General features: G+C 37.2%; 2 protein-coding genes across 2 annotated transcripts; both read left to right on the forward strand.

The window, feature by feature from the left end:
• The first annotated feature begins 21,075 nt into the window (after positions 1 to 21,075).
• On the forward strand, positions 21,076 to 50,323 carry LOC111025067 ((-)-germacrene D synthase-like). The gene is made up of 11 exons (XM_088126229.1): positions 21,076 to 21,173; positions 22,671 to 22,932; positions 23,574 to 23,657; positions 23,905 to 23,984; positions 44,000 to 44,042; positions 45,435 to 45,705; positions 46,211 to 46,583; positions 47,935 to 48,153; positions 48,694 to 48,832; positions 48,927 to 49,175; positions 49,933 to 50,323. Exons 1-11 carry the CDS (start codon positions 21,076 to 21,078, stop codon positions 50,218 to 50,220), a joined length of 2,106 nt encoding a protein of 701 aa, XP_087982355.1. The 3' UTR covers positions 50,221 to 50,323.
• An 18,437-nt stretch (positions 50,324 to 68,760) lies between these two features.
• On the forward strand, positions 68,761 to 71,539 carry LOC111024268 (protein trichome birefringence-like 26). The gene is made up of 3 exons (XM_022301919.2): positions 68,761 to 69,041; positions 69,285 to 69,571; positions 70,570 to 71,539. Exons 1-3 carry the CDS (start codon positions 68,855 to 68,857, stop codon positions 71,344 to 71,346), a joined length of 1,251 nt encoding a protein of 416 aa, XP_022157611.1. The 5' UTR covers positions 68,761 to 68,854; the 3' UTR covers positions 71,347 to 71,539.
• Positions 71,540 to 72,089: the final 550 nt, after the last annotated feature.

Genomic DNA, 72,089 nt, shown 5'->3' on the forward strand with positions numbered 1-72,089 from the left:
GATGGGGACCACTTAGATCGAGTAGGACACGTGGCTATCTTTAACATGTGGGAGACAAGATCATGTAGGATTGCTTAGTCTCAGGGCAATCACAAACAGAGCTTGGGTAGCACCGGGCAGTGTGAATCAGTTTGTTGATAGATAAGTCAAAACTGTGCATTGACAGAGGGTGTCAGATGATGGGACACTGTTGATGCAGTGGGAGGCGAAATTTGTTATTGTGGTTTCCAAGTGGAAGATTGTTGGGATCATGGATACAAAATAATAAATAAAAAAAGAGAGAATGGAAGCTATTGAGCCATGAAGGCTAAACTTTATTGTTGCCCTCGTTTATATATATATATATGCGCTATTATTATAATTTATTTTTTGAGCAGTGAGTGAAGAAACAAAAAGGGGGTTGGTGGCCCCAGTAGCAGTTTCAAAAGGGGAGCAGCCATCCTTAAGAGTTCTTGTGGCAATTTTGAGACAACGACTTGGGTATTGACAACATAGAAATGGTAGATCGAGATCAATATTTTTGGGATAATTTGTTCTCGATTATTGTGTGAGTTTTTCATTCTTGTACCTAAGTCTTAATTGTGTTAAAATAATTTGAAGTTAGGAGGCTTTTTTTGGGACCTCTAGGAGATATTTTGGGGACAACTTTGTATTCTAATCCTAACATTATTGATGAATTACCCATATCTGAGTGAAAGACTAGACGTAGCCATTAGTGGTAAACCAGTATAATTTGCGGTGTCGTTTTCTTATTCTTTATAGTTCTCTTCCTATTTGCATATTGTGGTTGTGTTTGCATATTGTTGAAACTTTCTCTACCTTTAAAGATAAGAGACACGTGCAAGCATACACGGTCACAAGTAATACTTGGGAGTAATCAAAGGTCGAATCCTCAGGGACTTGTGCTTTCAAAATCATTTTTAAGAAGTGAATGGTTCAAAGATGCAATGGTGGTTTATGAAGAAAATAGTGAAAAAATGTTGTTGTTTGGGGTTTCAAATAGCAAGCAATTTAATAAAACTCAACCTCTCTGCTTCCTACCTTAGTTTTGATGGGAAATAAGGAAGAAACACACTTTGGGAAAAATGCACCAGCCACTATTTGGCTAAATCTTGGGCACATGAGTGCTACTCTTTCACAAACCGCTTTTGGTTGCTGCAGAGGCTAGGGTAACTTATAATCATATTTCTATGTGTGATTAGAATCCTAGAAAGTAATCAACTCATTTTCATTTATGGGTTAGAGGGCTTATGTCTAGGACCGTATTTTATGCACTTATGTCTAACTCACATCCCATATTGGTTTCTTATTATTTTACCTAACCCACCATTCTCAGAGTTGGACTTTAGTACATAAATCAAATTCGCATTGGCCAAATGGAAAAAAGACGTAAAGACAATTTTTTAGAAATCAACCCAAGATTGCGTCAGGCACAATCTGGTCAAATTCCGAGCATGTTTGAAAATCAAATCATTTGAGTAAGACATTCCACAGAGAGGTCGATAAAATGTACCAAGGCATACTAAGAGTTATAGCTTAACCCTCTTCTCTTTCGAGCGTGAGGGGAGTGTAAACTCTCTTAAGAACTTTAAAAGAACAGAATAGATGAAGAACGGAAGTACAAACTTGAATTAAAGGCGCTATTATAACTCTGCAAAAGAGAGTTATTTGGGCTTGAGATTTAGTACATTTTAGTTAAGGATAACCACACGATCCCCAATATAAACGTAGTGATTCCAAAAATTAATTAATATGTGTCATTCTTCTTAGTTTTGCGATTTTTGTTACAAGTTTTAATTTTTGGTTCTTTATTGCAGCATCAACTATGCTACAGCATCACAATCAGAAAAAGTACAGAAAAGCAGCAGACTGACAGTGACAGTGACAGAGTTGTAAAAAGGGGAATTACCGCTGTAAATGAAGAATCACCTGGAAGTGAGAGTTGTGGCCCCACGAATGTTGTTTGTTGTCCTAAAAATAAAATGGGGTATAAAAACATCATTAAAGGAAGCCTCCAAAGAGACTTTTGACATCAATCATCCCTCACTTCAAGACATTCTCCCAAGAACCCAGTTTAAGAAAGACAAGAAGAAGGTGGAGTTTCGAAGTTGTGCTAAAGCAGAGGAAAGGGAGAGAAGCCCATAAGGAGCTGAACCTTCAGCTCCTCTGTTTCTTTCTTGCGCCCATTTTTCCCTTTGTATCACTCCATTGTTTCTTTTTATTCTTCCCATGACTGTGCGTAGTTAAACCTATTTGTAAAAGAGAAAGGTCGTGACTCTTTTCTTGAGCTATATACTATGCTGTTAGCGTTAATAATGCATGTGTATTGAGTTGTTGTTATGCTTCAGCATCCTTGATCACCATGGTTGGAATATCTCTTTGTTAACTCTTGGAAAAGTGTAATGAAGAGCAATAAACTTCAACTTGTGCTACATTTTGCTTGTGTTAGAGAGTGAGTGCTTAGCAATAGGGCTCACCTAGCATGGATATAAACTGCTTTTAAATATTGTGTAAAGTTTGTCGATAAACCCTTACAGCAGAAAATCTAGTAAACTTAGAAAGACTCCATGTCTGTTTGACCGATAGTTACATTGTTAATGCTACAAAATTGTTTAAGAAACCAAGGATAAGTTATGTTCAAACCTTGTACCTTGTTAACAAGAAGTTAATTAACCTCACTCACTGATTACCATCTTGTTAGAAGTTAAATTGAACCTGACTTTAGTGTGGGTCAACAATAGTTAGTGTGCAGATTAGTTCTTTAGTTTTTATGACATCCTGTTCGTTTGAGTTATCTAAGAATTGTTTGCATCTATATTTTAGCTTTCAAGAAGCATTGTTAGAGTGTGTAGTTAACATTCCTTGTGGATCGAACTTTTTATTACTTGCTACAACGAAAGTGTACACTTGCACATAAGGAACGCATTTTCGTACCAACAAACTACGATAAGTAAAAGAGTGAAAATACAAGAAACGAACAACTAAAATGTAAATCTAAACCCTATGAATGAACTCTACAGCTAAGAACAAGAGAAAGGAAGATGAAAACAAGATGAGAATGGATGCTTTGCTGCTGGGGGAGTGGCTTCCTTTTTTAAGCCCTCAAATTGGTCAAACTTCCCACCATTTTAGGTGGAAATGGATTGAGACTCTCTCAACAATCCTTCTTTGAATTGGGCTCACGGTTTTGGCTTCATTCAAACATGTTGGAAATGACCCTTCTGCTTTCATTAAGTGAAACACACGTTTTGAAGAAATGTTAGACCAGCAAATAGAATTATGTTATTTTCTCCTAACTTTGACCGCATTTTTCTCACATTTTCCCTAAAGTATCATATATTGCAAATTATCTAGAAATGTTCTACACATGTTCTACTTTAAGAATATGTAAATTTGTTTAGCTAGTAATGATGGGAAATGGCTCATTTTTGTGGTCAAACAAGCCTGCCGACACACGTTTCTGCAATAGAAAGTCAACCCTAACACGCCCCCAAACTTAGTTATTTGCTTGTTCTCAAGCAAAAACAACAACAACAAATTTGAAACAATCAATATGCTAGAAAGATGAATGAGCAAAAATCCAAAGATTCTAAGTAAATGAATCATATTCGTCTCAGGAAAAACTTTTACAAGTTAAACATCCTAACTTTATTGTCAAGCCAATATACCAGAAACCATTCTTGTTTTGAAAGTAAAAATGTTTCTAAATTCTCTTCTTTTCTAGAACACAAAACTTTTTACAAAACCAAGGAATATGCACACTTCCATTTTGATTCAAAAGTTTTACATCAAGAAGACACGTGGACCGACTGCTAGTCCTTGAGGTTTTCGCTCACTAACATCGGTTTCTAACCACAAGCACTCATAGAAACTCTTTAGGTAGCAACCCGACATAAAATGATGTCGACAATGGTTTTGACGAAGTCACCGTCATATATAGGCTACTACCCTCAAGATGAGCATGCTGAGAGTTTAGAAAAGATGCTATTGAAGAAGCTAAGGACAAACTTGTAGCTAGAAGAAGGAAACATGCAAAGTTTGAACTTAATGCAGGAACCCAACCAACATTCCTAACTAACATCAAATCATCCCACAAAAAACTATCCTAAAACCAACAACCTAACAAGCAAACTAAAAGAACAAAAAGAAACCTAAACAACCTAACATACAAGATTGAAATCCAAAAAATATATCAAATATTAAGCAAAAAGAGAGATATACTCCCTTAGTCATCATCCGAAGAATCATCGCCGGTAGGTCATGAGGAAGAAGGCAAGTCGGCCTTGAGTTCAGTGGAAAGAGAAGGTGCACCATCTCCATAAAGCCCCTTGAAAAACTCATATGTGGTATGTTGAGTAGCCAAGAGCAGATCGTATTCGTACCTTAACTCATCGTATTGTTCTCTCGTAACCACATCTCGGGTCTCAGGATCCGCGACGGTAATGAGAGAATCTTCCTCCCGAACGATCGAGTATCCCTAAACTCTCCTTATGGATGTGGCCGGCCTCTTAGGAGTCACGACATCCTCATCATCAGCCTCCACACCTGCTTTCAAACACAATTCTGTTATTAGTCCAGGAAAAATAAGTTGACCTACCATTTTCTCCGAACAACTCCGAATTTCGTTTCTTATGAGTTCACCAAAATTGAACTTAATGCCCTTCATCTGAATGTACATCATCATCACCCTATTGCACTTAATGGAGGAATCATGGGAAGTCGGTATCAATCGTTTCTTCACCACATACGTTCAGATCTTGCCTTGTTCATTGACATCAAGGGGTTTTAAGGACAACTTCCTTGTTGTCGAGACGGTCCATGACTTGTACAGCATGCAAATGAGTTTACGTGCCTCTCCAATTGCTCATTCATCGGATGCCCTAAAACTTCATTACCTATTGCATCAAACACATCCAGCAACACATAGTGAGTATTAATAACCAATGGAGATAATTTTACCATTTTACCCCTTACTCTCACAGCATCTCTTCGGTTTGGGTGGATGGCAGCATAAAATTCTGCACCCACGTAGGTGAGGCAAACAACTTTTTCCAACCATTCTCCATAAGTCGTTGCTTGAAGTATTCTGGCATGAGCTCTTGCTCATCATTGAATCCCTTTTCAACCATGATACCAAAGGCTGTGAAGTCAGGCTTTTTCACTTCCAACCTTACCCTTTTGGCTTTTGATGGTTGTTGCTTGGTAGAAGTGGGCTCTCTTCATTATCCTCTTCAAGATGCTCTTCTGACTCTTCAAATGCCCTGAGCCTCTTGGCTTTTTTAGATGGACCAGCCTTAGTTGCTTTTTGGGCAGCCAAATGTGCTACAGCGGCTTGAGTGCACAGTCTCGAAATTGCGTCAGGCGAAATTTGGGCCAAAGTTTTCTTTTGGTTGCTTTCTTCACCACTTTAGCCAAGCACACCTCTTCCTCTGAGTTCTCTGCAACAACAACAAAGTTGGGGTCAGAAAAATTCAAACTCGAAAAAGAATGGGTTATACCTTTAGAAGAAGAGGAAGATGATTCCTTCGTAGCTTCGTTTGGGTCATCCTCAGGGCCGGATGTTCCTTCCTGCACTTGTAGGAGCCTCATCTTCATATTGCTGCGACTCATGCACCGAGTACGTATTCGCACTTCATATTGGGAGATATTATCATTTTCTTCTTCTTCCTTGCACTCTTCTCCATGTACTTCTTTAGGTAAATCTCCAAGATCCTCTTGCTCTCCATCAACATTCGGTCTTTCTTGAGCTTCCCTACTTTTTCCATCATCCTCTAATGGATCTTCTGCCATTGCATTATTCAAAGCCACCAAACTTTCCGCAGTCGTTCTTTCCTCTTCTAAATCATAAAAAACTAAAGGCTTTTAGTCAAAATAAGATTTGGAAAAGTAGGAGACGAAATACCTTGTAGAGTGGCAGGTGAAGTGCTCTCCACAATTATACCATGCACAATTCGGCAATGGATTTTGACCGTGACCGAATCTGAATGCTCCAATGGCTCTGTGTCGTGCTCAGAATCACCCCACTAACATGTTCTTAACCTTCTACATCCATTGCAACAGTAGTGGAAAGAGGGGTAGGGATAGACAACTCTAAAGAATCGGAAACGGGGTTGTTTTGTGGGGAATTCAACCTATGGAATTTATTCATACCATCTAATTCAATTTGAATTTCTTCACTCGTCCTCCTTGAATTTTCCATAAACCTTTGCCATTTTTGGTTTAATTCCGCAATCTTTGCACAAATTTCCTCATTCTCATTATCCCTGATTTCCCTTTTCTTATTCTCAATGTCAATTCTCTCATTAATCCTAAGAATTCTTTCATCTAAATCAGAACCTTTATCACCCACAGGTTGAGTTTTTCTAAGGTAGAGCTCGCTAAATTCTTCTAATCTTTTTTCACTATGGCCTCCTTCATTAACCCAACATGAGGTTCTAAAGTCATTTTTTCATAATTTTCATTGCTTATGGATAGATTCTTTCTAGGGTTCATTCTTAAAGCTTCTTCTAGTTTCTTTCTTTGCAAGCTAGAATAAAAAATTATCCTTTCATGCGAGATTTGACGGGGTTCAAGAGGGATCATACCCGGTGGAGTAGGTGGTGGAAGCATCACCTTCTTCTTCCCCTTCTCTTTGTCGCATGGTTTGGAGGAGGAGGAGCCTTCCATGGTTCTTGACGTTTTGATTCACGATCACCACGAGAAACTCCACACTTTTACTCTAAGTTTGTCGAAAAGAGAGAGGCGTGAGAGATTTTGGGGATTCTTGATGATTTGATGAGATAAATTTGAAAACAAGTTGGGATTTTGGAGAAGTGAAAAACACAAATGAGGGAATTAGAGCCTCTTATGTTTTAAAATAGCCCAAAGCTCATTTAAACATAACCCAACTCAAGCCCATGAAAGCACTAATCAAATTTCGAAAATCCCATTTTTTTCTTAAATTGTGCCTGGCGCAATTTTGAGATGGGTTGGATCTTGATTCTGCAAAATTCAAATGCAAAAACAAAAATTAGATTTGAATTCTACACAAAAAAAAAAGCACAAAGAAAGGTGTAAAAATTTTGCAAAAATAAGACAAAAAATAATTTATATAAAAACACCCTCAACACTAACAAAGGAACTGTTCTCACTGTTTTTTCATGGATCTTTCAGTAGTACAGAGGTTGTACCTTTGTCAATATGCTAACAAAATATTTCTTTACTAGATGCCCATTTACTTTTAAAATATTACCTTTCGAATCACTTAAATCCCCAGCTCCATGTGGATAAACACGTTTAACTACAAATGGACCCAACCATTTAGACTTAAGTTTACCTAGAAAAAACCTTAATTTAGAATTGAATAATAATACTGAGTCTCCAGGTTCCAAATTCTTATCCATTATTTTCTTATCGTGCCATTTTTTGGTTTGTTCTTTATACATCTTAGCATTTTCATAAGAAAACTGGCGAAACCCATCAAACTCATTTAACTAAAGCAACCTTGCTTCACCTGCAAAGAATAATCAAAATTTAGTTTCCGCGTAGCCCAAAATGCTCTATGTTCTAATTCTAGTGGAAGATGACATGCTTTACCGAAAACAATACGATATGAGGACATATCTAACAGAGTATTATAAGCAGTTCTATAAGTCCATAATGCATCATCAAGTTTAATAGCCCAGTCCTTCCTATTCACATTCACAAATTTCTCTAAAATTGATTTTATTGCACTATTGGGTATCTCTGCTGATCCATTAGTTTGAGGGTGATATGTAGTGGCAATCTTAAGATGGATGTTATACTTTTTTAACAAATTACTCACTGCACTATTTAAAAAGTGCGTGCCCTCATCACTAATCAAGCATCTAGGTGTACTGTATCTCGTGAAAATAAAGTTTTGCAAGAAGAGAGAAACTACCTTGGCATTGTTAGTAGGGCCGGACCCTCAACCAATTTCGAAACATAGTCAACAGCCAATAGAATGTAATTCTTACCGAATGACGACGGGAATGGACCCACGAAGTCGAGGCCCAAACATTGAACAACTTAACTTCCAATGTTGGGTTTAGGGGCATCTCATGTTTCCATGTGAAGTTACCTGATCTTTGACACCGGTCACAACGTTGAGCAAATATGTGAGCGTCTCGGAATAGGAACGGCCAAAAGAAAGCACTTTGGAGGATCTTCGCTGCAGTCTTACGTCCAGTAAGATGTCCACCATATGGTGATTTGTGGCACGCCTCCAGAATCTCCTTCTGTTCATGCTCATTAACACACCTGCGAATAATATTGTCACATCCTAATTTGAATAAAAAGGATTCATCCCATCTATAAAACCTAACATCATGAAAGAACTTTTTAATCTGGTGCTTACCTAAATCATTAATAATTATGTTGCTAACCAGATAGTTTGCATAATCAGCATACCAAGGGACGTAAAAAATGACTAACAGAGGTTCATCAACAAAATGTTCCTTAATTTCATAGTTATCATGTTGTAAAGAAGATTCTAGCCTAGACAAGTGATCTGCTACTTGGTTTTATGTTCCTTTCTATCTCTTATCTCTAAATCAAACTCTTGTAGCAATAATATCCATCTAATTAACCTAGGCTAGGCTTATTTTTTAGCAATAAGATATTTTAATGCAAAATGATTAGTACAGACTATCACCTCAGTTAAGTATGAGTGAAATTTGTCAAATGCAAAAACAACAACTAAAAGCTCTTTCTCAGTCACAGTGTAGTTTAACTAACTATTGTTCAAAGTTTTACTTGCATAATAAATAGGATGAAAAACTTTACCTTTTCGCTGACCCACATCACACCTACTGCAAAATTTGTCACACATTAGTTCAAATGGTAAGTTCCAATCTGGTTCATTATGATAGGAGCTGAACTAAGTGCATCTTTAAATATCTCAAAAGCTATCAAACAGTTGTCATCAAAATCAAAGGGCGGATCCACTTCTAACAACTGACACAAAGGTTTAGGAATTTGTGCAAAATTTTTAATAGAACGACGGTGGAAACCCTCATGTCTTAAAAAACTTCTAACATCTTTTACAGTAGTGGGTGGGGGTAATTTGGCAATCATGTCTATCGTAGCCCTATCGACCTCAATTCATTTTCCCTGAAATTTTGTGACCTAAGACTATCTCTTCACGTAGCATAAAATTACACTTCTCCCAGTTAAGCATAAGGTTAGTCTCTTCACATCTTTTTAAAACATTTTCCAAATTTTGTAAACAGACTTCAAAAGACTCTCCAAACACAAAAAAATCATTCATCAATATTTCTACCGTGCTTTTTACCATGTTAGAAAACATAGCAGTCATGCATCTTTGGAAGGTGGTAGGAGCGTTACAAAGACCGAGTGACTAATGTGTCGTAGGGACACGTGAAAGTGGTCTTTTCTTGGTCCTCTAGAGTTATGGTAATCTGGTTGTAACTAGAATACCCGTCAAGGAAGCAATAACACTCCTTTCGTGCAAGACGATCAAGCATTTGGTCAATAAAAGGAAGTGGAAAATGGTCTTTTCTAGTTACCTTGTTTAGGCGACGGTAGTACATGCACACTTTCCAACCAGTCACTGTTCTCGTCAGGATCAACTCGTTGTCATCGTTGGTTATTACTGTCATACCACCCTTCTTCGAAACACATTGAACTTAGCTAACGCAGCTGCTATCTGAAATAGAGTAGATCACCCCAGCGTCTAACCATTTTATTATCTCATTTTTCATGACCTTTTTCATTTTTGCGTTGAGCCTGCATTGGCCCTCGATTGAATTGGTGGCTCCTTCCTCTAAGATGATTTTGTGCATGGAAAAAGTTGGGCTAATTCTTCTTATGCTCGCTAAGATCCATCCAATCGCCCTCTTGTACTTAGATAATACCTGCAAAAGCAAAGATTCATGTTCATTAATCAAATACGAAGAAATAATAACTAGAAAAATATCATTTAAACCTAAATATGCATATTTTAAATGAGAAGGTAGGGGTTTCTTCTCCAATTTTGGAGCTTCAATGATCGACAACTACAAGGCTTTCAAATCAGCTACTGTTTACTACAAAAACTTGAACTTCTTTTAGAGGCCGCAGACAAAGAAGGCAAAATTGCACCTGGCACAATTTTGCGTTCTTTGTGTGCTACCTCCAAATCTACTTCTAAGTCTTCCACAATCATTTTCTGGAGTTCCTCCATAGTTGCCCCTACTGCAGAGCACTCCTCGACTTCATCTGGGAGATGCATCGCATCAAAGGACGTTGAAGGTGACTTGCTCATCATTGACCTTCATAGTGATATCTCATTTCCTAACGTTTTATACCGTATTTTCAGTTCTACAAATGGCCTCCCAAGAATGATCGGCACCTCAAGATCTGCTTCACAATCTAAAATAATGAAATTGGTCGGAAAAATAAACTTATCAACTTTAACATCTTCTATTTTCCCTTCCAGTTTCTTTATGGACCTATCGGCTAGTTGCAACGTTACATTAGTGGGGCAAGATTCTTCTATATTTCATTCTTTAAAGATAAAAAGAGGCATTAGATTAATGCTTGGTTCTAAGTCACATAATGCCCTTCCTAAATTCTTACCACCTATCAAGTAAGGGATAGTGAAACTACTTGGGTCCTTACATTTGACAGACAATGGATTCCCTAAAGCATCACTACTGCACTTTGTTAAAGTTACCGTCTCATGTTCACCTAATTAGGTATTTGTTCAAAAACATCTATGAGAGAGAAATTTATATGCAACTATTGAAAAATTTCAAAGAAGTTCTTAAAACGACTATCTTTATTCTTTTTAACGAACCTTTGGGGGAAAGGTGGAGGAATCTTAACATTTCCTACCTACGGAGTAGTGCAAGACATTACTTGCATACCTTTGTCGGCTTTCTTACCTTTCTATTCTGAACTTATGGGTTTGGCTTTGTCTTCTGGTTATGGATTAGAGTTGTATGTAGGAACAAGTGTAGCAGCATCAGTTCCTTCATCTGGAAGTGTGGACCCGTCATAACTTAGTCCATTTCTCGTGATGATCGCCTTACATTGCTCTTTACCTTCACGGTCTTGCTTCACATTTTCTGTGTGTCCTGGCAGTGTACATTGTGGTCTAGATTTCAATTCATTTACTATCTACCCCACTTGCATCTCCAAGCTTCTCATTGCAGCGTCATTCCTTGTCATATATTCTTTCATCATTGCCTCCAAACTCTCATTGTTACCACTTTATTGAGTATTGTTTTGAGTTCTTTGTTGATTGTACTGTTGTGGTGGCAACGCAGGTTGAGTGGGAAAACTATGAGGGGTGTAGTTTTGCTTGAATTGTTGAGCGGGTGCTTGCGCACTGCTACTAGCTCTTCCTTGGTTACTCCATGAAAAGTTCAGATGGTGCCTCCATCTAGGGTTGTAGGTGTTTGGATACGGATTGAAATTTCACTGGGCACCTTGACCTACATAGTAAACAGACGTTGGATTAGCTTAACAGTTTTCATACAAGTAGTTATCACAACAATAAACACATGATATATCAAAAATATGTACATCAAGAAATGGTTCAAGAATCGCTACTGAAGTGACAATTTTAGTTTCTTTCTTAATTGTCAATTGTTTCAACATCTGGTCTATAGCCGCAATTTGAGCTTGCATTGAAGCTGCTATGTCTAACTCAAAGATTCCTGTTGATGCTTGTTTATTTGGTAGTGACCTTCCTATTTCTCCTTGGTCATTAATGTCCGTCGTCTTATTCAAAATATCAACTATCTCATTAACTGACTTCTCTAACAGTGACCCATTGGCTATGGTGCTCAACATCATTCTGGATTGACGATCCAATCCTCTATAAAATTGCTCGATCTGAACAGATGCATGCAATCAATGACTCGGGCATCTCCTGAGTAACTCATTGAAACGCTACCAAGCTTATTGAACTGGTTCGTTCTCCTTTTATCGAAAAGATATCATGTCTTCTCGAAGATCTGCACTCCTGGTCAAAGTATGGTACTTTGCCAAAAATTTCTCCATCAGTTTCGGCCACGTAGTGATAGATCTAGTTGTAGGACGTTCATCCAAGTCCTTATATTGTCCCTGAGAGACACCAGGAAGTTGAAATGCGTTAGCTATTTCAATAAAAGATTTTATAAGGGAATAAGGATCATCATTAGCTAATCCTCCAAATTGGCCCATTGTCTACAACATCTAGAACATGATTGGCTTAAGCTCGAACTCTACGGCTTTGGGTAAAGGATTAATTATCCCTGAATTTAAGTTATTGAACGCATGAGTGACATAATTCCACATAAGTGACATAAACAATCCTTCCTTGACTTAGACACACGGTTTTGGCTCTCTTCTGTTCCTGTATAAGTAACAGGATAGCAGTCCAGCTTCATTCAAACATGTTGGAAATGATCTCTCTACCCTTTATTAAGTGAAACACACGTTTTAAAGAAATTTTGACCAAAAAAGTACCAGACAACTTTTTCCTGCAAACAGAATTTTGTTATTTTCTTCCAACTTTGACTGCATTTTCCTCACATTTTTCCTAAAGTACCTTATATTGCAAATTATCGAAAAATGTTCTATGCATGTTCTACTTTAAGAATATGTAAACCTTTTTAGCTAATAATTATGGGAAATAACTTTTATGGTCAAATAGGCCTATCGACTAACATTTCTGCAGTAAAAAGTCAACCCAAACACATATTCTCTGTGGAAGAGGAATTATACAGGGACATTAAATTGGCGAGGTCTGATAGCATCTAATATTCATAAGGTTTCATCTCAAAACCAATTGGCTATCAGAGAAGTAACCCATGTATTTATAAACTTCGTAAAATCTTTTGATATTTTCTATGTGGGATCTTTGACATGAATTGTCTGGCTATCCTAAAGTTATGGTAGACATGCTAGATAATAGAGAGTTAGTTTACATGAGTTAGACACTTTTTTTTAATGGTAAGTTTTGGATAAATTAGTGGGAGTTGAAGTGAGATTGGATGAGTTATACATATTTTGGACACATTTATTTTAAGGGTTAGTTTGAGCGAGTTTATGGAATGTGAAGGGTGTTCAAGTGAGTTTGTGGTATTTGGAATGAGTTTTAGTGTGTTTGACAAGTTAATTTTAGTTTTTAAGGGTTAGTTTGGGTAATTTTGTAAGATATGAAGTGTTTATATGAGTTTATGGGATGTGGGGTGAGTTTGAATGAGTTGTAGACAGTTTGTTTTGGTTTTTAAGGATTACTTTGGCAAGTTTATGGGATGTGGAATGAATTATACTTGTTTTCTTTTTTAGCTTTTAAGTAGCTTTGTGATTTTGTGATATTTAGAGCGTCCTTGAGTGAGTTTGTAGGATTTGAAGTGTGTTAAGTGAGTTTTGTGACATGTGGAGTGAATTTGGGTGAGTTATAGACATTTGTTTTAGCTAGGAATGGTTAGTTTGGTGAGTTTATGACACGTGGGAGTTAGGAACCTCTTTTTTCTTGACTTTAATGTAGTTTTGGTGATTTTGAGACATTTGGATTGGGAAATTAAATCACTCAAAGCAATTTTCTCTTCCACTCTTATATCCAGTAAATCACAATCACACAACACAAATAAGAGATTAAAGGAAAATAAATAAACAACAGAAGAATTTATACTGGTTCACCCAAACAGATTATGGGCTACATCCATCCTTCCACTCAGATGTGTGTTCCACTAAAAAAGAGATTGGATACAAGCACTTACAATATCTCACCTCGATATTCACCCTCTAGATGTCCCAAAAAAAACCCCAGCTTTTAATTATTTAAGACTATACGTAGGTACAGGAATGAAATAGCTCACAAAGAATCAAGATACAATTACCCCAACCAATGATCTCGATTTGCACTCTTTGTGTGCTGCCAATACCCCGAGCCTCTGTCTACAATTTGCCACAAAATGACTTAAAACGGCTCAAGAACCCTAAAATCGAAGCTACCATATTTATAGAACATCGTTACATCGCCATGTCGTTGTCTATAGCACCATGGCGCTACAAACAGAAAAATCGTGACAGTTCCCCGACACTGCCTTCTTCGCCTCCATGGCCTGTAATGCTCCAATTCACCTATGTTTCATCCATATTTGTCCCAATTCATCCCTAGATCGTTCCAACGTCAATTTCGCTCCATGAATCCCAACAAGTTTGGGTGAGTGAAGTACTTTTTTTCTTTTTTGTTTTCACTTTTAAGGGTTACTTTGGGTGGATTTTGGGAAACAAAGTTCACTTTAGGTACATTTGATCTATACTCAGGAGCAAAAGACACTATTTTGGAAGCATTTGAAGGTGAGTTAGATAGGTTTAGTTCTCTCTAAACACATTTTCGGTTACTTAAGCACTATAAATTCATTTGGTACGTTAAGCTTATATCTAAACTTTTTTCTATTATTTGTTTTGTTTTTTAAGGTATATTATCAATATTCATGGGATTCCATCTCAAAATCAATTGGCAATGAGAGGAGTAGCTCTTGTCTATTATAAACCTTGTTAGATCCCTTAAATGCCCCCTCAAGATCGTGACTCTTTTAGCTCATTGATCTTGTTCAAATCATATTTTTTTTACTAAATGCTCCTTTTAACATTTTGAGCTCTCATTGTCAATTGGTTTTGAGATGGAACCTATTAATATTGATATGGTATCAGAGCCCAATAATTGGTTTTGAGATAGAATATATGAATATTAATATGGTATGAGAGTCCAAGAGTTCAAACGAGCATTCGGTAAAAAAATGGGATCCTCAGTCAAGATCGAGGAACCAGAAAAGGACACCATCTTGAGGAGGCATGTTGAGGATCCCGTATTAAAAAGATAAATGACCTAACAAAAGTTTATAATAGACATGAGTTACTCCTCTCAATGCTAATTGATTTTGAGATGAAACGTCATGAATATTAATATATATTTGAAGGCTATTTATTGTAAAATTTGTCTAGAAATAGATGAAGATGAAACAAACCTTTTTAGCTCAGAGTTAAAGGTGTTATCATATTTTCTTGACAATCTTTATTTTAACATATACTTTGTATGAATATAATTTATATGCAATGTCGTGGATTGGTTCTAATGTACATATATAAGTATTGTCATGCATATATTTACCACTATGAAATTATCTTCTAGGTTTACAGAAAATTTAAGTATCGTATCAAATTTGTTAAAAAAAAAAATAAAAAAATTAAATTAAATACAATTAAATTTAAAATAAAATAAAATTGGTAGAATGCTGAAAATTGAAATTTCATCAGGAAAAGTATCAAAGCCAACCAAACAAAAACATCCAAATTAGGATAGAAGTTTGCATTTCGTCGGCATTAATACTTTCCCCTGCGGAATTCTAATTTCATTGGCAAATAATTTTCGCAATGGTACCATTGATTCTCTAATCAACCATCTATAACTATAAATTAAGTTATTTTTGGATACCGACTTTGACCTCGACTTCAGAATTAGGTTCGATTTAACCAAAAATTTAAAAAGAAACCATTGAAGTATACTTTTGATCATTTTTAAGATGCACACTAGTGACTCAGAATTTTGAGGTGAAAAATGGAGCTACGTACGAAGTTCAATTTGGGATCTGAAGAAAAATGGAACTACAAGATTTGGTTCTCAATGTTAAACGAGAAATCTTATTCTTACCACCAACTAAGAGAAATAAATGTAAAAATAGGGACTCTTTATAAAAATTAACGAGCTGTCAAATTTTCAAGGGTGGTGAGGATAAGATTTTGGCCAATATTTTCCTTTTCAAAATGTTAAAAGAATTGAGGTAGATATGCTTGACAAAACATGCAATTAAGTTATCCTCGACAGATGATATCGATGATACGACTTATGCATATGACAGCTGAGAAAATCATGATGTTATCTTTTATTATTGAGATGAAAATCATCAAAAGAAATGATTTAGTGGTTTTGGATTGCTTTGGATTTGAGTTTTCACCAAATATCATGTATGAAGAGTAGGTGACTAAAATGATATGAATGCATATTTTATGGTTCATGATAATGTGAATGTTAAGTGCAATTTATGCATGCAAATGTAGGTATGACTTTGGTATTAAATTTGACAAGAAACAAATGCACATGTATGTTGAAACTTGAACTAGATTATTAAATGAATATGGTAGAGGTGCAATTTATGCATTATATGCACATTGAAGACTCTACAATTCAAAATGATTTTGAAAATAATCTAAAGCCGCAAAATTTTTCCCAAATTTGTTTCTTTTTTTTTTTTTTTGTCTTTCTAAAAATATAATGCATATTTGCAGCAAAGGAGTGAGAACTTTTAGTATGAAAATTTGGAAAGGATGCTTCTGACCATAGTTGTCACAACAATCCTCTTGTTTTCTCTCATCTTCTTTTTAGTCAACCTGTAGCATTGAAATCAAGAGAAACAAGGATTTGTCTATGTAGGAGGAAGATGATCACACATCTTTTTCTTTTTCTAAAGCAATCTTTTTGTTTTTGTTTTGTTTTTGTTTTGTTTTTGTTTTTCGTTGTTTTTTGAGGAGAGGTTAATCTCAACCATATCAATGTTGGTGAGCGCATTTGAAGGTGATTTTGGGATTAATTGATAGAAGGATGATTTCAACGATATTGAATGTGGTGGGCTCTATTGAAAATAACCTTTGTACGACTTTAGACAGTTGAAAAGTAATTCCGAGTATTGTCTTATTTAGTTAATCTGTCCATTAAATCAATCGGAAAAAATAAAAAAAAATAACCAATAAGAGGATTAAGAATCATTTTTCTTTGAAAAAGATAAATTTTTGGAGCAATAAGTGATTGAATTTCTTTTCTAGCTTAAGTAAACAAATGATTAGGATACGGATAAAATAGAAGGATCAAAAGTGTCACTTTTGTTTTTGGATAATATGTCTAATAATAGACATTAGCTTCTCACGATTTTATCTCATGTATAGACATTAGCTTCTCAAGATTTTATCTCGTGCATCGCATCATTTCTTTGATTTGGCTCAAGACCTTTGGGGAAAAGATTCTAGTCTAGTGTTCAATTGCAAATTATGTGACTCCATTCAATTTATTTGTTGTCTTGAATATGAAAGACTTTATTGACTTCCAATCCTTTGCTTTGTCTTAATACCAATAGAAAGACGAAGTCTTTAATTTATGACTTTGGTGCTTGCCCCAATTTGTGAGATTTTTATATGAAATAAAGTAGCAATTGCAACTTTGTTTCAATCCGAGGATCTTTGCTCAAAGAAGCTTTGCCCTAGTTTGATGAATCTTTTGCTTAAAATAGAGTGATGACAACAACTTCTTCAACTTGAATATCTTGTGAGCTTGATGACTTTGCCCAGAAAACTTGATGAATCTTTTGCGAGCATGATGATTTGCCGCACTAATTTGATGAATCTTTTGAAAATTTAATTTTGTCGAAACAATCTTGACATCTTTGAAGATAGTGATCAATTAATTTGCATTTATTGCTACAAATTATACAATATGGTCTTTGTCATAGCCTCTCTCTCTGTCAAGCACTTTTTTTTAGACAATCAAGATAAATAAGATGAAATTATGTAAAAAAAAAACTGATATGTGTAGACTACATCTCATAACTCTAGCACTCATTAGGTCATATATTCTCGAAGACATTCATGTACTTGTTGCTTCGTTTGTATCATGATAAAATTGTATCTTGAGTAAACTCATTGAAATAGATAAGGATATTGATTACCACTCGAGTTATTGCTTATCCAATTTTCAAAATTATAATCCAAAGCTTAGGATTGATCCTTTTCATGGTAAATGTCAAGAGAAAGGGTAAATTGAGACATAAAATAGGGATATGAAGAAATTTTGAACACGAGTCAAAAGAGAGAGTCGAGGTAGTAAATGACGTCAGTACCAAATATTAAATCATGGAGCACTCATAGAGTTCAACATCATTTCAATACTTTCAAAGTTTTCCAAGTATGAGGCGAAAATTTTTGAGTTTGTGACACCCGAAAATGAGAAGGTTTAGAAAAACAATCGGTTTTACCCAAATGTAATGGGTTCATTCATGGGTTGGTACTGTTTATGCAAGAATTTGCACAAAGGTCTGACCTAGTCAAGGTCAAACTTAGTCCTCGTTTGAGTTCAAGCACAATGGAAAGACTTGCACAAGAGGGCAAAATTATCTTCGACGCTCAAGTAAGTATGCAGCTCGAACTCAATAATAGGTTCGAGGAGAAATTCGATACCTGGGGTTAAAATGAGGTCCTCCATTTATATGTGTAGGATCTGACAGACCTTGCAGCATGCAGTTATCTTGGTCGGAATGGAGGTCCAACATGTCGAGTTTTTTAGATCAAACCCGAGTAGTTTAATTTAGCTGTTGTCAATCAGTGAAGGAAAAATGACTAAGTCTTCCACCTCTGAAGGTTCGGGGTGAGCTGCCTAAATACGTTGTATCTCATTTTTAGGCATATTAACGTCCTTCACATGACACGCCAATTTCTCTCTCCAAACATTGGCCCCCTCTTTGTCAGGTTCTACATCGATCTGGCAAAGAAGTTTCTCAATAGGGGAAATTGGGCGACGTGGCGAAAAATATAGCCGTTGGAGAAATTTGGCGATCGAGTTGTCAACTATAGAAGTACGCAAGTGCTCCGACATTCGATCTGAGTCGTTGTTTTTTAGACACGTGTACGGCGGAGATCAATTTCCAGAGAACTATAAATAGCTCCAGCGTTCAAATCCGCTTTTTACACTTTCTGAAAATTTGGAGTTTGACCTAAGCAGCTCGGAACTAACTCTAGGTCAGTCTCTCCCTTTCGATTTTATTTGCATTTTCCTTTCTTCATAATGTTGAGTTCTTCAAGTTCATCTAGCAAAAGTTCCTTTGGTAGTCTAAGTCGAAGTCGAAGCCCTTCCCCTAAGCGAGCCGACTCTGTAGAGGAATTTGCAAGTAGGTTAGACTTCGAGTTGGAGGAAGAGATAGATAACTTTAGGTTTCCTGATGACGATGGAGGTGATAGCAATACTTCCACTTCAGGGGAATGCTCTGACAATCCTATTGAGGGGAGTGTCACGCTTTATTTAAAGATATTCGAGTACGGTTTCCGCCTACCCGTTCATCCTTTAGCGCAAGAGTTTTTAGTCCGAACTGGACTTGCTCCTACCCAAGTGGCTCCTAATGGGTGGGGTGTTGCCTTTGGTCTTGTGGTGTTGCTTTGGCTTAGATGTTGAGAAGTAGATGAGTTAGACCTGCCTAGGGCCAATCACCTTTGGGCTTGTTTAGAGGTGAAACGCATCTCCAAGAAACCTGGTCGTTATTATTTGTGTGCGAGGAAAGGTGCACAGGACATTGTTAAAGGTCCAACCTCCATAAAAAAAAGTGGGTAGTAAAATAGTTTTATGCCTCTAGAGAATGGTTGGCGAAGGACGAGACTGACCAATCATTCTACAACGTCCCTTGTAGATTTGGGAACTTAGGTAAAAAGTCACGTCTTCTGTCAATTCAAGTTTTCATTCTTCTCGTGCTCTAACCTGTATCTTTCATTGTGCAGTTGTAGTCAAACCCGTCCCTTAGCTGATGTAATCCACCTTTGTTATCTTGAATATTTACAAGGATAAGTTTAAAGGCGATAAGAAGGTCGACACTTTACTGACCGACAAGCTATTGTTGGCATCTGGATTATTGGATTACAATCATTTACTCTTCCCTCTAGAGTCTCGGAGACTGAAGTCGGAACTAGGTAACACGGCATCATACTTCTTCTCATCTTCATATTCTTGATCGTTTACTTATGCATTCTTTATTATCGACTTTGTAGCGACGGTTTGCAAATTTGTACAAGACATAAAACGCAAGCGTCCTCGCTTCAGGCAATCGTCCAAGTCCAGGCTGAAACCGAGCCTGAAAGTTCCTAACGCCCTAATCGAAGTTGTGGCTGAAGAGAGGTACGTTGAGAGCAACCCTTTAAAAGAGGTGAGGGGGCTTGAGATTTCTCAATCTCAAGAATGCCTCGATGTCTCACCTCTCTATGAAGTTCAGAGAAGGTCACCTCCTAGGAAATCAAATAAGAATAAGAGGAAGACCTTTTCTTCTGAGGAAGTGGTGACCTAGGTGAAGGGTGTCTGCTTTGTTGGACTAACGGACGATCCAGAGGCCAGAATGGGCAACGTCTGACATCGAGATGAGGTTCAAGGTTGAACCTTCAAGCATTGAGGTGAAGGACAAGGTGATACAAATGTCCAACTCCTGTTTTGATCGTTGCTCAAGGCGAGAATCGAAATTTGTTAGCGCTCCTGGCTCGGCCATACAAAGAATGTTGGACTACTTTGTCAAGGTGAGATCTCTTTTGAATAACAGTTTCTCAACACTTAGATATTTTTGAATTGACTCATCTAACTTTGCCCTTGATCAATTTTGCAGGCACATGCTGCTGCTTGTCATGCAGTATTCATGATTAAGGCCGAACTGGACGGTCTCGACTTTCTCATAGTGAAGGAGTGGGAGGCCTCTTTAGCTGTGCTTGAGACTGCCACAACTTTGGAAGGAGAGCTAAAGAGACAAGGACTGCGATTAAGGCCTGAAAGTCCACATCGGAGGCTGACAAGATCGAGTTGATGAGTGTCCGAAATGAACTTGACGCTAGCTTGAGGCTTTGAGAGATGCTCATGCAGTTGTGAAAGGCTTGGAGAAAGAGAATTTTGAGGTTATGAGGCGCAACGACTTCCTCGTCCGTGGCACCGAAGCTCACTAGGCCGAGGTAGAGCACCATAAATCCAAGCTCAGTAGTGGCGTGTTCCTAGAAGAAGCTTTTCGACTCTATCTAGACTTTGGCGACTTCCCAAGAGATTTCAGTGATGCTAGCTTCAAAATTTCGATGAAAGGTATCAAGGAGGTGGCCCTTGAGTTCGATCCGAGCCCATCAAGCTTTGTTATGTTGAGAAGTGGGCATCTAGTCCACACAAATCCCTGGTCCCCAAAGTTTAGTGGACAGATTCTGAAGGACTTGAACTTCGTGGCCGAGGATGATGAGGAAGATGAATAGGACGACCTATCTCAAGAGGGCGACGCAACTAACACCACTCAAGAGGACAACATGGTATACCCTCCAGCCTTTGGGGTTAACTCCTCTCAAGAGGTTGGTGCAATCGACTCACAGGAGCTTGACTTGTTGGCTTCTCATGGGGAACTCAGGTCGCATCTCGAGAGTAGCTAATCGGGCCCCATCCTTCACTTGTTTTGGATTGCTTGTTTTTTTGTTTTCTTTACCATGCTTTTTGTAATCTTTGTAAGGTTTGAGGCATATCTCAACCCTGTCTTCACGACTTACAATAGAATCACCGTTTTTATCCACCTTCATGTCTCACACCTCGCACCTCTATCTTTGCTCGAAATAATTTTTATTTAAGTTACATTAATGATTTAATAACATACATGTGACCTCCATTTGATTTCAAGTATAACTAGTAATCATATAGAACATGGGATCAAATTAACTTAAGCACTTTTATTACTGATAATCCATGAATATTTACACAAGTTCACAAGTTGCGAACTATTTCACAATTCAGGGATAATAGCATTTTAAGTGCTCTACATTCCATCGATATGAGAGTAGATTCCCTTCCAGATCGATCAACATGTACATGCCTGTGCGCACAATGCCCTTGACCTCAAATGGTCCTTCCCAGGTTTGTTCTAGTGTGTCAGCATGCTTCTTAACCTTCCATAGGACCAGATGTCCGACCTGGAAGCTCCTAACTCGAACTCGAATGTTGTAGTGTCTTGCCATTCGATTTTGATATTCCACCAACCGTAGTTATGATTTCTCTTGCTTCTCATCTAAGAGATCCAGGTTGACAAGCAGTTCCTTCTCATTCCTAATTGGCTCATAATAGTCAATCCTCTCTGTTGGCATTTCGATCTCAATAATCACCACTACCTCGGAACCAAAAGCCATAGAAAATGGAGTTTCGCCAGTTGACTCGCGTGGGGTTGTCCGATAGGATCAGAGGAGTTTAGGGAGCTCCTCGGCCCATCGACTTTTTCTTACATCTAACCTCAGCTTTAGGCCATGCTTAATGATTTTATTAATAGCTTCAACTTGTCCATTTGCCTTTGGATAAGCTGGGAACGAGTTGAGATGGCAGATCTCGAGGTTGGAACAAAACTCTTTAAACTTGGTGTTATCGAAATGTTTGCTGTTGTCTGTCACAATGGCGTTGGGAATGCTGGAGCGACCCACAATGTTAGTCTAAAAGAAGGCAGTGAATGTGGCTTCGGTGATCATGGCTAGTGTCTCGACCTCCACCCACTTAGTGAAGTAATCCACTGCAACTACGGCATATTTTGTCTGTCATTTGCCTAAGGGTCTGTGATAGGGGTGAGCAGTTCAGGTGGCTAACGGATGATATTTGCGAAGCACTGACAGTTGTCACACACTTTCACAAATTCCTGAGCGTCTCAGTCTAGAGTGGGCCAGTAGTAACCTTGCCAAGTTACATTGGCTGATAATGATATGACTCCCGAGTGATTACTGCAAACTCCTTCGTGGATTTCCCTAAGAACATAGTTCCCTTCCAAATTGCGTCAGACGTAGTTTCCTACAAAACCAGAAAACTACTATTTTCTTCGAACATTGACCATGTTTTTCTGATATTTTTCTTAAAGTACCATACATTGCAATTTTAGTATTTTTCTGGAAAATGGGAGACACTTATCCGTTGACCTGGAGACAAAACTGTTTAGAGCTGCAATTCTGCCATTTAAGCATTACAATTGTTTGAGAGTTTTGGGTGCTTGCATCTCGAGCATCACTTTAATCTGCGCTGGGTCAGCTTCTATTCCTCTGTTATTCACCATAAAACCAAGGAACTTGCCAGAGGAAACTCCAAAGGCACATTTGACTGGATCGAGCTTCATCAACAAGCAGTACCTTGAAGGTCTAGATAAGGTGCGATCTCGCCTGTTTGCTTTTGACTAACATGTCATCAACGTACATCTACATATTCCGCACAATTTGGTTGACAAACATTTTATTTACCATTTTCTGGTAGGTCACACCGGCATTTTTCAAGTCAAATAGCATGACTTGTAGCAGTACAGACCATGATCGATTATGAAGGAGGTATGAAGCTGATTGTGCTCGTGCATCTTTATCTAATAATTGTATCAAGAGTAGGCATCCATAAACGTAAGAAGCTTGTGTCCGACCGTGGTGTCCACGAGCTGGTAAATTCTTTAAAGTTGGAAGCAATCCTTGTGGCATACCTTGTTAGGATTGGTGAAATCTACACACAATTTCCACTTTCCGTTAGATTTTTTAACTAAAAATATTTTAGAAAGTCACTTAGGATACAAAACTTCTTTTATATATTCAGCTTTCAATAGTTTGTTAACTTACTCAACAATTACATCACTTCTCTCTTTATTTACATGTCTTCTTTTCTGTCTGGAAGGTCGGAGTGGGTCAATGTTGAGGCGGTGCACCATTATCTTTGGGTAAATGTCGGACATGTCTTCGTGAGACCATACAAACACGTCCGAGTTAGACATCAGGAAGAAGATAAGTTCTTCCCTATCGATGGCCCTCAGCTTGGTGCCTATGCTGACTTGCCCCTCAAGGCTGGGCAAGGGAACAAGCTCGAGCTCTTCAACTGGCACAGCATGTTCAAGATGGTACACCTTAGGTTACTCATCCTCGGAGGTTAGGATGGTCTGGTTAGGCAGAGTCACCTCTTCATTTATGACACAGACTGCCGATCCTTTGAGTGCTACAGCGTAGCACTCCTTTGGAGTCTTTTGTTTACCTCATACTATACCAACTTCATTTCGAGGGTAACTATTTCCCTTGCAAATCTAACTAAAGGCGTTGGACTCTTTTTCAATTGAGCTCTGTCCATCCCAATGCTACATATGTTGTTAGGGACAGGATATTCGCAGACGCTTCTGCATCAACAAGCACCCTTCTGAATTGGAACTGGTCAATCAGGGGGGAGATCACTGGTAACTCTCCATAAGAGAGTGTTTTATGGGCTATTTGGCGCATTAAATGTGTGGAAACATGAGGATCCTTATCAACAAACCAAGGAAAATATGAAAATTCATTGAGTGGGCCCCAAGCTGTTATAATTCTTAAATTCATAAATTGTAATGATTTATGCTCAATTACTGATAGTTTATGTAGGGATTGTAGAATTAAGTTATAACGATAAGGGAGCTATCAAAGTCGTGGGATCCAGGCTAAAGTGCCAATGGAAGGGGTGTGATTGTTGGAGCTTATTGTCGCCCGGATGCCCCAATACCTATGACAATGCAGTGACTCGATGAACTTAATTTGTTACCACGTCCGTACAGCTTCCAAAGGGTACCCTAAATTTTAAGGACCTGGTATATAAGGAAAAGACGCCCTAGCTAAAAAGAAGGGCACAGAGGATTGATTCATTTTGGGAAGCATCAATTTCAGGGAACATTCTTTGTTGACATCAAGAGTTCACCGAATAAGGAGCTTCAGAGATAGATGCTTGCTCGTGGGTCGCACTGTGTTCTTTAGGAAGCTTCTTATTTTCTGCCATCTGCATTAGTGATCGGAACTTCTCATGTCTTTTCCATTTCTTTTTTCTTTTCCATTATGAACAAAACCCCACCTTCGGGGGGTGGGTATTAAGCTGTTGTAATGTCCATGTTTGCTATGTGTTAGAACTTTAAAGTCGATTTAATAGATGTGTGCTTAGCTTTTCATTTCACTAAATTGGTGTGGCCGACTTGTTTAGTGTGCTTGCTCACTTGAGGCATTGGAGAGTCCTTGTTGAGTGTGTTTACTTCTATTAGTTGTAGTTTCCTTTTCTTGAAACATGATGGTGAATACCCAGGGAGGAAGTTCACCCTATCGCGCCTATAGATCGATTTGTTTGCTTGTTTTAATCATGGCGGGAGTTGGGTTAAAGCATGTGTTGGGTATCTTGGAAGATAGCCATGAATATCTGGGCAATCAGTGTTTTTAGAGCGATTTTATATAGCAAGCATAGAGAAAAACAGTGAGAGAAACTTCCCCTCCCCGATTTATTCACAAACTGTTGTTCCATATTACTTCTTTGTTGTCTGAATAGATGCTCTAGAGTGCAATCTAGGAATTTATCTGTTGTATTCCAAGTTATTGTTTCCTATTACCTTTTATGCCATTTAGATATAGTAGGGCAAACCAAAACATCTTTCATTTTTACTTGTTGGTATTTTGAGATTATTAAATCAATTTGTAGCCTATTTCCCTAAGGAGACGACCTTGTTCTTATACTACAACAGGGTAATTAGTGTATACTTGCAATATCTTTTCCTAGTTGTGAGGAAACCAAACAATCACCAATGCATCATTGTGGGGCAAATGGACTCCCTCTAGGTCGGAGTCGGAGAAGGATATAGGGAAGGTCGGTTTCTACAGTTGGGCAGTGCAGACCTCATGTCTGGTCTCTCTGGCTATCTCCTTCCTCTTGTTTCCTGATTCGCCCTCATTGGGAACTCCGAAAATAGTGTTGATGACCGCAGGTCGGTCATCCCTCCAGCGTGGCGTCCATGAACACCTTCTTTCATCTTTCTTTTTTGCCTAGCTCGATCTCGGCTTTCCCAGAAACTTTTTGAAGTAGCCATCTTGAATTAGGTCTTCAATCTGGCGCTTTAATTCAAATCAACTTGAGGTATCATGGTCGTGGTCTCTATGGAAGCGGCAGTATCTCTCTCTGTTGCATTTATCAGGATCTCCTCAACGTTTCCCTAAAGCGTTTGAGGAGCTTCCATCCTGGTCTCTTCAATATTGGTCAGGATCTCCGACATCGAGATTATTGTTGGGGTATAACATTCATAAGGTCAGCCTGGATTGAAACCCGAGTCTGAACCCCTGTGATCAGATCGTCCCTTGGAGGACTGGGAAGCTGATCCTTTGTCCTTATACTTGGAATCAGATTTCCCATTATCTTGATAGTTCGACTTTTTTTGGTCGGACTTTTTCTCTATTCGACCTGTTTTGGTTCGGAGCAACTCTTGAACGTTAATACCCTTTTTGTCCTTCTGAAAGACCTTAGCAAATGTGGCTCATGCTTCTTCTCCCAGCTTGACTGTCAAGGTCCCATCAGCTAGACTGGTGAGAAATTAGTACGTGGCTGAGTCGTCCAAGTAGTGTGTGACCTTCAACTGTTCTTCTTAGAATCTAGTCACGCATTCTCTTAGCATCTCGCCCTCCTTCTATTGAATGGCATTGAGGTGGGTGGTTGTTTTCTCGTCGTAATGTCGATAAGAGAATTGACTGATGAACTCTTTCCTCAACTGACCGTAGGTCGAGATCGACCTAGCTGGCAGCCTTCAGTACCAAAGTCGAGCACTTCCAGTTAAGGCAATCTTGAATGCTCAGCATTTTATGGCGTCAAACACGGCCTGAAAATCCATGAGGCCTTCAAAGACCTCCACATAATCTTTTGGGTACTTAGACCCATCATAATGCTTCACGACAGGCATCTTGAACTTGGCAGGAATAGGTGCTTCTGAATGTTCGAGATGAACGACGATTCGCCCATCTCCTCGTCATCGAGCACATTCTCTTTCTTTTCGCACTTCTGCTTAAGAACCTTGACTCCAGCGTCAAACTTTGCTTTTCATTAGATCAAACTCTTCCCTCCTAATCACTCATTCAGACATGATCATGGTGTAGCAAGACTAAGCTTTCATATTCGAGTTCTTTTGCGAACAAGAAGAATAGACGTTCACACCTCGTAAGGCCGGGTTCTTCTTCTTCTTATCAACAAGAACTTTCCTTAGGTCGCCCTCCTTGCGCGAAGTCTTCTTTGATGTTCCTCCCCGACCACGGTGGATCTTGCGCGGCCACATATGAGTAAGAGGTAGGGCCAGGTTAGCATTGTGGGCCGACCTGCGGGTCTGGTCACCCCCAAGGCCCCCTTGGACCTCATCTTCCACGGCCTTAGCATCTACCTCACATGGGAGGCCATTATCGTCGTTCTAACCTCAGCAGCTAGGATGGTCTGAAGAATCAACTGAAGCAGGAAGAACCATCTCAGATTGTTTCGTAATAGGGATGACTTAGAATGTCCTTTCCCACAAACTGCGCCAAATTTTTATGCAAGAATTTATACAAAGGTCTGACCTGGTCAAGGTCAAACTCGGTTCTCGCTTGACTTCAAGCACAATGGAAAAACCTGCATAAGAGGGCAAAATCTTTGACGTTCAAGCTAGTAAGTAGCTCGTACTCAATAATAGGTTCAAGGAGAAATTCGATACTTGGAGTTGAAATGAGGCCCTCTATTTATAGGTGTAGGATCCGACAGACCTTGTAACAGGCGGTTATCTTGGTCGAAATGGAGGTCGAACCTGTCGGTTCTTTTAGGAAGTTAATAAACTATTGAAAAAATAAAATGAATTGAAAAAATAGTTTCTTCTTAGTATCATGAAGTGCCCGAAAGTGCACGAATTTGTTTTAAAGATACGTTTTAGCATGTATGCATGACACATAGATGCAATGTATATTTATTATTTTGAATAAAGATATCGTCTAATTTATTTTTAATCAATTTGAATGATGATAGGATGATAATTATAACTTTTAGGGGAAGAAAAAATAGAGAAATTAACAAATAGAATTTTATAACATTTATTTAATATAATAATATTATCTAACTTCCTCTCCTGAACTCACAATACTGAGTTTGCTAAATAACATCAATGCAAAAATTAATGCCTAAACCAAAATATATAGAAAAATAAATATAATGCAAAAACCAAAATTATTCTAAACCAAACCCAGAAAACTCAAACCAATAAACAACCAACCATCAATAACTAATAACTAATGTTGTAGAAGCTGCAACATATCGTAATACTGCAACAACTAATAACCAATAACCAATATTGTAGAAGTTGCAACATCTGACATCTAACAACAAACAACCAATGTTGTAAAAGTTAAGCATGTCGTAAATGCAACAACCAACAACCAATGTTGTAGAAGCTACGACACATCGTATCTTGGGATAGTGGAGCCAAAACCGGAAACCTATGTCCTATGAAAAAAATGATTATAATATTATTTTTCCTATAAGGATTAGTATTTTTGGCCTTATATAAATAGAGCCCTTTTGTTTAGGTTTTATTCATGTGTGTTGTCCCATACATCAGAAGGGTGGCCAGAGTAGTGTTGGTGCACTGATTTCAAAGGCGTGGCAGTCGTGTTTGGCAGAGTTTCAGAGGCGAGATCTCGAGGGTTGTAGAGTGAAGTCGGCAACAAATTCTCGTGGAGATTTTGTGAGGATTTTCATTTTTGTTTCCTATGATTCTATTGTTGTAGTTCCAAGAAGCTAGGTGACTTTTGTCGAAGCTTCCAGGGTTGAGAAATTATTGTATTGCCCATTATACTATCCCAATATAATAGTAGAACTCATGGTCGCTGAAAAATAAACGTGGCCCATAGTTGGGATGAACCAGTATAAATCTCTTGTGTCGTTTACTTCGCTTTCTCTATATTCCTCTTATTGTGTGATTGACTTAGTTTTTACTGAAGAATTGTGGAAGGGGAAAATACTATTGGTAAGTAATTTTCTCAACAAGTGGTATCAGAGCGAAGGTTGCGGAATCATGGGATCCAGTGGAAAGTCACATCACTACTTCGAGTTCTGGAAGGTGCAAGTGATGAATCTTCTTATATACAAGAAGATATACAAAACCCTGAAAGAACCACTAACTATTGGGATGACAGACAAGGAATGGGAGGAGATGGATGAATAGGTCATAACGATCGTCAGGTTGTGCTTGTCGATGAATGTGGCAAGTCCCATGGTGAGTTAAAAAATGGCGATGGTACTGGTGAAGGCGCTAACAAATAGATATGAGAAGTCTTCTGCCAATAGTAACATGTATCTCATTACGAGATACTTTAACATTCATATGGAGGAAGATACCTCGATGAACTCCCACATAAATGAGGTCACTTAACTGATGAACCAGTTGAAGTTGATGGAGATCACTTTTTCAGATGAGGTGAAGGCTATAAAGTTGTTGTCTTCTTTGCTTGAGAGTTAGGAAATGATGAAGACGGCAGTGTCGAATTCGTTGAGGGATAAGAGTGTGAAATTTTTAGATATTTGTGATGCTGCAATTGCTGCGGAGATTCACAATAAAGGAAGTTTGAAAAATTCTGCATCCGCTTATGGTAGGAAGAACTCTATGAAGTCAGCGTTAGCATTGCCGAACAAAGATACAGGGAAGATGAGATATGGGAAATAGTAAGGACATAGCCAGATGAGTGGGAGCAGCGAGGTTTAATGTTTTTACTACCATAAGAAAGGTCATTTCAAGAAACACTGTAAGAAACTTAAAGAGGATCAGGAAAAGGAAGTCCAGACAAACGTGGTGTCAGATGACATGTTGTTAGCATGCGTTGAGAGCGACACGACATTTGTGGATTCATCATCAAAATGGGTAGTGGACAATTGATCTTTGATACATGTATCTTCAGACAGGACTTGGTTCGCGTCTCTCACTAAAGACAGTCATGGCATGGTGAGGATAGGGAGTGGGAGAATCTCCAAGGTCAGAGCAATTGGGGAGGTGCATTTGAGTACTGACAGCGGGACTGAGTTAATTTTGCATTGGATTAGGTATGTACCAAGTTTCAAGATGAATTTGATATCATCGGGGAAGCTGAATGACTAGGCTAAAGAATTAAGTTTGAACAAAATAGGTGGAAACTCATGAGGAGATTCGAGGTAGTGGTTTTTGGCCACAAAGAAGCTTCTTTGTATGTATTGAGGTTTGGCATTGCCAGAGGATCAGAGAGGTAGGTTATGCACAGGACTATAGATAGTTTATGGTAAGACTTAAAGAGAACTAACAGCATTGACAGTCAAGACATATCAGAAGAATATTCCATCAGTTCTAGTAAAACAGCTAGAAAGTATAGGAAAGAGAAAGGGGAACAACTCAGTGAGGTGTTCTGTAGATTGTTAGGAAAAAGCCCCAGTTGTCAGACGGTTCGACGAGTTGATGAAGTCGCATAGGCGAAATGGTGCATCGAGAAAGACTATAGTTGGTGCTGAGGTCGAGGGTGAAGTCTCTATAGTGGCAACGAACTTGGGAGGGAGTGCCAAGTCATCAGGGAAATCACTCTTCAGGAGTCGTTTGGTGTGAGTGAAGAAGGAAGCATCAGGGACCACTTAAATCGAGTGGGAGCACGTACGTGGCTGTGTCTCTTACGTCTGGGAGACAAGACCACATACGATTACTCAGTCTTAGGCAATCACAGAAAGAGCCTTGGTTGGTGCCAAGAAGACGATGATCAGTTAGACCCTGTTGGTGCAGTCAGAACTGAACCTTAGATGGGTTGCCAAGATGATGGAACATTGTTGGTGTAGTGGGAGGCAAGATCGATGTTTTGTCTTCAAGTGGGAGATTGTTGGGATAATGAATCCAAAATAAGAAACTTATGTCCTGTGAAGAAAATGATTATAATATTATCTTTCCTATAAGAATTAGGATTTTTGGCCTCCTATAAGTAGAGTTTTGTTTAGATTATGTTCATCTGTGTTGTCGCATACATAAGAGGGGCGGTCAGAGTAGTGTTGGTGCACTGATTTCAGAGGCGTGACAGTAGTGTTTGGCAAAGTTTTAATGGCGAGATCTCTAGGGTTGTAGAGCAAAGTCAGCAACCAATTCTCGTGGGTATTTTGTGAGGTTTTTCATTCTTGTTTCGTAGGATTCTATTGTTGTAGTTCCTAGAAGCTAGGTGACTTTTGTCGAAGCCTCTAGATTTGAAAAATTATTGTATTTAACATTGTATTATCTCAATATCATAGTAGAACTCATTGTCACAGAAGACTAGACGTAGCTCATAGTTGGGATGAACCAGTATAAATTTCTTGTGTCATTTACTGCGTTTTCTCTATGTTTCTCTTATTGTGTGATTGACTTAGTTTTCACCGAAAACTGTGGAAGGGAAAATATTATTGGTAAGTAATTTTCTCAACACCGTAGAAGCTGCAACATCTAACTAACAACAAATGTTGTAGAAATTACAACATATCATAGACATATGTTGCAACAATATTTGACAACGAACAACCAATGCTCAACATACTATAAACACACACTGCAACACCTAACAACCGATAACCAAACAACCATTTATTGAAACCACTAAATGCCAATCCTCACACAAAAACCACTGAAGCAGTTAAGATATCCAAAATTTCAATTCAAAATTTACTCCAAGCCATTTAAACCAAATCCACTAAAGTCAAAATCAAATCAAACAAACGCAATCGAGCTGTAAACCATAATTATTCACATTTATAATTATTTGATTATAATTATATCTAAAATCAACGTAATTCCCCAAACAACGACCAAAGAAATTTCGAGCTCGTTTGATAACGTTCATGTTTCTTGTTTTGTTTCTTCTTTTTCTTAATAAAGAAAATATGATTGCATGACCTCAAGATTCATAGATTCAAAGATGATAAAGTCAAATCTTTATTTACGTTGGAACAAATTAGAAAATGGAAAAATAAACAAGAAACTTGTTTTTGTTGTTTCTAAAATTTCTATACAATTTTAAGAATGTTTCTAAAAAATGAGAAATAAGAAACTTACATAGCTGTAAAATATTTAGATTTATTAAAAAAAATTGAAAACGAGAAACGAGAAATGGAAACATTACCAAAGGTGCTCTTCACGTTCAAATCCCACTCTTCTTTGTTGTGGATATGAGAATTGAGAAGCGATCTCATCGCTTCGAGTTCAACTACAAATCAATTATGAACGTGCTTATACACCAACTACCACATGCATGCACCCAAAAAAAAACCTACAATTAACCTGAAATCACCTACACTACGTCAACAATAATTTTTAAGAGAGGAGAGAAAATAGAGAAATTACCGAATGAAATTTTATTGAATTTATTTGCTCCAAATACAAACCTAATAATGTATTTAGACTGATAATCTCTAAAAATATTTCAAATAGAAAATCTAATATAAATTAGAAAAAACTTGGCTGGTTAACAGCGACGAGGATTTTTTTCCTTACCACCATTAAATTTTTGAGAAAAGAGAGGCAAATACAAAAATAGAGACTTTTTGTAAAAATTAATAAATTGTCAATTTTTCAATGTTTCAATGATAGTGAGGACGATAAGTAGCCAAGTATTTTTATAAACTATATCTTAATCTTAAACTATATCATAATTCAAATCTAGTTCAAAAAACATTTATTTAATATAATAAGATTATGTGAAAAATTCAAATGCATAACATGGATACAATAAAATTATGAATCTTGACTTCTTGAAGGAAATATCTTCTATCTATTAACTAGAATATTTACAAGATGCTAAAAAAAAATACCATTAAAATGATAAGTCAGATCATGACAGTACAATTGTTGATGAAATTTATTTTTTTATTTAATTTATTATTATTATTATTATTATTTTGAGATATGACTAAGTAATTTTTTACCGTTCAAAATATATATATATATATATATATATATATTTTAAAAGATATATATATATATATATATATATATATATTTTAAAAGATTCAAAGATGAATAATTAGAAATTTCCACAAAATTGATGACTTCAACCATGAATTTAAATATACACATATTAAATTATGAACTTCAAATACAAGATTAATAAAATAATCAACTTGTAGTATAAAAGATAATAACGTGAGGATCAAGCATGATATTTAAATCACACTAAGTGGTGAAAGTGTATCGTACAGTTCAAGCTTTATATAATCATCCGTTGGTTCTATGATATATGTAATGGTGTACATTTGGGTTCTAACATTCCTATAAGATCAAAAGCTCTCCAAGCAAACTCATTTGCTAATATGAGACTCGACCTCATCATCAGACCCGAAGCCCAAAGGTCGGTCCAAGCTCAACCTAGAGCGATCCAAGTTCAACCCAATGTCAACGTTTGACAAGTCAGGTCCATAAATTGAATTGAATATGAATATTTGTTTTTTAAATGGGGCAACGGCAGGAATGACTAAAATAAATAACGTTTTTAAAAAATGGTCAAATGCAATATCACATTTTTTTTAATGAATAAATATTTTAGACCAATATATCCTGTAACAAAAATTAGATATACATCCTAAATTTTAGTGATCTATTTGATTGAAAGAATAAGAAGGGAATAAACTATATCTAATAAAACAATTGACAAATCAAATTTAAACCATTTGAAATTGATACTCTATCTTTTGAAAGGATATTCTGAAAATAGATTTTAAAATTATAAAATAATTGTTTTGGTAGATTTCGAAATTTATAGATTTAAAATCTAAAATTCAAGGTAAATATGAATTTTTCCAGCGTAATGAAAACTTAAAACCCTAACCTTGTGTTTCAAAAAGTTGGATCTAGGGTCTGTATGGTAGCAACCCCTCCTTTTTGCCCCACATCTCCATCTCTCCTCCACCATCTCACTCAGGCCATCGGTCAATCATCGTTACGGTCAGTTGCCTCCGTCCAATACCAATCAGTTCTGTCCCATTCCGGTCAGTTTCTCACTGTTCCGTTCAGCACTCTGGCCATTGATATATGAGTCGTCATCCAATTCTGGTTCGCGCGCCGCCACCCAACATTCCACACGCCGTCGCCGTTGAGATCTGCCCCACATCAATCGAGAAAGGAAATGTTTAAAAGCTTGTTATTTGTCTTCCCATAATTTAGGGGGAATTTAAAAATAAAACTTTTTTTTTACCTTCGTGTAATTAGGAAGAATTTTAAAATAAAAAATAGACGTGAGTCCGACCACATGAATGTGTCGTTTAAAATCAAATTTGAGATGTATATCTACATAAGTTCAACTACTTTATATAGTTTATATACATGTTATTAGTGACCTTCTAACTTTAATATTAATTAAATTAGTATATAAATCTATTGACCTCCTAATTTTGATATTTCTTCGATTAGAATATAGATGTATTGACCTCTTAATTTTGATAATGAGTTGCATTGTGATATATACATGTATTGACATCCTAATTTTGATAATTGAGTTAAATTTTGATATATACATATATTGACCTGTTAATGATAACTGAGTTGCATTATGATATATACATGTATTGACATCCTAGTTTTGAGAAAGAGCGTGTTGGTAGTGAGGTAATTATTGGGATATACATATACTAGCTTTCTATTCATGATATTTTAGTTTTAAAGTAGTACATATATGTATTGACTTTCGTATTTGGTTGTTTCTCGAATTGATATATACATCTATTGATTTTCGTATTTGGTTGTTTCTTGCGTTATGATATATACATGTATTAGCTTACTTAATCTAATTTCTAAATATTACTATTCAATACAAATTATCCCTCGAGTTCTTACGTTCTTGGTAGATTCCTTACATGAACCCAAATTCCTTTTAGAGTCAACTTTAGTCTGTTTTGTCTTACCTCAGACAAAGTATCCCCCATCCCTATTTTTGTTGGTCTCCTTCAATTTCTTACTTTTCTTTCCTTGGATATCATCACATTCTCCAATATTCATTAGAGTATCTCCCTGGGTCGTTGATGATTCAACCTATATATATGAAGATAAATCAACTATGTCAAGATTTTTTAAAAAACAAACAAGCCATATATAAATTGTTGCATATATACTCATTCTTCACTATCTAAGGTGATCGTGCACGTTTCTCTTTGATGCCCTGTTATTCCAGCAACCTTCAATTGTTCACTCGATCGTCAAGATATTCCTCCTCTAAGTTTTACCATAATTTTGTTGGAGTTAAACATATATACGTCTAAAATTTGGTTATTAACAACACGCTTGTGTGGTAGGTTTCAAATTTATATATTTTTTAAAATACACCTGAAATTTAGGAAGACAAAAAATATCTTTTTAAACTAAGTTTTCTACGGAACAAAGATTTTACCTTCCTCAAACAGTTGGAGTGGTGGCCAACGGTGGTGATCAATTGTGGTCTATAGCGGGACGACCGAATTTGGTTCGGACGGTGCAGAACGGCGATGGGACGCCCGGATCTTGGCCAGTACAGATGATACAGCGACGGGGAGGACTGGATCTATGTCGGAAGGAAAGACGTAGTGACGGAACGACCAAATCTAGGTTGGGATGGTATGGTGCAGCGGTAGGAGGACTAGACAGCATAGCGACGCGTTGGGTGATGCGACAATAGGTTGAGTGACGCGACGATGGAGCGAGAAGCAGAGAACGCGGTAGAGATAGATGGGGTGGCAGCGTGAAGGGCGTGTGCAAGAAAGGGATGATTGGGGCGAAACCCTAATTTGTTAAAAATCTTGATTCCCTAATTATATTTACTCTCTTATTTGGAAATCTTCTATTCTAGATGGGTACATTTCAAATCTACCTCAATATAGTCTTATCAATTTGTTTTTAAATCTAGTTTCAAATTCTAATTACCGGTTTTAAATTAGATTTAAGATAATTATTTTAATTTCATTCTATTCTAGATGGGTACATTTCAAATCTACCTCAATATAGTCTTATCAATTTGTTTTTAAATCTAGTTTCAAATTCTAATTACCGGTTTTAAATTAGATTTAAGATAATTATTTTAATTTCATTTATTTTTTATTAGATACAGTTGATTTCCCTAATATTAATGTTGATTGTTTTCGGTATCCGTAAAAATCTTAAATCCCTAAAATTATGTATATAAAACTAATTGGTTACAAGGGTATATTTGTCAAAACATTTTCTCAATATTTTTTTTTTAAAAAATCATTTAGCTATTATTGCAATGTCTCGTAGGTTTGGCCATTTTTTAAAACGTGTTATTAAATTGGGTCATTCCTACTGTTGCCCTTTATTATGTAGGCTAATTCCAGCCCGATCCAAATGGTCAATCCACCTTGATCTCACTTTTAGTGGTTAAGCCGAACCAAATAATGTTTAAGGCCCATAGGACTTGGGCTCGGGTTGTGCTTGGGTCTATTCTATTCTGGGGCCATGTCAGCGCAATGACGAGGGTGATCTAAGACTAGAATAACATGAATATACTTGAACAAAGAATTCTATATGCTCTTTCAAGAGAGTCGGAACTGCAAGAAGGTAGCACTACTTAATCCTAAATTTAGTCCTACAATGTTGCAAACAAAGTTGTGATTATGTGAGACATATAAATGACCTCAATTTATTTAAAATAAATAAATAAATGAATGAAACAAATGAGTAAATCAACAAATAAAAATGATTTAACACACAATTTCTATAATTAACGGTAATGATTTTTTTTTCCTTAAAAATGTTGTATGGATAGTTATAAACTCCTAAATGGATAAGATCCTCAAATAATATCAATGTTACAAAAATAACAAAAGAATTAATATGAGCGATAATTACTCATGTGTTTTCACGAAGACGAAACCTACTAAGGTCGATACTACTACCTCCTCAATTCTAATCCTATGAAGTATAGCTTTGGCAAAAATTGTATTTGTATGAGATATATATACGAATTATCCCGATTGAACAAATAAATAAGTGAAATGAACGAAATAACCTACAGATAATTTTTAATAATAGACAAAAGAAAAATGATATGGTGTTTGTAATTCTAACTCCTAAATGGATGGGACCCTTAAATGGTGGGAAATTGTCTTTTTAACCCCAAAGTTTTTCATTTTAGAAGTCTAGGTCGTTTTCTAAATGATGTTTATTCTAGCTCTTCCTACCATAAAGTACACTACGAAATTACTTTTCTACTCTCGTTCCTTCCCACCTTTATTCTTTTCTTCTTTAACCTCTCTCACTCAACAAAAACTTCGACTTTTCATCTTTCCTTACGTTTCTTTGAACAAAAACTTTCACCTCTCTAGATTTATCCAATGTATATATACATGGGACACAAATCAGGCTAGAGATGAAATTGAATCCGATAGAGGTTTGTTAAGAAATTAAGCCAAATCTAAGTCTTTCGACCGAAGTTGGCTAGGAACTGAGATTTATCAAATTATGATATATAAATTGAATAATTCAATTCATTTATAAATTTTGGAGATTGCTAACTTCAAAATTATTTGTACTGAATTTTAAGTGATTTTAGATGCACTACTGGAAGCAAGCATAGTTCAAAACCAAATTAAAAAAATGTTCATCGTCGAAGAGCCAAAGGTTCAAAGACCAGTAAAACGTGTATAGAGTTGTAACTGAGAGAGTTAATTTAGATTAATTAAGTGCAAAAACAACATTCATAATTTGACTATTCATCTTCACATTTTTTATACGATTTGGCCACACACAACAAACAAAACTGTCATTTGAAGTCAGACGAATACTTTTTCAATCCATAAAATTAAAAAACAAAACAAAACATTTGCATTTATCGAACAATATAAAATAATGGCACAAGTTTCGTCGGGCATGCATCATGGTGCTATGTGATAGTACTTCTTCAGATTTTTGCTCCCATCTCTGACCTGCAAGTGCCATGGTGGTGTGAGATAGCGCTGCGGCGATGTCTGGGCTAAATTAAGTTTACTTTAATTCTAATTATCCTCTCAATTGATTACTTATGCTCCGATTATTTCTAATTGATCGATTCTATAAATAGAATTTATGTACGTAAATATAACATGAAGAATGAAAAATTGTCAAATAGTTTCCACTTAAACATCATGAAATGTGACAATTTCATGTTCAATGCCCACTTTTCTTTGTTGTGAATATGAGAATTGAGAAAGATCCGACTAAAAGAACCACACCACAAGCACCAAGCACCAAAAATATATAAAATACAAAATATCACCACAATTAACTTGAAATCACATGTCCAAAAAAAATTTTATGGGAAATTCCAAATACAAACCTAATAACCTATTTATACTAATATAATCTCTGGCCATATTTCAAATAGGAAATCTAATATAAATTATATCGTAACCTTGAACTATATCCTAATCAAAATTTTAACTATAGTTCAAATAACATTTATCTTCTATAATAAGATTATCTAACAGAGTGAAAATTTCAAATGCATGACATGAATACAATAGAATTGTGAATCTCCATTTATTAGTTTGAGTGTTTACAAGATGCTAAAAAATATGATGTTGTTGAGAATTATTAAAATGATAAGTTGGATATGATAGTAGAATAATTGATGAAATTTATTTTTTATATTTAATTAATTTTTTTTTTTAGAGATATGAATTAAGTAATCTTTTACACTTCACGTATATATATTTTTCCTTTCTTGAAAGGATTCAAAGATGAATATTGTAAAATTAGAAATTTGTACTTTAATGACTCCAATCATGAATTTAAATATATACATACTTGTTCATGCATAAATTTGGCTTCTTGGGATTCCGCCAAATTCGCATCAATCTTCAAGAATAAGAGGGATCGACGAGGCCTGCAAAACATAATAGTATTAAAGACCGATGTGGCTCTTGCCACACAGGCTCTGATGCTTAAGTCAGAATCGGAGTAGTTGAGTATAAAGTATAGAGTGTTGTGATCATAGAGTAGAGATTTGTCCTCCCTTAGGGTTGATTTACTTCCCTATTTATAGAAGTTGAATCCTGATCCCTCTAGGGAGTGTGGAATTCGAATCCTGATATATGTAGGAAATCTGGTTATCTGAATCTAGGGAGAATCTTGAGACAATCATGATATCTTCTCCTTTTGAATATAGGATATCTTCTCCTGAATCATAAGACATCCAGATATATCTTCCCTTTTGAATTCCTTAAATAAGGGGAATTCGAATTGTAGAAAATAGTGACTTTCTCATCCATAACAATAGCTCTCAATCTCCAAGTTGAAAATTGTCAAAGTTCTGCTTCGAGAGTATTTTATCGCTCATGGCTTGACTATTTTTGTGGAACAGCCTCTTTTTGGTCGCTGTTGATTGTCGTCTTAATTTTGTTGACTTTCCTAACCCCCATTTTTTTTTGTAGTTGGCTACCATCAAGTCTCTTAATATTGAGAGTACTTGTCGTTGTCAGTTGTCGTTTTTTATGAGCTGACTGTCATAGCCCCCATTTTCTTTTGTTGTAGTTGGCTGGAACCGAGTCCTTTAGTGTTGAGAGTATTTGTCGTTATCAGTTGTCGTTTTTATGGATTGGCCTGTTATAACCCTCATACCCTTTTGTCATAGTTGGCTGTAGTCAAGTCTTTTGGTTTACTCTTGGGTTTCCAAGCTACTTGGCTTTTGCCAATGGTTTTATACCCTGAGTCCAGTCGATACCCTTTCGTCGTAATTGGCTGTAGTCGAGTCCTTTGATTTACTCTTGGGTTTCTAACCTACCTGGCTTTTACCAATGGTTTTATACCCTGAATCCAGTCGATACCCTTTTGTTGTTGTCAGTTGTCGTTTTATGGGCTGGTTGTCATAGCCCCCATTCTCTTTTGCTGTAGTTGGCTGCAATCAAGTCTCTTAGGCACTACTATACAGTTAGTTTTAATCGTTAGATTTTTGCCTTGGGATCTAACTTCCAACAGGGTAAGTGGTACTTCCTTTGGGTTTCTAACCTCTTTGGCTTTTGCCCATGTTTTAGACCTCAGGGTTTACTCTCGAGTTTCTAACCCATTTGGCTTTTGTCAATGGCTTTTATACCCTGAGTTTAGTCGGCACCCTTGGGTTTCTAACATATTTGGCTTCTATCGGTTTTTTACCCCAATTTAAATCAACACCCTCGGGTTTCTAACCTATTTTGGCTTTTGCTACATGGTTTTTTACCGGTGGGTTTCATTCATTGGTTAGGCTTGCCTATGTTTTGTTTTAACCTTGCTGGGCTTGTACGCATGCCATTTTCAACACCTTGGGATTCTTTTCCCTGGTTTTACTAATTGGCTTTTAGCTTATCAACCTGCTTCTAGGTTTGTCCCTATTCGAGTTCCTTGACCAGCTTGTTGATTTACTTACCCATACTCCCACTCGAGGGATTTTCATTTAGAATAAAAGCTAAACGCTCAAGTAGTAAAGATTTAATTATATTTCAAATATCAAAAGTCTTATTCATAATATATAAAAAGATGATTGCTCAAGTAATAAGAAATTAATTAAATTTCAGATGCTAGGAGCTTTTTTAAATCACAAACGAGTAAGTATCTTTGGAAACATAATATCAACATGCAGTTACCAAAAAATCAATCATAAATTATGCAATCTACCAAATATGTCGTTACCATATAATTAAACCTAAACTCTCGTAATCATAAACAACCAGAATTACACAGCAAACTTACCATCATCTGAAGTAAAAACTTCGTATGTTAATCAGTTGCTTTTTCTTTTCTGGGATTTGTTGATTCGTTTATCCCAGAGTCTATTTTGGAATCCGTCTATTTATCTCATCCAGGATCTATCCTGGGATTTGTTGATTCGTTCATTCTGGGTCCTGCCTCAAAACTCATTGATTTGTTTCGAGTCGTATGGCATTCGTCTTTAGAAAGTTGTGATCTGCCTCAAGAATACATGTCGATTCGTTTCTCCCGAGATCTCCTTGGATCTAAGTAGTTCTCGATCAATTCGTCGTCAATCGTCTTGACTTTTAGATCTTAGTCGTTCCCACAGACGGCGCCAATTGTTGATGCAGAAATTTGGCCTCTTGGGATTCCGCCAAATTCGCATCAATCTTCAAGAATAAGAGGGATCGACGAGACCTGAAAAACAGAATAGCACTAAAGGCCAGACTTGTAAAACAGAATAGCATTAAAGATCGGTGTGGCTCTTGCCACACAGGCTCCGATGCTTAAGTCAGAATCGGAGTAGTTGAGTATAAAGTATAGAGTTTTGTGAGCATATAGTAGAGATTTGTCCTCCCTTAGGGGTATCTTCTCCTTAAGTCAAAATACTTACTTCCGTATTTATAGAAGTTGAATCCTGATCCCTCTAGTAATTGTGGCATTCGAATCCTGATATAGGAAATCTGGTTACCTGAATCTAGGGAGAATCTTGAGGCAATCAGGATATCTTCTAGTTTTGAATAAAGGAATAGGATATCCTAAATCATAAGGCATCCAGATATATCTTCCCTTTTGAATTCCTTAGATAAGGAGAATTCGAATTGTAGAAAATAGTGATTTTCTTATCCATAACAATACTAAATTATGAACTTCAAATATAAGATTAATAAATAATCAACATGTATTATAAAAGATAATAACGTGATGATCAAACATGATATTTAAATCACATCGAGTGGTAAAAGTGTATTCTAAAATTGAAATTTTAGATAATCCTAGGTTGGGTCTAAGATACATGTAACATTGTACATTTGGTTCTAACATTCAATTAGAAACTATATTTCAATGACCTGTGTTTTCCACATTTCACATATTTAGATTTTTGGATTTAAAATTTTTATTAATTCTAAGATTTCCCTTAATTAGTACTGTTTCATTCAATTTGGTTTACTTTTTTTTTAATTATTAGATTTGATTTTTACCTAATATTTGTATTTCAAATCTCTCACCCTATCCAAAAAAATCTCATATTTTTCTCGTATTTGTAATCAAATTTTGAAAAATCTACTCTCTCCCAAATTTTCACTATTATAACAAAAATCCTCCCATTCTTATTTTATTCAAAAGTTATCATCAATTTCTTAATTTTTTCCAACTCTTTTTCTTCTCACGTCTTTTATATTTAATCGGGTTTTTGAATTTTTTAAATAATTAGATTTGATTTTTATTCGACTTGTATTTAATATAATATATTCTACCATTTTTTTCCATATTAGATTTGATTTTTATTCCATTTTTTCATTATTTTTTTCCCGCAAGTCTTTTTCTTTTAATAGTATGATAAACATATACCTTTCCAAAATGTTATATAATATATATTTTTTATTTATATATTCTAAATTATTAGGATTATTTAATATATTCCAACAACCTTTATATAATATATTTTTCATTTTAATCTTGTAATATGCAATATGTCCTCCAAACAGTTATATAATAATATATACAAATTAAAACGTTATATAATTTATATTTTTTAATCAAATCGTGTAATAACTATATATCCTCAATGTGTGTTATATAATATGTACTGGTATGTATTTCATTGGTCTCTCTCTTTATCTTCTTCTTCACGCCACTCCCCTCCATATGTTGTCTTCTATGGTAATGAGCAAGGCGGTGACCTTCAACAACATGTAGCAGCGCTGGACACCAACGGCGACTGACGTTGAGATCGACGACCAGAGGCAACTCACGAACAGATCGGCGACCCACGAACAAATCCAACAACCAACGAATAGATCCAGCAACCCAGTAGTGCCGCAACTCCCTTTGTAGATGGCAGCGTTCTCTGCAAAGATCCACGACCAATAGCGACCCCAATAGATCTAACGACCATTGATTCACGCCAAAAAAATGCATGGCTAAAAATGAGAGCTTGGTTAAGAAATTTGCAGCGGCCATGGCATAAAGGCATTTGTTGTTCGAGTGGTGCTGCGCAGCTACTATAGATCTATGTCGTAGCTGGAGCCGAAGGTCCTCATGCATGAAGGAGACTGTCCTATCCATAAATTGAATTCGATGTGGATCTTTTTTTTAGATAATGTCTTCGACTGGCTGTTTTAGAAATTTATTTACATAAATGTCTAAAATTTTCTAATTTTACACTTATTTCTGCCGGTAGAATTTTATTTTAATTTCGATTTTACCTTTATTTATTGCATTTACATTTATCATAATCTTTTAATTATTGTGGGTCTCGTACAAATTTTCAACACTAATCCCTTAACTCACTCCTTCAAAAAGATTGATTCTGTTGATTTACCAATATAAACTAAATTCCATATAAACTTATAACCCTCGGATATATGCGGATTTTTTAGGCTTCTAAAATAAAATCACTGTTAACACCTCACTCTCCAACTACAACCCTCTCATATATCTGGATATAAACTAAATTTCATATAAACTTCCTAAAATCACTGAACAACTCACTCTCCAACTACAACCCTCGAATATATCCGGATATAAACTAAATTCCATATAAACTTCCTAAAATCATTGTTAGCAACCCACTCTCCAACTACAACCCTCGGATATATCTAGATTTTTTAGGCTTCTAAAATAAAATCATCGTTAGCAACACACTCTCCAACTACAACCCTCGGATATATCCGAATATAAATTGAATTCCATATAAACTTGTTTGAAAAAATAAATATTTATTATGGTTGTTCCTGACACAAAGCACACTTTGAAATTACTTTTCTATTCTCGTTCCTTCTCACCTTTACTCCTTTCCTTCTTAACCTCTCCCACTCAACAAAAACTTGGACCTCCTATCTTTCTTTTTCCTTTAGCCTCTCTTTTAACAAAAACCTTCACCTCTCTCTATATTTATCAGAAGAAATATATATGGGAAACAAATCAAGTTGGAGGTGAAATTAATTCCGAAGAGATTCGTTACAAAATTAAACCATATCCAAATCTTTCGATCGAAGTTGATTACGAACTGAGATTTATCAAATTATGATATATAAGATTATAATTTAATTCATTTATCAAAAATTTTAGATCTTTCAGTTTCGAAGACTAATAAAACGTGTATAAAGTTGTAACTTAATTAAGTTCGAAAACAACCTTCATAGTTTGAATATTCATCATTTTCTATACAATTGGCCACACACAACAAACAAAACTGTCATTTCAAGCCCGACGAATACTTTTTCAATGGTGTGCCGCAAGCCAAATGCTAATCTTTCCATAAAATTAAAAAAATAATAATAAAAAAATAATAAGTTATTGAACAATACAAATAAAGGATTCTTGAAGCATCAATTTCCAAGTGTTATCCATGCAAAATTCTTCCTATAAATATGATTGCCAAACCCCTAAAGTTGTTCAAAATTATCAAAGCCATAGCAGAAGTAAAAACCCTCTTTTTGAGCCATTTTCCATAAAGAAAATGTCATTTCAAGTCATGGTCTCATGCAATGATGGAGTTCCTCGACGATTTGCAAACTTTCAACCAGTGCCTGGGGAGATTATTTCATTTCCTGTGGTTCGAATACTATGGTATATAACTTTTAATTACATGTTTTCGTAATTTTTTTTTTCTTTTTTATTTGATGTGTCTAAATGGTTGGATTTGTAATGAGTGCAAACAAAGTCCCACATCGATTAGAGAATAGAGTGATTCATGGTATCAACATTCATGGGATTGTGTAGGTGAGATCCTTAATATGCCACTTAAGATAGTGTCTCTTTTGGGTTCACCAATCTTGGGTCGGATCTCACTTTTGGACCGAATATTTATATTATGAACCATTGTTAAGTCTCGTATTTTTATAATGCGGGATCCTTAACCATGACATATAAGAGAGGACAATTATCTCTATTGGTATAAAGTATTTTCGGGTGAAATAAAAAACAAAATCATGAGGGTTATGTTCAAAATGAACAATATTCATATCATTACGAAGATAGTTGGAGTAGGAGAAGTACCCATTGTCCTTGACCTAAACAAATATGCAGTAGTGGTCGGATAGTGTTCTGTTTTTTGTTTCTTCTTTTCTTTCTTTCTTCTTTCTTTTTCATGTTTGTTGTGTTTTTATCTATACGCACTTTAAAATAAAATTCTCTTTTAGACCATGAAATTTGTAAAAAAAAAAAAAAAAAGTTTATTTTAGTCGTGGACAAGAATTTGTTTTTGTAAATTATTTAATTAAAATCTTGCTTTGGCATGCATCTTATTTATTTACTTTATGAGTAAATGCCTACGTGGATAAATATTTGAAGACAGCATGAAGTAAAGTGTTGATTTTCTTCAAATCTGCTTCAAATTTAAGTTTTAAACTTTTTTTTAAATATAATCGGAGTGCACTTTTAAAATATTCAGAAGTATTTTAAATGTGTAGTGGAACATTATGATAAATTGAACTGCTACTCATAATTAGATTAAAAAAAAATGCTTTTCACTCCTTTTGATATTTTATATGCAAATTTTGAGTTAAAAAACAATACAAGGGAATAATGTTTTTGAATTATGTACTCCACCTAATAAATGATATGTGTTTTTGTTGGGCACAAATATGAGACTTTCGCCACAATAACGCATTTAGTCTAAATAATTTAAAAATTTTCATAAATGACACAAACGTAACAACTCAAGTATGAGCGAGTGATATACTTTTATATTAGGTATCACAAGGATATACGTTTTTTTCAGTTCAATAATTAAAGGGTGAGGATCGAACTATCGATCTTTAAAACGATAATAGGTGTCCTATCCACTGAGCTATACTCGAATTAACCGTGATGTATTTTGTTAATAATAGAAAAATTGTATATTAGTAATATACGAAAGAAAATATTGTCACATTTGCACATTATTTTTCTATGTGACAAATTTACAAATATGTCCACTAGTTTTGCTACCTATTATAATTTTTCTAAAAAACATTAAAGGAAAATCAAGAAGACAACATGGTCAAGAAACAGCTTCAAAAGCTAAAAGAAGAAGTGAGAAGCATGTTTGCAGCTGCTGGAAAATCTTCAGAAAAACTAAGTTTGATTGATTCAGTCCAACGTTTAGGTGTATCTTACCACTTTGAAGAGGACATTGATGAAACCCTAGAGCACATGCAAGAGAATTCCAATGTTGATGATGAGGAGGATATTTACTATATTGCCCTTAGGTTTCGATTGCTTAGACAACAAGGTTATCCGGTTTCATGCGGTAAGCCTCTAAAGCAATTTTTATAGAAATTAGAGTGAGTTTGTGATGACTTTTAAAAGTAGTGTTTTTAGGTGGAGTATATTTTTATAAAAACTTTTGGAAAACGAAATATGCTAATTAAGTGATTTCTCAAAAAAAAAAAAAAAAGAAAAAAAAACCTGCACATTAACAAGCTTTAAAATATTATCAACATCAACATAATTCAGTCCTTAAGACATCTTATATCTTTTCTAGAGGTCGGAAGTGTAATCCCCATCTCCCGGCAATTATTTCACTAAAAAAACAAACTTTAAAATATTTTTAGAATTTTTAAAAGTACCATTTTTTTTAACTTTTTTCTAAACACATTCTACTTATATAATAACATTTTTCTTCATTTTTTTAATTTTGAACTTCCTACTCTTATACATGAATAAACGACCAAGTAACTCAAAACCTTAAACTGATGATTTAGAATAAATTTAATCATTTATAAAATATCTAAACTTTGGTAAATTTCAAACAGAGATATTCAACAAGTTCACGAATGAAAGCAGAGATTTCAAAGAATCATTGGTGAAGAATGAGGGTGGAATATTAAGTTTGTACCAAGCATCCCACCTAAGAATGAATGGAGAGAATATATTGGAGAAAGCTTTAAGTTTCACAACTACTAAGCTTGAAACAATGGCCATGGATTCTAGCTCTCCTTTCGTAGAAGAAGCCAAATATGCTTTGAAATGGCCAATCTATAAAGCTTTGCCAAGGCTCATGAACAAGCACTACATCTCTCTCTATCACAAGGATCCATTGCATAACAATGATTTGCTCACTTTTGCAAAGTTGGATTACAATGCTATGCAAAAACTTTACCACAAAGAATTGGGTGAAATTTCAAGGTAAAACTTTTTTCATTATAGATACTTTTTACCATATTTGTGTTGAGGATGAATAAACTACCACTCAACCCAAAAAACAAGTCGAGATCATTATAAATGGAGAATAAATAATATGTAAAGATTCGAACACAGACCTCTCGCTCTGATACCATGTTAAGGATGAATAAACTACCTCTCGACTCAAAAGTTTAAGCTGATGGATTGTATAAATGTAATTCATATCTTGGATATCTAACAATTTTAACAGATAAAAAGTTAGTATCCTCTAGAAGGGTTGTTTTTAGAGATTTGTGGTTGGTATATGGTTGTTGTCTCTGGGTTGAATGAGTCTCTTTCGGTTGGTTTTGTAGGTTTATGTAGTCAATATTGAATATTTGTTGAAACCATTAACATAAATAGAATAAAATAAATATGTATTTTTAAAGTATGATAGAGAGTTTTGAAATTTTATAAAAGTAGTATAGTACAAATTAAACTCAAACCCAAATGTGATGTAAAGTACATTAAATAAAGTCACAAGTATGATATATTTGGGAAAAAAATTAAAATTTTCATACTTTGTAAGATACATATTAAATTTATGCTATAGAGTGAAACTTCTTTATTTGTTTTAGTTGTTCGATTTTGTAATTAGATTTTAGGTGATTTTATGGCTAGGTCGGGCTTCACCATTGCTAGAATTTAGGTAAGTTTTTTGAGTTATTTAGAGTCCATTTGGTAAGGCTTTTTTTTTTTTTTTTTCTTGTTTCTTTTTTTTTTTTTTTTTTTGATCATGTTATTTATTTTTTGTTCTCTAAAATATTAAATTTAAAAGCTAAATTTTTTATATGAAAAAATAAATTTTTTGTAATTAAAATATTCAAAATTTGTCTTATTATTTAATTTTTAATACTTATTATGAATTTTATAAGTAAAAAATGATAAAATAATTTTTTTATTTATCTTTTGAAAAAAATCTAGAAACGTAACAAGAACAAGAAACTTGATTTTATTGTTTCTAAAATTTCTATACAATTTTGAAAACGTCTTTTAGAAATGAGAAACGAGAAATAAGAACATACAAAAAATAATCAAGAAACAATAAGAGAACATATTATCAAATGGACTCTTAGTGATCTAATACTTTTGTGGTATTTTAGCTCTATTGGAGAGCGGAAATTAATCCTATAAAATTTAGACTTTAATTCAATGAAATATAGAATTTTAAAGGTCAAAACTAACTTACTCAACTAAATAAAGATTTATTTTAAAAAAAAACTAAATAGATGATCATCATCCAATAATGACTTTACCATTATTTTTATTTTTATTTTTTGGATTTTTAATTATGTGTTTGTGTACAAATGTATAGGTGGTGGAAGGATCTGAACTTGATCAAACAACTCTCTTTTGCACGAGATAGGGCAGTGGAGAGCTACATTTGGGCATTGGGAGTATACTATGAACCTAAATACTCTCTTGCAAGAATAATATTAGCCAAAATTATTGTTCTTGCAACTGTTCTTGATGATATGTACGATCTATATGCTACACTTGATGAACTTCAACTCTTCACCGATGCAATCAAAAGGTCTAATCTTTTAACTCTTAATTGATATTCAATGTTTTGGATCACATTTGGTCTAGTTTAATGATATTTTAAGCTGCATAAAAGTCCATCATGGTCCAACTTAGACTGGTCGGTAGTCGGTTGGGTCTAGGAGAGCTATCGACGTCTCAAATCGATCGGGTACAAGAATACCTGCACAAGAAGGAGCAAACACTCCGACGTTCAAGTTAGTATTGGGTTCGACTTATACGAGAGGCCGAACAAGAACACAACACCTGATATTGGATTGCAGTCCCTTATTTATAGGTTTTGGAATGTTGTTGTCGTCTGACAAGCAGTTGAGGGTAGGTGTACCAAACCGCGGGTGGTTGAGAGCAAATACACCTTCCAACCACAAGTTTCTTTCAGGTCGCCTCTTTCTGGTCGTTCCTTTCCGACCCTTTAGACCAGAACTATGGCTTCTGGTCCTTTTCTCCATGTGGCATGATTCTAATCGTCTCTTCCCAACATAAGTAAATTTATTCTGACCTAACAACGTAGACTTTTGATTTAATTTTTCAGGTGGGATATCAAGAGTACAGAGAAGCTTCCAGGGTATATGAAAACTTTTTACGAAGTTATATTCAAAGTTTACGAGGAGATTGAACAAGATATCAGCAACGATAATATTCCATATGCTATTGATTATGCAAAAGAAGGGGTGAGAAGTCTGTATATGAATCTATTATTCCCCATTGAAATTATTAAAGGCTCTCCTTCTAATTTATGGTGTTAAATTAATTTTTTGATGACAGATGAAACGGCAATGTAGAGCTTATTTTGAAGAAGCTAAATGGTTCCATGAAGGGCATGTGCCAACAATGGAAGAGTACATGAAAGTTGCCATTGTATCAACTTGTTACTATCTTTTTGTACCAATTTCATTCCTTGGTATGAGAGTTGCTGCTTCAAAAGAGGCTTTCCAATGGGTTGAGACTGACCCCATGCTTCTTAAAGCAAGTGGAGTAATTGGCAGGCTCATGAATGACATCACTTCCCACAAGGTACACAAATTTTTCTTTTTTTAGTTCAACGACCACGGAACCAAAGTTCCATATCGGCTAAGTAAGGAGAAGTGTTGGGAAAAAAGTACATGTGCACACGACAATATGTAAATACTCCTAATCCTTAATACGAGTAGCCTTTTTCATCTTCCACGGTTATGAATAAGTCATAGTTTAAACAAAACAATAAAACAAATATGAGAGAAACAAAAACGACACATAGATTTATACTGATTCACCTCAAGCACAGGCTACGTCCTGTAATATGCAGGTTCCACTATGTTCGAAAGATTACAATGAGTCTCGCTGAATGCTCTACAAAGCCCTCTCTAGATGCTACAATAACAGTCACCTAGCTTCTAAGCACTATAGCAACAGATACTTAAGAATACGAAATGAAAAACCTCACAAAAATGGGATACCGAGAATAATTTGGCTTCTTTTTCTTATCGGCAAAACCTTAAAAAAATAAGAATAAAAAAGTAAGGATGGCGCGGCAGATCTTGGAGAACAAGTAAAAATAATTTGGGCTTCTTCCAATTTTTAGGCCCATTTATAGTTTTTGCTGCACATCCGATCCAAAAATGGGATTCGACCAAGATTAATAAGCCAAAAGGACCACGATTTTGAAGAGGCATGTTAAGGATCCCACATTGAAAAGAAAATAATACTAATAACATATACATCATACCATTATTTAAAATAGTCATTTTTGCAAGATCAGTTTTTAAAAATGATAGCCATTTTTCATTTGTAGTTTGAACGAGAGAGGGGTGATGTTGGTTCTGCCATTGAATGCTACATGAAACAATATGAAGTAGAAGAAGAAGAAGCCATAGCTGAATTAGAAAAGGAAGTCGTAAAAGCGTGGAAAGATATAATAGAAGACCATATGAAATCTACCAAGCTTTCAAATGCGATCCTTATGCGTGTGCTAAATCTTGCTCGACTCTCAGACCTCTTTTATAAGGAGGAAGATGGCTACACGTTGGCTAATGGAGCAACTAAACATTTCATTACCACTATACTTATGGAGCAACTTTGATCTGATCTTCACTACATTTTTAGTAAAGTATTATATGATGAATGCAATATCCAGTAAAAGTATGTTTCAGTATCTATAATCTATATAATATAATTATATGATGTATAGCAAAGATAAGGACCTTTGTGGTATCACCTATTATGAGATCTTATATTTAAGTCCTACGTTGGTCACTCTATTGCTCAATCCAGAAATGAACCCTGATTTAGGGATCCATTCTGGAAAAAAGATGTACTCCTGCACTATAGTATTTTAATAAAAGAAAATGGTTAGAAGTTAATTATTTTGTTGTTTAATTTTAATATGTCAAAAAGTTTTAGTCACTATCATTTTAGACGTACTTTGCAGGCTGTGTATTCATTTTTTTCTATTCAAGCCATTAAATTGACTTTATAATACTAGTTAACAGTCACGTGCAAAGCCATGTGTTTTTCTAAAGTTTGAGTTCAAATTTCAAGAGTTATAATTTTTTTTCTTAGAATAGGATGTGAATTTTTCTTCATCAAACTTGAAGGTCGTTGGGTAACCATTTTTTTTTTTTTTTTGGTTTTTAATTTTTCAAAAACAGGGTTGTTTGAATTTAATTTTCTGTTTTTCACTTTTCAAAAATCATTTTGAAATTCTATGTAAATTTCAAATCAAAAAAAAATAATTTTCAAAAACAGGTTTTTGTTATTCAAATTTTGATTTTTTTCTTTTCTCATATTTTCTCTAAAAAAATTTATTTCTCATTCTAAATTTTTTTTATTTCTAAATTTCTCTCTACAAACATTATTTTTCTCTCTCTCAAATTTTCATATTCTAAATATTTATTAATATTTGTGTCTCCAATTTTTTTGTATTTTTGTTTTTTTTCTAACAGACCAATTTCATTTCCCTCTCTACAAATTTAATATTTTTTATAATTTTTTTTATCTTTAAAATTTCATCTTTTATAACTTTTCTCTCTCTTCCTAATCTATTTTGTCCTTTGAAAATTATATTTTATTTTCTCTTTCGATTTTCTTTCACTGTAACTTTTATTTATCTTTGTATTTATTTATTTTCTCTAAAAATTATATTTTGAATCTTGTTTTTATCTCTAAATTTGTTTCCACTATAATTTTTCTCTCGCTTTATAATTTCTCATTTTTTCTTTAACATATCATTTCCTCTCGACTTTATTTTTGTTCTCTACAATTTTTTTCTTTTTGTCTTTAACTTCTCTCTCACTATTTTTTTTCTAAATCTTTTTATGTATCTTTCTAAAATCTATCTTCCAAAAGTTTATTTACATCTCTCTAAAGTTGTATTTTCATGTTTCTACATTAGACATTAGGGGGAAAACAGAAATTTTCGCGAAATGCATGTCCCTACCTCATCTCTGTCCCCAATTCCGTTTTTTAAATAATTAATATATATTTATTACACATTGTTATACTTCAATTATAAAAATAATTAAAAACAGTTATAAAACCGATCATTTTTCTCGAGAACATCTATCCGACCCAAGAACGAGGTGGAGATGGAGACTAAAAATTTTCACGAGCACGATAATGGCGGAGAGCATCCTCACTCGCACCCACACCCACAACCACACCATTCTCATCTCTACCCTACACAAAATTTTATCTATCTAATATGTATTTTCAATTTTCTAACTTTTTAAAAACAAAAAAAAAAAACTAAAAATCGTTACCAAACATGTTTTGGTTTTCTGCTTTTTATAAACAAAAAAAAACAAAAAATTGTTATCAAACATATATGGTTTTTGTTTTCTAAAAACAGAAAACCAAAAACCAAAAACAACAAGAAAAATCAAAAACCAAAAACTAAAATGGTTATCACGACTCTAAACATTTTTTTATCTTTTTACTGTTGATATATTTTTTCAATAAATAGTGATATTTTTTTTAGTTTTTATTTATGTCAGTGTAAATAAAAAGAATAGTACGTGCATTTACACGTGGTAACACACTAGTATATTAAAAACTACCATCTTCGAAAAATATTTTTATACTATTTTATCCATTGTCAAAATTTAAATTTACGAAATATACCATTAAAAATTACTCTTAAGTATTAAATTAATTAATTAATTATTAATTATAATAAATACATTGAATTTTAAAAGGTAAACTATGAAAAAATTTGTTGTTTCATTTATCAATCAATTAAAAAGATTTTCTACTTTAATTGTAATTAATATTAGAATTTTATAAGTCAATGAATTAAAAAAGTTTTGTAACTTTTTCTTCCTCTGCCATAAGAAGTGTTTTCTTCCTCCAATTTATCTACCAATATTTGAACTTCATTTTTTTCTTTTTTTTTTCTCAAAGTCTCCCTCGATTTGTTGCTCTCAAAGCGTTTTTAATCTTGCAATTTGTTTGGGGAAGAGAATACCCTGGACACGTGGAGAACCCCTATTGGTGCTCCAAGGTAACTCATGAGTCATGCCCAGCTCGGACCGCCGAGATCACCACCACTAGCATTGACAGATGCTAGGTATGAGGGCCGAGGTGAACCTGGCCGAGGTCCGATCTACCGGGAAGTTCGGCGGGGGCCGAGGTGAGCTACTGTCAGCGGCGTGATTATCGGGTGTAACCGTCGGTCCCGAGATTACCGGGTGTAACCGACGGTCCCGAGATTACCGGGTTAACCGTCGCGAGATTAGCGGGACTACCACCCATAAGTAGAGGACCTCACTCCACGATCAGGTACGATGATTTCTGACCTCGAACTAAACTGGGAATCCGACCTATACTGACTTGATCGTTGGAGTGCTCACCTTTTTGTGCAGGTCAGCCCGAGTACTCAGATCGGTCCGGAGGCCGAGTTCGAGCTGCAATCTGAAATACACTGTCGTGCATATCCTTGCATAAACATTTGGCGCCGTCTGTGGGAACGACAATCTAAGTCATCCCAATTCTTTTAAACCAACACGCAAGCGAAAATGGTTCAACCCGCAAACTCGACCAATACGGCAGATCGAAGGACCCTAGCTGCCAGCGATGCCCACCAGAGGGAGGTCGAAGCAGCAGTGGTAGAGGGGCAAGGTCACGACGGCCTAGCAACAGAACCCCTCCGCAGGTCGGCACGAATCACCGCGCCTGTTCTACCACCTGCGCACCCCCCAAGGACATCCAAGGCCACCCGTGGCCGAGGCGGAACCTCTAAGAAGGGCGCCCGGGGTTCAGCCCCGGCCCCGACAAGTGAGAACTTGGACGCACTCCAGAGAGAAATTGAGGCAATGCACACAAAAATGCGGTCCATGGAGGAAATGTATAACGAAATGATATTAGCTGCAGGCGCACGGTCCCGATCTGAGAACCGAGTGACGCGCGCTGGCATACGCGAGCAAAGGGGTTCCCACCTCGGCCCAGTCGAGGAGGAACATCCCGAAGACAACGAGAGCGAGGGACACACTCGCCAGAGAGGAGACCTCCGTGAACACCTCAACAGAAAGAGAGGCTCATCTCTCCGAAAAGGACAGTCACCATCCCGCTCACACAGGAGCTCCAACCAACAGGCTGAATCCTCTCGCAACCCAGCAACTCCTGCAGGAGTGATTACAAGGGAGGAGTTCGACCAGCTGAGGGGCCAGCTCGACGCTCAGGTGGAGGCCTTAAAGGCCAAATGTGAGCAGAAAGAAGGTCCACTGAACGATGGCGACTTGGGAGAATCGCCCTTCACCTCGGACGTTTTGGAAGCACCGATCCCTCCGAAGTTCAAAGCTCCTACCGTGAAACCTTATGATGGGTCGAAGGACCCCAAGGATTATGTTGAGGTCTTTGAAGCCCTCATGGATTTCCAAGCGGCATCAGACGCAATCAAATGTCGCGCCTTTCAGATCGCGCTTACTGGCAGCGCGCGATTGTCGTATCGGAGACTGCCAGCCAGGTCGATCTCGACCTACTCTCAGCTGAGAAGGGAGTTCCTCGCCCAGTTCTCTTCTCGGCATTATGACAAAAAGACAGCGACTCATCTCGCCACCATCAGACAGAATGAGGGTGAGACGCTGCGAGAATATGTCACCAGATTCCAGGAGGAGCAATTGAAGGTCACACACTGCTCCGATGACTCGGCCATGTGCTATTTTCTCACCGGTCTAGCCGACGAAGCCCTCACGGTGAAACTTGGAGAGGAGGCCCCGGCCACCTTCGCCGAGGTGCTTCAGAAGGCGAAGAAAGTCATCGATGGACAGGAGCTCCTCCAAACCAAAACCGGCCGACCAGAACGAAAGATCGGCCGGGGCAGAAGTGGAAAAGATATAGAAAAGGCAGATCCCAAGTCCAAGGACAAGGGATCCTTTTCCAGCGGCCGAGCTGAGTATCGAAGGGCGGAGAACGGACCTACCAGGAGCCGGCCTTACGAACGCTTCACCCCGACCACGATTCCAATTTCCGAGATCCTAACGAACATCGAGGAGTCTGGAATGGAAAAACTACTCAAACGTCCTGAGAAGCTTCGGGAGCCCCGGAGAGGCGCAGCAAGGACAAGTATTGCCGCTTCCATCGGGAGCACGGCCATAACACGTCGGACTGCTGGGAGTTGAAGCGCCAAATTGAGGATCTAATTCAAGAAATTTGTGGGAAAGCCCAGGACCAGCTCGGCAGAAAAAAAGGAAGAGCGGAAGCGTTCGAGGACGCCGCCCCGGCGCACTAACCGACCTGCGGTCATCAATACCATTTTCGGAGGGCCAAGCCGGGGTCAGTCCGGACGTAAAAGAAAGGAGTTAGCTCGTGCAGCCAGGCGCGAGGTGTGCATCATCAGGGAGCAGAGGCCGACCTGCCCAATCACCTTCGACGGTGCAGACTTGGAGGAGGTCCACCTGCCCCACAATGATGCACTTGTGATCGCTCCCTTGATTGATCATGTGGTGGTCAGGAGGGTGCTGGTAGACGGAGGCGCATCTGCTAACATCCTGTCCTTACCGACCTACCTCGCCCTGGGATGGACGAGGTCACAATTGAAGAAAAGCCCGACACCGCTGGTTGGGTTCTCTGGAGAATCGGTCATCCCAGAAGGTTACATCGACTTGCCGGTCACGCTTGGGCAGGACCAAACTCAGGTCACCCAAATGGCCGAGTTCGTGGTAATTGACGGTAGATCGGCCTATAACGCCATCTTTGGGAGACCCATCATCCACTCATTTCGGGCCATTCCCTCGACACTTCATCAAGTTTTGAAGTATTCCACCCCCAATGGCGTGGGCACAGTCCGAGGAGAACAGACCGCTTCGAGGGAGTGCTATGCCTCCGCACTCAAAGGCTCATCGGTCTGCGCCCTTGAAACTCTCGCCAGTAGGGATGGGACGCTCGAGTTCAAGGCCGACCTGCCGAGGAGGGAGTTTGCCGCACCCACTGAGGAGCTCGAGCTTGTTCCTCTGCTTAGTCCCGAGAAGCAAGTAAGCATAGGAACCAACCTGGGGGCCACCGACAGAGAGGAGCTAATCCATTTCCTCAGATCCAACTCGGACGTCTTTGCGTGGTCCCATGAGGACATGCCTGGCATTGACCCAAAGATTATGACGCATCGCCTCAGCATAGATCCATCATTCCGACCTGTAAAACAAAAAAGAAGACCTATAAACAAGGAGAGGAGTGATGTAATTGTTGAAGAAGTTAGCAAACTTTTGAAAGCTGAATACATAAGAGAAATTTCGTATCCCGAGTGGCTCTCCAATGTTGTATTAGTTAAAAAATCTAACGGAAAGTGGAGAATGTGCGTAGACTTTACGAACTTAAATAAGGCATGCCCGAAAGATTGCTTCCCACTGCCGAGGATTGATCAGCTTGTGGACGCCACAGTCGGGCACGAACTGCTCACTTTCATGGATGCCTACTCTGGGTACAACCAAATCAAGATGCATGTCCCGGATCAAGATCATACCGCATTCATAACGGACCAAGGTCTGTACTGTTACAAGGTCATGCCCTTCGGTTTAAAGAACGCAGGAGCAACCTACCAGAGAATGGTGAACAAAATGTTCGCCAAGCAGATCGGCCGGAATATGGAAGTGTGTGTGGACGACATGCTTGTCAAGAGCAAGCAGTCTAAGTCGCATCTCTCCGATCTGACCGAAGCCTTCGAGGTTCTGAGGACATATCAAATGAAGCTCAACCCAGCTAAATGTGCCTTTGGAGTCTCTTCGGGAAAATTCCTTGGCTTCATGGTGAACAACCGGGGGATCGAGGCCAACCCCGAAAAGATTAAAGCCGTGCTCGAGATGGAGGCACCTAAGACGCTGAAACAGCTTCAGTGCCTCAATGGCAGGATTGCGGCCCTGAACCGGTTTGTTTCAAGATCGACAGATAAGTGCCTTCCTTTCTTCAAAGTCCTACGAAAGAAAGGGCCGTTTGAATGGACAGCGAAGTGCGAGCAAGCATTTCAGCCGTTGAAAAGTTACCTCTGCTCGGCACCTTTGCTCGCCAAACCCCTGCCAGGGGACAAGCTCCAGTTGTACTTAGCAGTGTCTGACAGTGCCGTCAGCTCGGCCCTAATCAGGCAAGAGGAAGCGCGGCAAAACCCGGTCTACTACACAAGCAAGGCTATGACCGAAGCCGAGACCAGATACCCTCAAATGGAAAAGTTGGCTCTTGCTTTAGTCACCTCGGCCCGACGGCTTAGACCATACTTCCAAGCCCATACTGTGGTGGTGCTCACTAACTTGCCCCTAAAAAACATCTTCCGTAAGCCAGAAGCTTCTGGACGCCTGATGAAGTGGGCAATGGAGTTAAGTGAGTACGACATCCAGTTCGAACCTAGAACTGCGTTGAAAGGACAAGCAGCGGCAGATTTCATAGCCGAACTCACACCACCTTCCGAGCTGAGCGAGTCCGACCTACCGTGGACAATCTATGTCGACGGATCCTCCAACGAGAAGGGGTGCGGGGCCAGGGTCCTCTTGCTCGGACCAGGAGGCGAACGATTTGAGTATGCCTTGAGGTTCGGCTTCCGGACTTCCAATAACGAGGCTGAGTACGAAGCATTTGTTGCCCGCCTACGAATCGCCAGAGCATTGGGGGCCTCGTGTGTTAAGATCTTCAGCGACTCCCAGCTGGTTGTGAGCCAGATCACGGAAGAGTACCAAGCCAGGGAACCCCGAATGGAGAAGTATTTGGGCAAAGTCAGATCGTACCTCGCCCAATTTCGAACTTACGAGGTAAGCCGGGTTCCCCGAGCAGAAAATTCTAATGCCGACGCCTTGGCCAAGTTAGCATCAGCGTACGAGACCGACCTGGCCAGGTCGGTCCCCGTCGAGATCTTAGATAATCCCTCGATCTCAAAGCTAGATCTGATGGAGATCGGCGCTCCAGAGTCCTCATGGATGGACCCGATTGTGGACTTTATTGGGGGCAATTCACCACAAGACCCCAAGGAGCGCAGAAGGTTGGCCAGGCAAGCAGCTCGGTTCGTGGTCCGAGGTGGAGCGTTGTACCGACGCGGCTTTTCCCTGCCTCTATTGAAATGCCTAACCCCTGAAGAGGGCCTATACGTCCTCAGAGAAATCCACGAAGGAGTGTGCGGCAATCACTCAGGCGCCCGGTCGCTGTCAGCCAAAGTGATCCGACAAGGATACTATTGGCCGACCCTCAGCCAGGACGCCAAGAAATTCGTTAGAACTTGCGACAATTGCCAACGCTACGGCAACATAATCCACCAACCTCCCGAGCTGCTCACCCCCATCTCGGCCCCGTGGCCATTCGCGCAGTGGGGGGTAGATATCATTGGTCCTTTCCCTTTGGACAAAGGCCAGACCAAGTTCGCTGTGGTTGCTGTGGACTACTTCACAAAGTGGGCCGAGGCCGAGGCACTCTCCCACATAACGGAATCCAGAGTCACGTCCTTTGTATGGACAAATATCGTATGTCGCTTTGGTATACCGAAGGCCATTGTGACAGATAATGGGAAGCAGTTTGACAACGCGAAGTTCAAAAGCTTTTGCAGCGAACTTGGCATAAGTCACCTTAGCTCGTCCCCCGCACATCCGCAAGCAAATGGGCAGGTGGAGGCAGTCAACAAGATCATCAAGCGAGGCATCAAACTTAGACTGGACTCCAAGAAAGGCAGGTGGGCCGAGGAACTACCAGAGGTCCTATGGTCGTACCGGACCACCCAAAGAGAATCGACGGGTGAGACCCCGTTCTCCCTGGCCTTCGGCTCCGAAGCTGTAGTCCCGGTTGAGATCGGCATGCCATCTGACAGAGTAGAGCGTTACGAGCCTGCAGCAAATGAGGAAGAGCTGCTCCTCAACCTCGACTTATTGGAAGAAAGAAGAGCAATGGCCCAGCTACGCCTGGCGGAATATCAAGGCAGAATGGCCAGACACTACAACGCCCGCGTTCGACCTCGGACCTTCCAAGTCGGACATCTGGTCTTAAGGAGGGTCCAAACCCATGTGGGTGCCCTTGACTCGACCTGGGAGGGGCCGTTTGAGGTCAAGGGAATAGTCCGACCTGGGACGTACATATTGGCCGATCTGAAAGGAGACGTCCTCGCGCACCCGTGGAACGCGGAGCACCTGAAGCGTTATTATCCTTGAAATGCCAAAAGGGTTTTCAATGGATCTGTAAAAACTGTTTCAAAAAGAATTACGATCGGAATAAATGTGATGATTTAATTTCATGATTTCGAGTTCGACCAGAAATTAAATGGGGGCCACGGACTCCCACACGATCACATTCCAGCAGTCGGTTAAAATCCAATCCTCCAAAACCTAAGGGTACGAGGTGCGATGCCAAAACCACTGACGAACTTAAAATTCAAACCTTCAAGGTAAAGGGGCGATGTGAAAAGTTCAAAATGATCAAGCCTCCGAACTTGAGGGTACGAGGTGCGATATGAAGAGCAGCTACGGACTTAGGATTTTAGCCTTTTAACGTTTTTTAAGTTAAGGGTGCGATATTAAAAAATCCAGAGTTGGTGCAATACATGGAATACTAGACAGAGATTCGAATTCACAAATTCAAGTATTTTTGAAGGCGCGACCTCAAAAGTACGAGGTGCGAGGTGACATTGGCTTTAGCTTAAAGAAAAAGCAAGGAAAGGAAGGCAACAAAGTAAAAACAAACGAGAAGCCTCTTTATTGAATGAAAAGCAGAGCCAAGGCTTATAGACCTTGCAGCTCTTCCCTAACACTTACAAAAGAAGAGAGGAAAGACAGAGAAAGGCCTCATGAAAGGTGATCGCCTAAGAGCCTGCTTGAGGAGCGCCCTCTTGAGTGGTGCCGACCTGATCCTCTTCGAGGTCGGAATAGTCAGAGTCCAGATCTCTGACGTACTTATCCACCAACGCTTGGGGGCCAGGGGTGCCGCTAGGCCCAGACGCCCACTGCTCCGCATACCTCTTCTTCAGACCACCGAGATCGATCTGAAGGTCAGGCATGTCGGAAGCAATGCCCTTCATGAGAAACTTGAAGCCCGCGTCAGAGAAGTCTTTGGCAAATCCATCGAAGTCAGGATGTTGCATAAACGATTCCTCCAATAGGATTCCATTGCTGAGACGCTCCTTCACCGTCTCCAGCTCGGCAGTCGCATGCTTCAGCTCCTCCTCCTTCGCTTCAAGCGCCTGGAGCATGTCGTCCTTCTCTTTGAGGAGTTGGAACTTCTCCTTCTCCAAGCCCTTGGTGATAGCATGGGCAGCTCGGAGCTGGGCCTTGCGTCTGTCCTCTTCTTTCTTCAGCAGCTCGGTCTTGGCCTCCACCTCGGCCTTCAAAATTTCCACCTCAGAGTGAGCTTTCAGCAGCTCATCCTTCATGGTGGAAGAAGCAGCCTCCAAGGCAGCAGAGAACTCCTCTTTCTCCCTCGCTGCCAGAGCTTCCCTCCCATCCAGCTCGGCCTTCACGGCCAGAGCCGATTGAATGGAAGCAACAAACGCCTGAGAAAAGGTACAAAGAAGAAAGTTAGACCGAGCTACCTGTTAGGTAAATTGAGCAAAAATGAAGACACCAATTTTACCTCAGCGGCGTAGACGATGGTTCTCTGCAGGACGGACCCCGGGTCACTTACAAATTTGGACGCTCTTCTGAGGCAACGGTCCAAACTTGCAGCCGAGATGCGGGACATCTGGTCCCTCACCCCAGAACTTGACGGCTCGACTCTGAACCGTGCTGTCACGTCGGATGTCCCGCCCATCCTGGCCTCAGGATCGTCCACCCGATCTGCGAAGCTCGTAGGCAGGGCCCCACGAGCTCCGACCTCCAAGGGGGAGGTGGTCTTCTTCTTCTTCCTCCTTCGCTTCAGAGGGACTTCCTCCCTCACCTCCTCGCCCAAGGGCGAGACGTCCACCGCCTCGGTCTGATCCCTGGGGCGCTTCTCCCTCGATCACTGGGGCTGGATCTTCCGAGGTTGGCCCTACCACAGCAAAAGTGGCAGGTTTCGAACTCTGGGCGGCCTCAAGAGCATGGGCTCGGCCCTTGGACTTGCGCTTCACGTTGCTTACAAATCCGCAAACCATGGCTGCAAAACAAAAACAGGAGTCAACACAAAGTTAGAGGAAAAAGGGGGGGAGCAAGCTCGGCATACCAAGTTCGGAGTTCAGCCTTGAGGATTCAATGGGACGAACTGCAGGGTTGTAATCTAGCAGCCCGGACTCAAGCAGCAGCTTGTCGGTCACCAAGGTTCCGACCTTCCTACCCCTCGGAAAATGCTCCTTGTAATATTTCAACGTGTCGAAGGAGGCTTGCGTGAGCTCGGGGACTGGTCGGATTGAAACTGCACAAAGACAAAATCCGAGTCAGACCTGAATAACAAGAAAGAAAGTTATCACAAAAAGTAAGAGCTACTCCGTACCTAGGTTCCCAAACCTAGTGGGAACGTCAAAGAAGGAACGACCCGACTCGTCCTTTGCAAGCCATTCCCCGGAAGCGTAGAACCACTTCCTCACCCATCCTTTGATGGAGGTCGGCCCCTTAACTATACCGCCTGCGCCTTTCCTTGCGCACACATAGAACCGACCAGGCTTCTTAGCTATCCTTTTAGCTTCGAAGCACGCGAGGAGCTGGTCTACGTCCAACAGCTCGGCCTCTTCACTATCCCGAGCTCGTAGCCAAAAAAGGACGGCCAAAGCGAAAATGACACCCCACCCATTGGGGGCCACTTGGGCCGGAGCCAACCCAGTTCGGAAGAGAAATTCTTGGACAAAAGGGTGAAGGGGAAGTCTGAGGCCGTACTCAAACATTTTGAAGTAGAGAGTGACCCATCCCTCTGGAGGATTGTCAGCTCTCTCCCCCTCCTCCGGAATCCTAAGGAGGATGTTCTCAGGGATAGCGAACCCCCTACGAAGGGATCCGAGGTAGTGCTCAGGTATCCTAGAAGGGTATTCCAAACCCTGACCCGAGGTGGAGGCATCACTATCCTCCCCGTCATCGAAGAACCTAAAGTTTTCTATCTCCTCGAGCTCGGACTCTAACCTACGAGCTAAATCCTCATCGGACCCTAAGTCGCTGCTAAAAGAGGACGACATGGCAACTACGTTCGAAAGAGAAAGTGAGGGAAGAGACCGACCTACCAAGGGTTCGAGCTGCCTTCAGATCGAACTCCAGGAATTCAGGAAACGTAAGGTATGACCTGAAGGATTGGGGGTATTTATAGCTCGTCGGAAAAATTTCCCCACCGTACACGTGTAATCAACGAGCGGCTAGGATCCTTCCGAAGATCCGAAGCGTCGGAATATTTGAATAATCCGACGATAAATCCACCGCAACGGTTATATTTTCCCACGAATAGGAAGTCGCCACGCGTCCAAAGCAAGTCGAATGAACTTCTCTGCCAGGTCGAGATCGGACCAGACAGAGAGGGGGCCAATGTTTGGGGAAGAGAATACCCTGGACACGTGGAGGACCCCTATTGGTGCTCCAAGGTGACTCATGAGTCATGCCCAGCTCGGACCGCCGAGATCACCACCACTAGCGTTGACAGATGCTAGGAATGAGGGCCGAGGTGAACCTGGCTGAGGTCCGATCTACGGGGAAGCTAGGCGGGGGCCGAGGTGAGCTACTATCAGCGGCGTGATTATCGGGTGTAACCGTCGGTCCCGAGATTACTGGGTGTAACCGACGGTCCCGAGATTACCGGGTGTAACCGTCGCGAGATTAGCGGGACTACCACCCATAAGTAGAGGACCTCACTCCACGATCAGGTACGATGATTTCTGACCTCGAACTAAACTGGGAATCCGACCTATACTGACTTGATCGTTGGAGTGCTCACCTTTTTGTGCAGGTCAGCCTGAGTACTTAGATCGGTCCGGAGGCCGAGTTCGAGCTGCAATCTGAAATACACTGTCGTGCATATCCTTGCATAAACACAATTAAAAGTAGTTCAAGGCATATGTGTTGGAATTAATTTGATTAATTTCATTAAATGGGTAACAATTTATGATAAATTAAATGTACTACTATTCATGGGAAAAATAAGTGGTCTAATTAGGACCCATAAACTTCCTATATGTGGTGTGGCCCGTTGGACATATACCAGCCCATTGATTCTAGAGAATTATGGGAAATCCTAGAATCAACTTATAAATACAGGGGTCTCCAATATACTATGTTTCTTTAGTCTCCTATCCCCCATCGAATAGAGAGTATTGCCCATCTTTGGTCTAAGGCTGCATAGTTGAGGAAGACCCAACCACGAACGAATTTGGTATCTCTACTCATGGATTCAGGTAATTTGAAATAACTTATAGTTCTTTAGCCTAGTCCCATACATAGATCCTATATTAAAGTTTTTTATTTTCCAACAATATGTGGTACATTTAAGTTGCATGAAATTAGTCAAATCTATATCTCAAAATCCTAGACTTTGAACGTTGCAATACCACCTTGATGTAGTTGAACAATGGCGTCAGTTTTCTAACTACGTGATGAGGCAAATCTCTTTCAAAGAATGTATATACATCTAGATTTTTTTTTTTTAAATTTTTACTCACTATTGTTTTTCATTGCTCTTTTATAATTAATACCATTTTTATTTAAAATATTTGTGCATGATTTTAATTTGTTAACTCTTAGGTTCAAAATTTATAAGAGTCTATCAAATATCTAGATTTTTGCATGTTTATTTTATAATTATTTTCTCTTATTTTTCTAATAACATTAATATAAAAATATTGTACTAAATATCTTTAAAGTAAATGACCTAACATTTGTTGAGGTTGGAGGTGTAAAAAAAATAATAAAATAATAAAAAAAACTGACATTTGAGGTGAATATTAGACAAAAATATTTAACCATGCTGAAATATTCAATCTTTTTTAGTGCAAGAGTCTATTAATTTTTTTAATAAATTCGTATAAAATTTGTAATACTATAGTTTTATTTTTATGAAAAGTTTAAAAATTATTATTAGTTATAAAATATATCTTTTATTTTTAAATACTAGATTAGTATTAATCAATTTTTATGAGGAATGGTAACTATTAATTTATTTATTATTGATAATTAATTAATTAAAGTAAAAAATAAAAGATACAATTTAATAGAACATGATACACTTTAAAATTTTATTCATAACTAAAATAGATTATGAAAAATAGTTATTTAATTTTTCAATATAATTTATTAATTTTTACTAATAATGAGTTAATAATAGAAATCCAAAAATTATTGCTTTCCCTCGTATCCTCTGAAACAAGGATGGATAAAAAGTAACAATACTTTTATTATTGATAATCATTTTTATTTTAGTAAATGTTCAGAGGTTTTAATTTTCGTTTGTTTATATATATTATTTAGAAATGATATTTGGTAAAGCTCTCCTAAGAACTAGTCACTGGGATGAGGCTTTTAAGTGAGCAAACACTTTAATCTTGGGACCCACCTGCGAGTTAGATTGATCCTTGGATCCAAATGAGACCATTTTTAAATGAAAACAAAATTTCCTAATTAATATATTATTATTCAAAATAAATAAGATATTTGGATAATATAAGATAAAATATGGTAATTTTTTGTAGGTGCTAACACATTTTCTACACCCAAATGACTCCCAAACCTAATATATTTATGCATATCAATTTTACTCTTTAATTGAGTGTCCAATCATATTTTCAATATGATTTGTGGCGACTCCAAAATTCTTTTATCTAAAAAACACTCCTTAAAAGAGAAGTCGGTTACCCTACATCGTGATTATTTTGTGATAGCTTGATGATTTCACTGGAGACATTAGATAGTTATACCTAAAAAATCAAGTCGTTATTTTGTCTTATATTATCCTTATTGTTTTGGTCCACGTGTCTTATTTGTAATCGGACTAAAAACAAAATAAATTGAGATTTTAATCGGATAAATATACGTTTTAAGCCATAATTTTTTTTTTTTTTTTGACAATTTTCAATTCTACTCTTTCCATCAGCAAATATTAAAATTGACTTATAATATGCTTGCATGACAAAAATTTAATGGAAAAAAGAGACCGAAGAAAGTTTTTAATTTCTCCTCCATATTTTTAAGAAATTAGAGAAGAAAATTGTCTTTTCTTTCTTTAAATTTTCTCCAACTCAATAAAATATCATTTCATTTGTCAATTCTAACCTTCACAAACACAAATATACATTTGAATAAAGTTAAAACATAAGGGGGCTAAATTAAACATTTTTAGACACTACAAACTAAATTGAAAAAAAAAACCTAAAAATGTTAGGGAATTAACATATATTTAGCCATTTTAATTCCTCAAATTATTAATTTAAGATTTTAATTGATTCAGCAATATGCAAGTTAAAGAGCATAGAATGGTTTTTTCCCTTTTCTTTTTTTAAAGGTAGAAAACATTTACTAAAAATCATTAAATTTTCTAAAAGTATTGGATTATTCTCCAAATTTTTAAAATTGAAAGCAATTTTGAATTTTGGTTTTTTAGCTAGCCTAATTGAAAATGTTAAAACACAAATGCAAAAATTTAATGTAATGAAAAGTCATCAATTTCAAAAGTAGTAAAGGCGTTTGCCGGGAGCCGAACCCGGATCTATTGCTTGAAGGCAATTATCCTAACCGTTGGACTATAGTGAAAGTTACTAATTTTATTTTAAATAAATAATTACATAACAATTGTCTAAGTAAAAAAATTTTTTTGTTTTACAAATTTATAAAATAAAACCATAATATTAACATTGAATTATAATATAGAATACTGTACTCTTTAAGTTATCATACATAAATTCAATACTATTATCAACTTAAACATAACTCAACTAATGAGAGCATATATTTTGGATGAAAAAGTTGGAGGATAAATCTCCACTGCTACGTGTGTTATTGAACTAAAAAAAAAAAAAAAAGTTAAGACATATACTCTCAACAAAAAAGTTAGAAGTTTGAATCTTCACTCCTAATGTTGTTTGAACTTATGAAGAAAAAATCCATACTCTTGAATTTGGCATGCATTCACTTAAAATTAGTTCTCTTAATGGTAAATATTTTAAAATTGTTACAATTTTTTGTGATCCATTTTATTTAGGTAATTTATTTAAAATAAATAAACTTAAAATAATAAAAAAATTTCTTTATATTAAAATATTATTTTTTTACTGTGTACTTATTAATATAATGTATAAGATGGGGGTTTCACTTTTTAAAAAATGTATATACATTTTTTGAAATTATTGGGATGAGGATACAATTTTGTTTTATAAATTTTCTTAATAATTTGGATTTTGATTTTTTGATAGGAAAACAGTGAAATGTGTGTGATATGGAAATTAACGAAAATATGTGAGACACTCATTTTACTTTAATTTTAACATATTATTATTATTATTTTATTCTTTTTAGATTTGACTTCTTAGATATGGAAAACAATTAAGTATAGATGTTAAAAATCAATACCATAAATTAAAACTACACAATTATAGGTGCAAATCAGTACTCAAAATTATAAGTACACAATTATAAGTATAGATTTGAGTTATAATTCGTACAATTTTTCAAATCGGCACTCTCAAAATTAACAACACGGATATATGTATGTGTAATATTTACTATAAATTAAAACTACACAATTATACGTGCAACACACATGTATTTTCTAGTTCACTTAAAAAGTGTGTTTGATGTTGTTAGTTTATCAAAAAGTAATTGAAAAATAATGTAGATAACCGTATTTTTTTCTTACAAATTGAAAAATGATCCAACTTTTAAGTGCATTTAGTTATTTGCAGAGTTAGTTTTTTTAGTACCGGGGTGGGAGATTGAACTCACGGCCTTCTTTAGTTAGAGATAAATGTCTTGACCAATTGAACTACTGTCAAATTGGCCAAAACTAATTCGAGTTAAAAGGTAGCGAAGTGGATAAATAAGATTAACTTGAAGTTAAAATTGAACCTTTTTTTTTAGAACAATATGTGAGGGATGAAACTCACACCCTCTCATTGAAGATATATTCCAAGTACCATTGAGTTGTACTCGCTTTGGCTAAAAATTGAACAATTTAAGTAGAACTTGTTTGCTCGTAAATGTTATATAGAGACGCTACTCAATATTTGTTTTCTTTTGGAATTTTATTTTTGTAGTCTTGATTTTGTAAAGACCAACATTTGTTTTTCTTTTTAGTTTAGACGTTAGTTTCGACATTCATGTTATTTAGCAAACTCACACTTTAATATTATTGTAAGTATGAGAGGGGATATTAGATAATATTATTATAATTATTTTTGGAGTTTTAGTTTCTTGACATAATTCCAAACTTTATTTTTACTATTTTGTAATTTCGAAGGACGAGGGGAAGGGTAAAATGGGAAGGTGAGGCAGGAGATAATAGAACATGCAACTTTGAAAAGGGTGCATGAAAAAAGTGAGAGCCAGCTAGCACGTGATGTGACGTGCTAAGAAAAGAAAATTTTATTACATTTCAAAATTCGAAGGCATTTATTTTTATGTGGGGTTTGAAAAAAGAAGCCAAAGAAAAAGGGCAATTCCAATGCATCATCATGCATGTGCCAATCATCTAGGTTGCATTTCCTTTTCTCAATTCAACTTGCTTTGCTATTTAAAACTCCCAAAATATCTGAAATGCACATCTCTTTATAATTTCTTACTCTATCCCTTTTGTAGCTATTTCAATGAAGATCAATGTATTGTTTATTATATCGGGCTTATGACAAATGAACCTGTAACAACAGACTTCGAGATCGGTGCAGTGCTTTTTTAAGGTCTTCTGATGGTCAAGTTAGTAAATCAAAGGAGATGAGGAAAACGGAGAGTACTTTGTGTATTGAGTGACAGATTTTTCACTTGAGAATATCTCGTCTCTTTTATAGGTGATGGAGCTGACCAGAGAGCACCTCTGGCATGGGACGTGGTGGGTCTCATTCACGTACGGGCTTTGGCGGATTGTTAGGGAACATTCTGGGTGCGAGATATCATCCCTCGTCATCTATCATCCTAACTCAAGGCAGGTGCTCCTAGCAATTAGATGGAATAAATATTAAGCACATTCTCAATTAAGATAATTAATAAAGAAAATTTCATATATTTAATTTTAAAAAGAAATTACATAATCAACCTTTTTTATTTTCTAAACTTTCTATCATCTAGAAAAATTTTGAAAACTAACAAAATAATTTCAAATAAATAAGTCTTAAAAAAATTTGACAAGATTTCAAAAGTAGAAATCAAAACAAAACATATGTTACGATTACAAATTTAATTTTTTTAAAATTCTCAAACATATACTTGGAGTTTTTGAAATTAGTTAAAATTTAAAAAATAGTTTTAGAAAGTGAAAAGGAAAACATAGTAAACAAACTTGAATTTAAATATAATAAAAATAAAAAACACTATAAAATCAGACTTTTAGATAGCGTTTGATAATAAATTCAATTTATGTTTTTTATTTTTTCTTTTTCATTTATGAAAAGCAGAGTCATTGAATAACCCATTCTATTTTCAATCAATATATTTTAAAAAAATATATTTCTAAAATTTTAAGTAAATTTCAAAACAAAAAACAAAACAAGAAACAAAAATCTCATTTTCCTCAACTTGGCTATCTATGTAGTACCAGTATGTACTCTTTTTCCCTTACGTGTACTCTGTTTTTGTATGCCAAAAAGGAAAGAAAAAAAAATGTTACTAAACCAACTATAATTTTTGAAAGTGAAATGATTATTGATATTATAAATAATTTTTATAAATTTCTTTGTTTGATTTTTCGGTAAAATGGATAACTTTACATTTCCATCTCCACCAACGTGAACATTTAAAATCTTAGTTATGGTTAGAGTATTAAATTTTCATCTATATGTCAACATTTCTATCGACATTTCCATATATCTGTTAATTCGACATCGATATAAAGGATTTAATCCACCTTTCCATTTTAGATCCACGTCAATATTTTGGAGGTAAGAAGCTCAAAAGGAGATTTCACATCCATCTCCATCAATCCACGTAAATATTTAAAATCTTAATTATGGTCAAGGTACTAAATTTTCATCTACACGTCAATATTTCCATCAATATTTTCATATATTAACCTTTTTCATTTTCGATCCACGTCATCATTTAGGGGAAAGGGGAGCAGCTCAATTTCACATCCATCTTCATTCTTCCTCTTAATTAAGGCATTGTGTTGGTTGGTTGCAAAATTAAGTGTGGTTTTAGCTCTTTTTTTTTTCTCTCTCTTTTTTGTGTGTGTTTTGTTGAGGGAAAATGAGGATTGAATCCAACCCATTTTTCCTGAGAAAGCATAGGGATGTTCTTCTCAAGCTTGCTCTCTTCTTCCTCTTCTCTGCTCTCTATCTTCTCTTTTTCCTCTCTGATTCTTTCAAACTTTCATCAACTCCAGATTCAGATTCCACTCCCATTTCCCAACTTCAACTTCAATCGCCTCCAAATGGTGAGAAAACTAACTAATAATGGCTCTTTCATTTCATTATTCCTAACTTTTCTCTACATTTTTTGCACTTAATTACTCTGTTCAATAGTTGGTCGTATTTGGGGATGCGGGGAATCGAACTTCCGACTTCGAAGGAAGAAATATATGCCAATTACTGCTTATGCTGGTGTTGAAAGTTTTTGTTTCTGAGATTTTTGTGAGTTTGAAGGGTGATTGAGTTTGATTTCCTTGTGCAATATTCAGAGAGTAGAGCAGAATGTGATATGTTTGTGGGAGAGTGGGTTGCAGACCCTGCAGGCCCTGCTTACACAAATGAGAGTTGCAATGTCATTGAAGCTCACCAGGATTGTCTGCGCAACGGGCGCCCCGATTTGGGGTATCTTTACTGGAGATGGAGTCCCCGGGACTGCGAATTGCCGAGGTTCGATCCCGGGAAGTTTCTCGATCTAATGAGGAACAGATCATGGGCTTTCATTGGTGATTCCATTCAACGCAACCATGTACAATCTTTGCTTTGCATTCTTTCTCAGGTACCTTAATAATAAGCCTCAACTCAAGCAACTATGTAATCATACTATGCACTTCAAATCTTGTTTACTATTATCATTCTCACTTCTCAAACGTATGAAAGTCGATTATTTAACGAGATTACATGAAATAGGCTCTTGTTTAAGAACAATACCGTAAATTCCTACTTTCCACCACTAAGTTTTTGACAGGTAGGAATCAGAAATTAATGTGGTCCAGTCAGCAATGAAGTATTGTTCGTCTTTTTAACGGTTAGATCTCGTTGGAAAAAGGTTAACAAGTCTGATTCCCAAGTAACTTTACTTTCTTTAGAAGCAAAGGAAGCTTGTTCTTACATCTTCCTTTATGCTGCCATTATAATGAGAGGATGTCTGGCCTACAGCTACAGTAAAACTTCATACCTGCTTCAATAATTCACCAATAAACCAACCATACTAGTTTTTTTTTTTTCGGTCCTCCTTCTTTCGGATAACTTGGAATCGGAACTTTTTTCCTCATACTTAAGGGCACTCGCGTCCGGACCTAGGAGATATCAAGGATTTTTGGTATTAAATTGACTTAAAAAATCCGAACTTGAGACCTCTAAGCCAATATGATCAAGAGACCTCAAGTCTTTAGCAATTTAACTGCCTTCGACCAACCACACTAGTTATTAAAATAATAAATAAAGCTAAGATTTTTTTTTTAATTTACTTATTTATTTTGAGATAGAGAATCTTGATAGTGGACCAAATGTGGTGTGAAACCTCACTATTTGTTTATAAAATCTGCTTGGGATTCAGATCTGAGAACCCCACATTTGTGGAATAGAAAAAAACTTTGACTTGGATATTGTAAAGGAAGGAACCCACCACCACCAACACCACCCACTGGAAGCTTTAATCTTGTCGTGTTCTTTTTCATTCTTTGGTTTCATTTATTTTGTCTGTTGATTTGCTGGTTCGTTTATGTCTCCAGGATGGTTTTTTACTGACAAAATTCCAGTGGTAATGTCCCACAGGTCGAACAGGCTGTTGAGATCTACCATGATGAAGAATACAGATCGAATAAATGGCGCTTCTCATCTCACAACTTCACGGTTTCGGTCATCTGGGCTCCGTTCCTTACGAAAGCAGCCATTTTCGAGGATGTAAATGGCGTTTCGAGTTCGGAGATCCAGCTTCATCTCGACGAGCTCGACGAAGAATGGACCTCCCAGTATGGGGATCTTGACTATGTAGTACTTGCTTGTGGGAAGTGGTTTCTGAAGACTGCTATATACTACGAGAACAACACAGTCATGGGCTGCCATAACTGCCTGGGAAAGAACTTGACAGACGTGGGGTTCGAGTATGCGTATCGGAAAGCGATCGACCTGATATTTAAGTTCATTACGGCCTCCGATCACAAGGCGTTGGTGTTCTTCAGAACCACCACACCAGATCACTTTGAGAATGGAGAGTGGTTCAGTGGAGGGCAATGCAATAGGACAGTGCCCTTCAAGGAAGGGCAGGTTGACATGAAAGATGTGGACGTAGCAATGAGGAATATTGAACTTGAGGAGTTTGAGAAAGTGGTTGGGTCTGGAAAGGGCAAGAGTTTGAAGCTTCTCGACACAACCCGACTTTCGCTGTTGAGACCCGACGGGCACCCGGGTCCATACAGGCAATTCCACCCCTTTGCAGAGGGTAGAAATGGAGAAGTTCAGAATGATTGTTTACATTGGTGTTTACCAGGTCCAATAGACTCATGGAATGATTTGGTAATGGAATTGTTGATTGGTGATGTAAAAGCTTGAGGATTCAATGGACATAGAATTGCCTTAGAAAGTGACATTATTGCAAAGGGTTTTGGTTTATTGGAGGGGCTGTTTGTTCTTGTAGAGGAAATAACAGTTTTTTTTTTCTTTTCCATTTATGGTTAAGAAAAATGAAGATGGGATGGTTACATGTATGTACTAATTAAGGAATAAATTCATATCATTCATCGTAGAGACCTGTGTTTTGTCATTACTAAACCATTGCCAGTTTTGATCTGTCTTTTAAAATCTTAATCAATCTTAAAAAAACCTTAAAAAAAACATTTTAAAATGATTGCAGAAATTTCAAATAATCATGCATCTTCAGTCCCAAAAAGAAAAGAGATGATTTATTTTCGTTTTCATTCCTTCAACTTCTCCACACAGCTACAGAATCAACGACACGAATGTCATTCCTCTTATACATTCCCGATCGACACCTGATTCTAGAATAATCAATGAAACACTTCTGGTTCATAGCCAAAGAAATGTTTCTAGATTTTGGTTATTCAGGATTAAGATTCACTAGTCTGGTCTTGTGGATATCCTTGGAGCTAATGACAAATTCAGATGAGAAAGCAAAATAACAATTTTGAGACAAAACACCAATCCAGATCAAGGCTGGTTTTAGATGAACTTAATTGGAACCTTCATTGAAGGTATCTTTCATTTTGTTGTTGGTTCTGGCTTCCTTTCCTTTGGTTTCAGAAATGGATCCTGCAAAAAATTAAAACATGCATTAG

Source organism: Momordica charantia (genome assembly GCF_013281855.1).
Source record: "Momordica charantia cultivar OHB3-1 chromosome 7 unlocalized genomic scaffold, Mcharantia_2.0 BLBB01000007.1, whole genome shotgun sequence".
In the NCBI taxonomy this organism is placed as follows: Eukaryota; Viridiplantae; Streptophyta; class Magnoliopsida; order Cucurbitales; family Cucurbitaceae; genus Momordica; species Momordica charantia.

Bases quoted from the DNA above. Each gene is read 5' to 3' on its own strand.
- LOC111025067 (XM_088126229.1), top strand. From the start codon at position 21,076: ATGGTATACCCTCCAGCCTTTGGGGTTAACTCCTCTCAAGAGGTTGGT. The intron at 22,933-23,573 runs GTGCGATCTCGC...GATGGCCCTCAG, and splicing joins ACCTTGAAGGTCTAGATAAG to CTTGGTGCCTATGCTGACTT. The intron at 23,658-23,904 runs GTACACCTTAGG...ATATGTTGTTAG, and splicing joins GGCACAGCATGTTCAAGATG to GGACAGGATATTCGCAGACG.
- LOC111024268 (XM_022301919.2), top strand. From the start codon at position 68,855: ATGAGGATTGAATCCAACCCATTTTTCCTGAGAAAGCATAGGGATGTT. The intron at 69,042-69,284 runs GTGAGAAAACTA...TGCAATATTCAG, and splicing joins ACTTCAATCGCCTCCAAATG to AGAGTAGAGCAGAATGTGAT. The intron at 69,572-70,569 runs GTACCTTAATAA...AATGTCCCACAG, and splicing joins TGCTTTGCATTCTTTCTCAG to GTCGAACAGGCTGTTGAGAT.